The sequence below is a fragment of the Lontra canadensis genome, unplaced genomic scaffold, assembly GCF_010015895.1.
Source record: "Lontra canadensis isolate GAN:19392208 unplaced genomic scaffold, GSC_riverotter_1.0 scaffold12, whole genome shotgun sequence".
Lineage (NCBI taxonomy): Eukaryota > Metazoa > Chordata > Mammalia > Carnivora > Mustelidae > Lontra > Lontra canadensis.
The window spans coordinates 608,223-680,311 of record NW_022631006.1 but is presented as its reverse complement, the minus strand read 5'-3'; positions in this window follow the sequence as shown (position 1 = coordinate 680,311).

The following is a 72,089-nucleotide window of genomic DNA, read 5'->3' as shown; positions in this document are numbered from 1 at the left end:
TGGTGAATGTCTTTGTGAACATAACTCCAAATTCAGAAGCAACAAAAGAAAAGATCTACATTAATATACTTCTAAAAAATAAAAGCTTTTAGGTGGAAAAAAACATAGAAAAGCAAAGAACAAACAACAAAGTGGTGAATTCTTTTTGCAACACACATAAGGATCAAAATGTTGGGGCGCCTGGGTGGCTCAGTGGGTTAAAGCCTCTGCCTTCGGCTCAGGTCATGATCCCAGGGTCCTGGGATTGAGCCCCACATTGGGCTCTCTGCTCAGTGGGGAGCCTGCTTCCTCCTCTCTCTGCCTGCCTCTGTGCCTACTTGTGATTTCTGTCTGTCAAATAAATAAAATCTTAAAAAAAAAGGATCAAAATGTTAATCTTTTTATCATTTAGAGAGGTCTTATTAATGAATAAGAAAGAAACCAACAACCCAGTACATCAATGGGCAAATTACATAAAAAGACAACTCACAGAAGAATAAATAGATGACCAAGTGGGAGTTGGAAAGATGCTCCAGATGGGTAAATATTAGGGAATAAAAGTGTGAGGTATCGATATTTTACCAAACAAGTTGAGAAAGAATTAAAATAAAAGTAAGACCCAATATTGGGGAGGATATGGGAAAAGAAGCATTCATATCCAGTACAGATGGGTCTAAACTGGTTTTGAATAATTTTGTAACAACTCAAATATTTAAATATGCAACTCTGACATAATTCAAATTACTAGAAATTTTTATAAAGAAATAATCAACAAATTAAAAGATATGTAACCAAGGAAAAAATATTGTAGCAGTTTATAAAAATAAAAATTAGAAACAACATAAACATCTCTCCACCAGATTTTATTATATATACACATATAATTTATAGAGGATGAATTTGAATTATATATACAGAAAAGGATAAAGGACCAACTTCAGCCCACTGATTATTTTTGTAAATAAAGTTTAATGGGTCACAGCCACATTTACTTATCAGATATGGCTGCTTTTGAGCTCAAAGGTAGAACAGAGTAGCTCTGAAGGAGATGGTATGTACACAAATCCTAAAGTATGTATTTATCTTGCCTTTTACAGAAAGTTTGTCAATCCCAATTCCACTGATAAAGAATAACAAGACAGGACAGGAGATGAGAGGAGAGGAGAGGAGAAGAAAAGGAAGCTATCCATACAAATATACATGTAGATAAATAGGTATAGAAATAGATATGTATTCTAGATATCTTGGGTAAGAATATCAAAGGTGAATCTACTTGAATCTGCCTTGTGATAGATTCAACAGTATACTGAGATACCACTGGATAACTGATCTGAACATAAATTTTCTTTTTTTTAATTTTTAAAAAAGATATTTATTTATTTATTTATTTATTTGACAGAGAGAGAGATCACAAGTAGGCAGAGAGGCAGGCAGAGAGAGGGGGGGAAGCAAGCTCCCTACCGAGCAGAGAGCGCGATGCGGGGCTCTATCCCAGGACCCTGAGATCATGACCTGAGCCGAAGGCAGAGGCTTAACCCACTGAGCCACCCAGGTGCCCCTGAACATAAATTTTCTACGTACAGATCACCATAAACATGTCAAGATGAACTCAATGCAGAGATGTAAATGATATAGCTGATACAGCTGAGCCTAAACTCAGTTAAGTGAGCAACATTCTATTCTATTGCATTTCTTCTATAGATAGGTTTTATTGTGGTTTGCTTCTTTCTCTTAGAAGTTAAACTGAAGAAAACCAAAACTGTTTGGATTGTTATATTAAGAATAGACAATGGAATATCTAATCTGAAAGTGGACATATTCTTCTGGTTAATCTTTTATTCAAGGTGTCCTATTAAAATGACTATTCTTTTTATAATACAGTAAAACCTTGAAGTGTAATTCATAGAAATATAGATGTGAGTGACTGAATTATCACCTAATTGAATGCAATAACTTTGATTAGCACTGATATAATTAGGAGGTCGTGCAAATTATTATAATGTATTTTATTATAATCCTTGTTATTATAGCCAAAACAGTTTTAGAGAAGTTGAGTTAAGAAATGGAAAAAAAAAATAGTGCAACTTTGTATTGAAATCATTTAAGAGCACTTTACTTACTCACATAAAGTCCTCTCTTGTGTGTTTCCCTACTTCCAGTTTTTAGAAGGAAATATTTGACATTTCTCTCTACAAAGTTTCTTTCCTGGTGTGCTATTACTAATGTCAACAAAAGCAGCAGGAGATCCTCTGAAGATTTGGAAAAAGCAGTTGAACAGGCACGAATGACCCCTGTTTGCTTAGAGTAAAATGAAGTGTTTACCTCCATTTTCAACAGTTTTAGAAAATTTCCAGGAGGAAAATTATGCCTTAAATCAGTACTCTTCAAATTCTGTCCCTTAGAACGCTAGAATTCTGAGTAGTGCATCAAAGCTGTTCAAAACTTTATTTCCTAAAAAATATATTTGTAACTGTTTTTTAAAATTTTATTTATATATTTGGGAGAGAAAGAGAGAACATGGGGGAGGGGCAGAAGGAGAGAATCTTCAAGCAGACTCCCCACTAAGCACGGAGCCCAGTGTGGAGCTCCATCTCACCACGCAGGAGATCATGACCTGAGCCAAAACCCAACCGATGAGCCACCCAGGCACCCCTTCAGCTATTTGTAAATTGATAATTAAAAACAAGCACTTACTTATGAATTCTGTATCAAATTCTGATATCCTGTGGATTATCAAATCCATTTACTTGGGCTCCTTCTTCATTTTTGTGCTGACTTTAAAATAAAGCTTCCTGCTGACAAATTTGCATATACTTGAGTGTTGAAAATGTGTCATCATTTGGAAAAATGATAGTTCTGCACTGCTTTCTTTATTTTCAATTCACATTGATACATACGGATTCCTATAAATTTTGCAAATAAATACAGATTGGTCACAAAGACATTATGCATGCCAGCCAGTTTTCCCCATGATCTCTTGCATTACAAAAAATTTTCCCCCTGCATTCTTTTGGGCATCACCTTCCATTGTTGACTCTTGGGAGTCATTAAAGCAGCAACTGAGAGCTGTTCTGAGGCCTTCAGTTCTTAATAGGTCTCCATCAGAACTCTGAGGCCATGCCACCCTTCCATAGCACCCAAGCAAGGTGCTTTGGTCAGGGCTTCAAAAGGCACAGGTGCATCAACTCACCATATGTTCCAATCACAGATCAATGGTCAGTTAAGCAATAATAACAAATTAATAACATATTCTATCATAACATAGGTAGCCTGGTGTTAACTGTGAATTCTGAGGGTTTCTGGTCATAGATGTATATTTAGAACAAGGAATGCCAGTAGATATTTTTAATAATTTAAATTTGGGGATGCCTGGGTGGCTCAGTTAGTTAAGCATCTGGCTTGAGCTTAGGGCATGATTGCAGGGTCCTGGGATGAAGTCCTGCATCAGCCTCCTTGCTCAGTGGGGAGCCCACTTACCCTTCTGCCTGCTGCTCCCCCTGCTTGTGTACTCTCTTTCTTTCTCTCTCTGATAAATAAATAAAGTCTTAAAAAAATTTAAATTTGAATAAAAAATTTCATTCCAAGCTGATTTCAAGTTTCTGGATTAGTTTAAATGAAGAACAAACTGAGAAGAGAAGGCAAGCAGCTAAAAATTATTACCATTTGCAGATACTTATTTAGATGAAATGAAACTTTCTCAATATGGCTCAATTTTGCTAACATCTTTCCTAATCTATTTTCCTTCTCCTGACTCCTTTGACACCTTTCCCTGCGCCTATCTTTGAATTCTGAATATACTTTCACTATGATGAAAGGGATGTGGCTTTGGCATGACCACAACTCTCCATAATCTCACTACTTGGCCTTGAGACTCTCAGCTTTTTATCCCTTTCAGAACCTGAGTCTGCCCACTGGAAAACCAAAATGGTTGAGGGGATTAAATGAAGTTATGTAAATAGCCTTGTAAAATAAAGGCCAGCTCCCTCGTTCTCTCATTAAACACATGCTATTTTCAATACTTTAGGCGTGCTTTTTTCCAGCTCTATTAAAACTGTAAAATTGATAACAAAGGATAGTCAACCATGTACCACTTCTGAAATAGTAGACATGTGATGTTCTTTGTTGAAACAAAAGAGACAATAAATTGATTACTCTTATCAAAGTTAATGTGAGAGTTTGATAGATCTCTTGCAATAATGAAAATAATATATTCTATATTGTACTTTACTTCCTAAGAACTGAAAATAAACAATTAGGACTTGTCAAACTTCTTAACACATGGGTAAGGGTGATAAATAGTCCATAACTCTTGAGGAAAAATATTCAATTTCTAAATATTGTTCTCATTTCATAGGAAGTAGAATACACAAGATTTCTCCTTAAAATTATACGACAAAACAATGAGGGATTATGGGGAAACTGGAACAAAACCATACTTCTCTGAGAAACAGTTCTTTCCTTAACGGCATTTTGTCACAGATTAAAATAAAAGCAGTATTTTCTTATTATCTAGAACCAGTCAACCATTGAAGATTTGGACTTGAGGCATGGCATGATCTAGTGAGGGTTTCTGATGTGGTGGAGCTGATGTGTGAATAAAAAAGATAAGTACACTTCGTGTCTAATATGTCTTTGTGCATTACAGTATTGTTTGCTGGTATTTCAAATTCAAAAGGTTTAGTCAAAGAATACAACAAAAGGTAACAGTTGTGGATAGATACTTCAAATACTTACACTACTTAATTGTTTTTAAAAGGGAGGACTGGGGTAATAAATTATTTTTAAAGCCTCACAGGTTATTTCAAACTCAGGCTAGCCATAAACCCAGATCATACACATATAAAATACCTAGTTTCTTGACCCACCAAAGTTAAGTTTGAAAGGGCTCTAAACTGGGGGCACCTGGGTGGCTCAGTTGGTTAAGTGTCTGCCTTTGGCTCTGGCCATGATCCTGGGGTCCTGGGATTGAGCCCTCTAGGGCTCCCTGCTCTGCAGAGAGTGTTTCTCCCTCTCCCTCTTGGCCCTCCACCGCCCACTCATTCTCTCCCTCTATCTCTCAAATAAATAAATTAAAATCTTGGAAGAAAGACAGAAAGAGAAAGGGAGGGAAGGTTGGAGGGAGAGAAAAAGAAAATGCTCTGTGCCAGGCAGACATTGCCCTATCATGGGCCACACTGATCCTTATGCTTGTGAGGGACATAAAATGCAATAAAATCAAACCCTGGTTTGTTAACAGTGTCTTCTAGGAAATACAGGGGTTTTTATAGAAGTCTGCAATGAATGGCATTTTAAAAATATAAATAAATGCCGTTTAAAAAATCGCCCTGCCCTCCAAAAACTTATATGCTAAGAAATAACTGCATAAGAAGCTTTCCATTAGATTACTTTCTCAATAATCTTTTCAGTCTCTTCGAATTAAATGGCATAATCATAACATTTAGCATGCAAGGGCAATAACCCTAAAAATGAAAAAACAAAAACAAAAACCACCACTGATACCTGAGTTTCTTTTGTGCTCAATAGCTGAGCAGGAGTGGGTTGAAAGCAACAGAAAATAGGACAAGAAGGTGTTAGGTTCTTGGTGTTGCTAATAATCCACAGGAATCAACTCTAAAGAGAGAAGTGGAGCCAAAGGTGCCTGCCCCACTTCAAATGTTCTTAGCATCCTCCTCATTTTTATCTAAAGCGTCAAGTTCCAACCTGCTGATGACATATATGAAGTGTGGTTAGTTTTTAGCAATATAAGGTCTTTGTGGCTTTGTGTCCACAATGCATTGAAGTTGAAGATCAGAAAAAAACAAAGGTATGGTTGGTCGTGAAGAATATGGGTATAGGGAATGAAATTTGTTTTGTCTTTCTACAACTTATATCATGGCCACTATATCACTGTTATATCTTTACTGTTTCTGAGTGCAAAAGATCATCTCAACAAAGCAGAATATACATACGTAAATACATTGATATATTTTATACTATATATGCATATGTGTGTACATGCGTGTGCATACATCTGTGTAACATTCCCATCACACACACACACACACACACACACACGCTTACCTACATACTGGATTCTTGCACCTCTCTGGTTCTATTGGGCAGGAAGGATATAGATGGATGAGTGAGAAGGAGAGGAAAGAAAGAATTGGAACATACTGTAAATAAATGGAGTCTTGTTTACAGCAATTCCTTAACATTTGTTTTACAACAGTTGTTTCCATGTTCAGCCCACACCAGCTGTTCCCCAAACATAGAGTTTTTAAAAACTAATATGCTTTGCACCAACACAATTCTCCATAAAATGTTTAATGCATTGTAATCTTCGTCTTATTACTGCTCTTGTTCTAACTACATCCAGCCCATCCTAAATTTCAATAGAATTTTTGGGAAGTAACCATTTGTAGAATGGAAGAAAATGGTTTATAAAATTCAAAACTATAAGGTGGCTGATGAACAAGATTTGCTAAAAAAATGTTTCCTGCACTAGGACTGTGTTTAGCCTTTAAATACCACTGTGAATGTTGAGCCAGATGCATTATTAATAAATGTCATCTTTTCAAGTGAGTTCAGTATTAATATTGATACAAACTTTCTTCCTGCTCTTAATTTTGCATCTCAATAAAGATATGAATGTTGGCAAGCACTGCTATTGACAATTGATAAAATTATGCAAACACAATGTTTTTGCAGCTTTTGAGTAAATACTGCATGCTAATGAATTCCAAAGTGTTTTCTGTGTTCCTGTAGGAGCGGAGTTTGCGTAGGCGGACTGTGCCATAGATGTGCTTTTCTAAGCCTGTTACACTTATCTCAGCAGAGCTGTTGTTTGCCTCCTAATAAGCAATTTGGTAGTTTTATCATGAGCTCTGAGGCCCTCCAAAGATCATTTATATAATGACATCTTGTGGAAGCAAGCATCTCTAGAACTTTTTGATGGTAATAATTATTTTGTATATTTGTTCTGTGGCTGCAGTGATGTTTTCAAAAAGCTTCCTGCTAATTTTCAGTCTAAATTTGATGCCATAGATCTGTTCTACGGTTGTAACAAAATGTTTGGGGCCATAAAGGGACATATGTTTTGAAAATTTTAAAATACCCAACTTTAAAAGGAAAACATTCACCTAGCTAATGAGTCTTTTATACTCCTATCTTTAGATTTTCAAGAGATAATTTGGGGAATTAATATACTGATGCACAAAAGAAAACCTAAATACAGGGGAAATAAAAAGGAGTTAAGAGTAGTTTACAAACATCCAAATGAGGTCTTTCTAAATCTATACACACAAAATGGTGCCTTGTCTTCAAGAAACGCATCAATATAAATTATTTGAATGTTTATAAAAGTTAAAGAATTATGCCCTACTAGAAGACATTCTGACAAAATGATTTCAAAGAAGAAGAGGGAAACTTTGCATAAATTTGGTGGTATTGATTAGTCTTAAAAGCAGTATATTGCTATTCTAATAGGTTTGACCATAACCTTGAGACAAAAGAAGAACTTTCTATGTTTAATAATTCTTCTTCCTAAAGAGAACTAAAATTAGATTTTTAAAAAGACTTTATGTGTTTGTTTGTTTGCTTGTTGAGTTGAGAAAGCAAGAGAGAGCACAATCAGGGGAGGAACAGAAAGAGAGGGACAAGCGGACTCCATGCTGAACAAGGAGACTGACACTGAGCTCAATCCCACGACCTGAGCTGAAATCAAGAGTCAGGTGCTTAACTTCCTGAGCCACCCAGGCACCCCTAAAATTAGATTTTAAAACAAAATTAGGAGACTACCATATCAGTGGTCACCAAATCTTTGTGATTTTAACAAAAAATTTATACACCTCCCATACATGGGATATGTAGTATATATGAAATACTATAGTATATACTATAATATACTATATATTCGTAACATTATGTATGCCAGAAAATATACACAAAGTAGGAAACGTAACAGGCTAAAATAAAAAAATAAGCATAAATAGGTGTTTAGATTATTGATCTCTGAGGAGTACGTGCTCTACTATGGAGAACACTGCTCCATAATAACAAACTCATGTTGTACAGGGTCTTATTTTAATAGCTTTAGATAGATTAACCTTCTCAAGGGGGTTCTCTTATTATCTCCATTTTGCAGATGAGGGATCTGAGCTTTGGAGTTTAGTAATTTGCTTATGGTCACACAACTGGGAAGCAGTAGAGCTGGGATTCAGACCCACAAAGTATGGTACAGAGTATGGACAATTAACATCCATTATGTACAAAGAAAGGCAACTTACTGGTCATACTTCATACTTCACATATAACCTCTCAACACTTTGTCCCACCTCACCTCACTGCCTCCCTTACCTATTAACTTATACTAAATCACACCATTTTTAAGATCAAGAAAATACCTCTTTAAAATCAAAATCAACAAGGTATGAATAGAGAGAGAGGTAAAGGTGCTTTCTTTCACAGAAGAGTGTACCCTTTTGTCTACCTTATATTTTTTCACATGTTCCCCAACCGCCCCACCCAGTGATCTTTTTAGAGAAAACATCAATCATCTACAGAAGATCTCCTGATGAAAAAAAAAGAAATATTTGGCCCAGGAAAACTCTTCCTCTTTCCATTCATCAATTAAGGCATCTGCATTATATTATTCTTTGAATTGTGATTTGGGGTATAGTATAAATCGCTAGTTTCATTATTTGAAATCAGAAAAGAGGTAATATTTTCAAAAGAATAGCAAAAATTCTGTTGTTATGGAATATCATGCAATCTGACCTGGGTCTATAGAATATTTGTTTTTATTAGTAACTATTATTTCATAAACAGAGAACTATGACAATTGGTCATGCTCATCTATAATAATAAAAGGACAAATAGGGCTACTTAGAGGATTCTTAATGGAAAATGTATAAAACAGGCCACATAGGCCATTAGAGCAGATAATCCCAAGCCACAGTCACAGAGTTAAAATACAGTTAGGAAAGGCCCATTATTGATCCAATATTGTAAGTGGCACCTGGTAGGTGCTCAATAAATAAATAGGCCTGGCACTGAGGTTATACAAGGAGTTACATGATCCTTTCTACTCCATCCTAGTATGTAACTCATATCACTGTGCAACTCATTGTATCATTAGAAATGCTGTTTTTTGGAAAGAAAATGGATTCCCAAATTCTACTTTGGGATTCCAATCACAGGTTAACACAGGTGTTCCATGATATCGGAAAGAAATGACCACTCAGTGAGAAGAGTAATTTTCCGAGAGTCATCCTCTAAATCAGAGCAGCTCTGAGCCACCTGAAGAGAAGAAAAACTCTCCTCACACCCCAAGAGCCCCACCTTGGAGGGAAGGTAATTTGGAAATAATTTTCCTGTCTTACAAGAAGAATCGCTGCTCCTGGCATAGCCTGGCTTTGCTGTTCTCAGGCAAGGTGTTTCACAATTAGCTTGTAATGACTGTTTGCTGTTTTCTATATCATGAATTTTTAAATAACATTTCCTTAGCAGGGAAGGCATTCTTTTAAAGGACAAACTACAATAAAAGAGAGTGGGCCTACCTGGAAGCTCGACATGTATGTATTCACTGTATATGTATATGAATACATATTCATGTATTCATGATACATGTATGTATCATTTCAGGTAGGGCATTTTCAAAGGGAGATACTTTCAGTTACTTATTCAGAACAGCCATTCTATCAAGGCCTTTCCCTTCTCTTCTTCAATCAGTGTTCTTCATTATTCATCTGACCATGATTGAAAAAAAAAGTAGAGGAAAAGTAATAAACGTCCACAAATTTAAATTAATTAAATGGCTCAAAGGTTTTCCTCAACCTTTGCTTTTCCATCTCATTCCCTATGCAAGTTCTATTTTTTTCCTCTATTCAGGTAGTACCAAGTGCTTTCTTCATTGAATAATTTCACTTCTATGTGTCGGACTTCCTCCTGGCTATACCTGTACTAAAAACGTACCTGGCTCTCACCTCTGGTATCTTTGTGTGTGTGCGTGTGTGCGTGTGTGTGTGTGTGCGTGTAAGATTTTATTTACTTAACAAAGGAAAAGAGAAAGCACAAGCAGAACAGAATGGCAGGCAGAAGGAGAGGGAGAAGCAGACTCCTCACCAAGCACAGAGACTGATGTGGGGTTTGATCTCAGGACCCTGGGATCATGACCTGAGCCAAAAGCAGACCCTTAACTGAGCTACCCAGGTGCCCCTCTGGTATCTTAGTTTTTAAAACACTCCTGCAATTTCTCATTTTCCTATAACCCTTTCTAACTTTAGGACAGAAAACAAATATCTATTGGTTCTACGTAACAAAAAAGTAATTGCTCCTAAATATTAGTCCTTGGACCACTTATGTTATACAGTTTGTACCATCTGTAGAAGGTGAGAAACATGAGAAACACAAGGTGTATACACACATGCACACACACACATATCATACACCCCTACTGATGGAAAGGTGTCAGATGAAATTAACTACATTTTCTTGGGAAGGCTTATCCTTTATTTTGAAATTATGTTTTTTAGCTTTTTAAATATTAAGATATCCTGTTTCTTATATAATAATAGCAATGGTAGATAAAGTTTCTTTAAACATTTTTTCATTATCTGTCAAAATAAAATTTGGTTATCAAAATTTGTTTACAAACAGAGCTTTATCATATTTGTTTTTCAAAATTTTGGAGAGAAATTTTCCTAGTCTTTGAAATCCAAACATCTGGGAACTGCTGATCTCAACAATTGGCCCATCTTTGTTAACCTCTTTGAAATGTAACCTTCTGATACATATATCTTAACATGCTATCTGTTTCATTAAGTTTACTGCATACCATTCCATGAATGCCATTCCTTTCAGCAGTCATACCACAGAGGTAGGAAAATCAGAATTTATCTGTTTGTCTTAGTCTATACAATGTCTAAACTATATCGGGTACAAGTAGGTGCCTAATAAATACTGTCCAAGGCTAGTATTAGAGGATCTTGTTTCAAATATACTTTAGAAAAATCATTTGGTTTGATAGAATCATCTTTTTTAACTAATGTATTTCTAAAACATGGTAAGGAAATAAATATGGGCAGTACTGTGTGCTAAAGTCAAACTGAAGCTGCTAGCCTGTTAGCAATAATTCAGAAGATGATATGTAAAGAGGCAGATGTTATCTTCAGTAACAAAGAGCAATATATTCTCAAGGATTATGGTTAAGCTACTTCATTATTTTTATTGAACACCTAGACGAGGCCCCTCTGAAGAGCTAAGCACTTGCTAAGTCAATTTAACTTTAATTTGGATTAAGTGCCAGGAATCCTAAATTTCATTTCTAGTATCATCACTAAGCAATTGTGTGACCTTGGATGAATTAGCTCACTACTCTGAATCTTAATTTTCTTGTTCCTAAAAGACAGGGCATGAATTAGATGATTTTTTTAAAGATTGTATTCATTTGAGAATGACAGAGTACAAGCTGGGGCGGGGGGGCGGCGAGGGGGATGGACTGAGGGAGAAGCAGACTCCCCTCTGAGCAGGGAGCCTGATGCAGGGCTCTGATCCCATGACCCAGAGATCATGACCTGAGCTGAAGGCAGACACTCAACCGACTGAACCACACAGATGCCCCGAATTAGATGATTTCTAAAATCTCTGCAATTCCAGCATTACAGGAGTCTGAGATTTTGCTGTCACTGATTCCAAAAGATAGCAAACATTGTTATTGTGCTTTTGTACCTAGAGATAATCTCTTCAAAGGAAATCCTACTATTTGCAATAACATGGATAGCCCTGGAGTACATTATGCTATTAAGCCAGACACAGAAAGAAAAATACTGCATAAACTCTTATATGTGGGATCTAAAAAAGTCAAGTTCATAAAATCAGGGTGTAGAATAGCAGTTGCCAGAGGCTAGAGGCAGTAAGGGAAATGGGAAGATGTTAGTCAAGAGGTACAAAGATTCAGTTATGTGGGATGAATAAGTTCTGGACATCTAAAGTACAGCATGGTGGTGATAATTAACAACACTGTATTGTATACTTGAACTTTTCTAAGAAGATAGATCTTAAGTCAGATCTTTTTAATACACACACATAAGAGTAACTATATAGAAGTGACAGGTAAGTTATTTAGTTTGATTGTGGTGATCTTTTCAATTTTATATATATATATATAACCTTATAATAACTTGTATGCCTTAAATATATATTGCTTCTATATGTCAAAAACTTAATAAAGTTTAATTTTTTATTAATTTTTTTGTTTTAGAGAGAGAGACTAGAGAGAGATTTCAAGTGGTGGTGGGGGGTGGTAGGGAGAGAGTCTTAAGCAGGCTCCATGCTTAGTGCAGAGCCCCAAGTAGGGCTCTATCTCATGACCCTGAGATCATGACCTGAGCTGAAATCAAGAGTCAGATGCTTAACCAACTGAGCCACCCAGGTGCCCCTCAATAAAGTTTAAATAGAAAGAATCTCTTCCAAAAAAGAAGTAGGAGGAGGAGGAGGAGGGAGAGAAAGAAGAAGAGGGAGATGAAGGGGAGGAGGAGAAAAAAGAAATTCAGATTTTCCAAGTTTTTTGAATAAGCAGAGCTGAGATCTAGAATCACAGAATCAACAATTCCAAATTCTGGTATTACAGCCTACAGTCTCCTGCAATGGCTCTAATTATCCTACTGGTTTTGGCTTATTAAAATCATCAAAGCAAACTCAATTTGAAATCTCTTCAAGAAAAACATGGTATAGAATAATTTGAGAAGGATTTTGCAAAATGAAATAAAAGATAGGGTGCTGGGACTTTTAAATGGCTTGGAATCACTGTGATTAGACAATTCCTGTAAAGCAGAACAGTAATATAGTTATGAATATAGTCCCTAGTGACTTACTGCTTGACTCATCCAAAATTGTGCCCTTCCTACTCCAGTTAAAATGTTATCTCCCATCAAAATATGACATCCAAAAACAACATGCCAGTAACTCCAGCCCTTGGGGAACTGCAGTGAATATCATTCAAATTAATTCTGACTGACAATTTGGTAAATCACCTCTCGAAGTCAGGAAGGGAACATTTTAAAGCACTTGAGCTGTGCCAAAACAGTAAGGAGTAAAACCACACTCATCATTCAGGAGGTGAAGTGCCAGAAGAATCTGAAGCCAGAAAAATGGCAGCCACATCATCTCAATTGGAACATGAGTGATGGGTCTTCATCAACAAGCATGCATTGATTTAGTAACTCCCACTATACAAATGGTATACCAGGTGAGATATATACATTTAAAAGAGAAATATTTACGCAGATTCACTTATATTTTAGGAAGGCAGCTCACTTATATTTTAGGAAGGCAGCTCAATAACTAAGAGCAAGGATTTGGAATCAGCAAAAACTTACTCAAACATTGGCTCTGTCACTCATCAGTTTTTGGGCTTTAAGAAAGTTTCTCAGGAAGCCTGGGTGGCTCAATCCGTTGAGCAACCCACTCTTGATTTTGGATCAGGTCATGATCTCAGGGTTGTGAAATCGAGCCCCAAGATAAGCTCTGTACTCAGTGGAGAATCTGCATGGGATTCTCTCTCTTTCTCTCCCTCAGCCCCTCCTCCCCCACTTACATGCAAGCTCGTTCTCTCTCTCTCTCAAATAAATAAATAAATCTTTTAAAAAAAGAAGTTTCTCTAAGCCTCAGTCTTCTCAACTGTAATATGCAAGTGATGAAAACACATACCTCATATGGCGGATGGCAGGACTAAATGAGATCATGCACATATACTGCTCAGCACAATGTTGGGCATAAATTAAATAATTTAACAAAAGCTAGCTGTTGTTGCTATTATATAGATATAAAATATATATAATTATAATATTATATACATCTGTATATGTATATATAAAACAGTTAAAGCTTAGACCCTTTCATGTGGACTAATTATAAAATGCCATAGACTTGTACTTACAGTTCTATTTGTAAATAATAAACTTTTTAGAGTGAGGAAACTAGTATTTATTGGGCATTTATCATGGTAGACACTCTGTTGAGTCTTTTATATATATTCATATGCATTAGCTCATTTAATCCTCTCATCACAAAGAAACTATGGTTCAAAGAGTTTATAACACTTTGCCTAAGGCGATACGGCTAACAGTTGTTAAAGCTAGGATTTGTCACTAGGTCTGTCCTCAAATCCAGTCAACTGAAATCTCATACTTTGATTAAAGATAACAAAACCATTAACCAGAGTCTGCTCCTCTCTCTCATATTCACCCACTTCCTCACCACTCTAGTCAGATAGATCTTCATTTCTAATCACCTTACCTATTATACTAATGACCTAACTAGGCTATCCTTGGGTTTCCTTGCTCTAATCCGTTCTTATCTCCAGCTGCCAGAAAAAACTTTCTGAAGTTCAGCTTTATGAAGTTCCTCATCTTCCCATGGACTGAATTAAGTCCAAATACATCTGACTTTCTTTCCATATTCTCAATGACCAAGTGTAAATCCTTTTCATCCTAATTCTCAGTTTAGTGCTGCGTTTTGGATGACCCAGTTAACCTGGATTACCCATGGTTTCCTAGATAATGCCCAGCTACCCTGGACAAACTTAATTACCTTGCATTGCTGCCTTTAACAGTTCCCAGTTCACCCCAGTCCCTAAAACCTCCCTTTCCTAGCCCTGTCAATATCTTACTCATATTCTGGGGCTCAGAGCAAATGTTGCTTCATTAATCAAGACTTTGCTGATCTTTCACCTCTCTCTGTGATCAATCCCTCCTCTCAATATATGCAGCTCTTTATTTTTGCCTCCACTATGGTACCTCTCTTTTTCTGCCATATTACTATTTTAGGTCAACATTTTCTTGAAAGTAGAAACTGAGTCTTATTTATTAAGCATCCCAGTTATTTCAATATAGTAAAAGTCATAGTCAATATATTTATCACTTAATTCTGTTCTAGGCATTGTTTAAAGATCTTCTACATATATTAACTCAACCCATACAAAGAAGGTGGTTAGGTAGGTGTGGTGGGTAGCTTTTAAGATGGCATGCAATGATCCTGGACTTCTAATGTTCACACCTGTCTGTAATCAACTTTTCTTGAATATGAGCTGGACATGGCAACTTGTTTCTAATGAACACATTAGATGTCTAATGAACACATGGGATGTCACCTCTGAGTTAGGTTACAAAAATACTCTGGCTTCCATCTTGTGCTCCCCCTTTGTTAATTTGCTTGAGGGAAGCCAGTTGCCATACCAGGAGCTGTATCACAAAAAGGCTCACATGGCAGGGAAATTCGAGAAGCTGCTGACCAATAGCCTGAGTAAACCTGAGGACCTCAGTCTGATAGTTCATGAAGAACTGAATACTGCTAAGAATCATGTGAGCTTGGAAGTAGAACATTATCCAGTCAAGCCTTCACATGAGACCACAGCCCTTGCTGACATTCTAAATGCAGCCTTAGGAGAGACCTTGAAGTAGAGGTACCCAGCTAAGCCATACCTGGATTCCTGACTCACTTTTGTGGTAATTTGTTATGCAGCAAAGGATGATGAATACAGTATTATTATTACTACTATTATTATTATTATTATTATTATTATTCCTACTTTTCAGATGAGAATGTTGAGGCTCATGTACTTAATAAGTGACAGGGACAGGATTCAAACCAGGGCAGTATAGCTCCAGAGTTCCCATTCTTAATCACAAAGTTAACTTGCCTCACAAATGAATGAATAAAAGTTCTTTCCTTAAATTGTACCATTGACAATAACACAGAAAGGTGATTAACTCAAACAAACAACAGTTGACTGCAGAAGAGTTTATAGTATCCTAATGCAGAATTATACCAATGGACATCTGATGATATTAAACAGGCTTATATTAAATAGACTTATTTCAATATGTGTTTATGTCTTTCTATGTAAAACTTGGATCTTCTGTATAGTTTTACTGATACATACATAAACTTACATTAGGAGCTCTGTTTATCTCAGCTTGCATTTAGAACTTAAAACATAGTTGGCACTGGATTTGAGGTCCATCTCTGACAATTTCTGCACCGTGATGTTAGGCAATTGAAGTTTGGGACACAGCCTCTCCGAGCCATGGCTACAACCCATGTACAATGGAAATAGGAACATTATCCACTCTCCCAGACAGCTAGGTTTCGTTTCTGATGTAATTAAGTCACCTAGGCCAGTGCCTGGTCATTTTCTCTTTAAGGCCTTCCTCAAATTCCATGAGTTTGATAAGGTCTTTCTTGGCCACAAAAGTAAAAAATGGCTGATTCCTCTTCAAAATTCCTCTAGCATTTATCTGTCCTACTCATGACACATAATGATTATAGTATGTGTTAGAAGGCAATAAAATATTTTAATACTTTTATGCATACAATTAAGTTATTCATTCATAAAGTCTTAATTGAACACCCCATGTGAGGCCTGCACATTTGTAATGAGGGAGTCACTAGTATAGTGTTCTGAATAAAGAAGGTTGCCAGTAAATATCACTGAATCATAAATGAACACTATATTATGTGATTTTGCTATCACAGGAAGAAAATGGACTCCCTTATGAGTCTTGAAAATAATTGTCCTGGTATGGTTGACATAATCTTGTCAAGAAGTAGAATGACTGAGCCAGCTTCTTGAAGCTGTAACTCTGTGTGCTTCGAGTCCACACTGAGACTGAGTGCAGCATGATGACTCCCCCATCTGCATCACCTCTGCCTCACAGGAAGGAACAACATTTCCCATAAGCCCTTGACCTCATGGTCCTTGGTCCCTATAAGCAGCACTCCCATTGAAGTTCATTCCTTAGTGACAAGTGACAAGTGCAGGCAGGAAGTTTAGATTGTGTGAGATGTGGCCTGCCTTTGACTTCTTGAGGATTTCAAAGAATCAGCCACTACGGTGATACACGCTGTGCAGAATTTTAGCTTAAGCTTCCCTGCCAATTCTGTATCATTGGATCTCTTAAAATACTGCCTAAAAAGTATTTCCTAACTTCATCTTCTCAGAATTTCTAAAAATTATGTAAACCTCCAACAACATATGAAGGAATTTCTAATTTCTAAACAAAATATCTTGCTAGCTTTTGTTTTCCTGATCCAACTCAGATTCACAGAATAGGCTCTGATTTAATAAAAGGGCCATTCATTAAACACAAAATCATTGCCCAATAAAAATGCCTCCCAATTAGTTTTCCCTTGGAAAACTTACAGAATTGCAGTAAAGGCTGTAACTGCCCTTCTATTATTAGTGAATAGTATTACTATAACTACTCCTAAAGAATTTATTATTTACAATTTCTAATAGTCCCTGGAATTCTTACTTTTGGAGGGACTAAAAGTGATAAAAGAGTTGAAAGGCACAGTGCAATACAATGGTTCAGATTATAAAGAAAACACATACTATTCTTGCAACCATTTTTTTAAATTAATATGTAATGTATTATTAGGCCCAGGGGTACAGACATGTATCTATTCTTAATATCATAGCCTATGGCTCAGACACCAGACATAAACTGCCTGTGTTCAAATTCTAGTTTTACCCTTACTCTACCACTGTGCCTCAGTTTCTTCCTCTGTAACATGGGAATAAGATCTTATAGGGTAGCGGAAAGGAATAAATGAGTCAATTTATGAAAAGTGCTTAGTGTCTGGCACTAAAATAAACATAATTAGTATGTCTGTATTGTCATTATTACTTAGTCACAACAGATGGTAACATGGCAAGAATCCTGAATCCCCAAAACCTCAACTAACTGCCACCCACTGCCACTAATTCCTGATAGTAGAATCCTATCACACAGGGAGAACTCCAGGTAAATGCACATTTAATGAAAGTCTTCTACTCTGGCAAAATTTATAGTACCTATCAGAGGGTTTCCATTTTTTATTCTCCCCTGTAAGTCTAGACCAGAGCAGGAAAACCACCTCCCAGTTCCTTTTCCATAGGCCCCACACTCTATTCTCTCCATCATGACTCAGACATGACACTTAACATATAGCTAAAGCTTAAAACTAATGTATGAGTAACATATATTAGCCTTGTATTCTATGTTAGAGCATATGCCAAGTATTCTGCATGAATCATGAGCCTGCCCCATGATACTCCAGAGATATTTTTATTACCACCCCTCAATTAAAAAATATATAGAAGGAAGCCCAGGAATCTTGAGTGTCTTGCCCAAGGACACACAGCTACTAATAGATAATACTGTTCACACTCAGAAAGTCAGACTCAAGAGCCCCTCCTCTTAAATGCCACACACATGCTCAGGAAGTTATATTGTCTAGTGCCCTGACTTCCACTAGGGGACACCAGTGGGGGAAGTAGCATTTTCTAAAATCAGTTAAATTATTAAAATCCTCGATCTCTTTGTCCACAGAAAATTGCATTTGTAGTTCAGTGTGTCTCTTATGCATATTATTTTACTTAAGGGGAAGAAAAGGTTATGTATTTAAAAAAAGGTGAGGAAGCCATTGGAAGATGCCATAAATTTATTCTGTCAGGCAGGCCGAGTTGTGTGACAGTCAGAGACATGGCTTGATGCAGAGATGTGAAGTGTGACTTTTTCGACTGTCACGCTGGATGAGATGGATGGATTTTGGAACACATCCCAGGAAGCTGAGACACTCATGTGGTCAAGTGTTGGTCTCTCTGATCAAATTTGACTTGCTGTCTCTGAAGTTGTTGGATTTTGCCAGCCCTCCAGATGCTGCATTGTTTCTTTGCAAACACAGTTGGTTTGACACCATCTGCAAGACCCTGCATTGGTCCTAGCACTATGAGCCATTGTTTCCTGAGGAATTAATGGACATTCTCACATTCTACCTGTGTTAATTGAGCTATTTTCACACATGCTAATGTGTCAGTTACCCAAGGCCTAGTTCTCACTTACATACACTACACTAGATATGCATATAAATGGGACAAATCCTGAAACATGCTGCCAAAATCCAGATAGCCTCTACTATTCAGCAAATGAGAACAGCTAGTGTTTGAAGAAATTATATTTCCAGAAATAAATGTACAGGATTCGGGTTTTGAAGAGCAAACTAGTGGGAGATTACCTAGACACTCCGCTTTGTAAAGGATCTGATCCTGAATGAGTCATTTGGCGTAGCCATAATTTAGTTCCCCATCATTCTTTAAAGCGGGACAATGACATTTTTTCATACTCCAGAGTTATTTCACTCTAACATCACAATAGAGCAAAATTCAAGAAAATGAGTGTGGCTGTGGGCTCGCAGCCAAAGGTGTTTAGTTAACAAATTACTTAAAGTTCTTGGTTACAGGAAAAATCCCACATGTCTGCTGCAATAGATGCTCTTTTACCAAAGCAAATGGAAATAATAGTTACCAAATTAACCAAAAAGGGAAGTGAATGTGGGATATAGTTAAAAGAATATATGTCCCAAGCATTTTAAATTAAAGTATATGACTGTGTATTATTCCACCAATATATTTATGAGGAATCAAGAAATTTTCATTTCTGTGTGGACCTTTCCGTTGAGTGTGGGTCTGTCTGCTGACTGGCATTTCCTTTCATCTTTCTTGCTTAAACCACATTCATAATTCATTTTCCAGGAGTTCTAGTTGGAATTTCTTGAACTGATAAAACTTAACACAACAATCTGAGCATGGTGTCCATATCAATTTTTATGTATTTCTTTGTCTCACCCAAATCTAATTCTACACTTTTTTTTAGTAACTTAACTTTTAACATGTTTTTGCAAACCATTCAATTCAGTTGTCACAGAAATGTAGCTTTCTTTTTTGCACTCATATTTCATGAATATAAAACATTGTTAAGATCATAATTAATTTTATGTGGTTAATATAACAAATATAAATATGTAGGCTTAGAGACAAAAACAACTAACTCTTGGTAAGCATGCAACTCATCTTATAGGACCGAAAGTGTGTGGGATCACTAGCAAGTAGCCTACACGCACTCCATGTGCCACGGTCATCTGTCAGCATGTTTTGGGGAAGGAACAGAAAGAGCTGATTAATGCCTACTTAGCACTAACCTCAAAGATTCAAAACATGGCTGGAAATATACATTTGTAAGTATCATCCAAGCTATTTATACTACATAGCGGGTAGTAGGTTTCAGTGTCTGAAGAATTGTCAGCCATCTAAAATGTAGCCATAGAAAACATCCAAGAGTATTATAATGTTCCAGAACAAAGGGGAAGGAATTAGAATACAACTAGAATTATATTTCCATTTTTCCCTCAGGCTTAGACAATAGAGACCATTTTTTAAAAAAATTTTTACTTGTTGTCCAATAAGTTAAAGACCACAAATGCAGCATAACTTTCAAAAGGTGTCAGATTGTATAAATATTCCTTTCCATTTCAGTATCCATGCAAGATATGCTCTGGATGTTTCGGGGAAAACAACAAGTTCACCTATCCAAATAATACCTCCCAGTAGTCTCCCTGTTCATACATTCCCCTTAGAATTCCAGGGCATAGATTTTTCAGTAATATTTCATTCAAACAGAGATAAACCAAATGGATAGAGATGAAGAAATGAACCCATAAACAGAAATCTACTGAGGGCTTGCCATATGGAAAGAATAGTGACTAGGATATGGGAATGCTAGCTAATGTCATACCTTTCCTGGAGATCATAGAGGCAGTCACTTTAAAGAGTTGCTTATCTCATTGGTAAGGCATGACCATATTTAAAATGTTTGTTTAAAAACTGAAAATGGGACCTTGAGATTATCCTTTTGAGTATTTCTCTACAGATGACAAAAGAACTAACAATTACACTGTCTCTAGGGATTGTGGGAATTTTTAATTCACTGGGGAAGGCATGGCTACCAAAAGGTTTGCTATTCATTCTCCATGTTTTTGTGGTCAAGAAATAATTTATACTGGCATTTTGCATAAAGACCTAATATAGAATGGAGGCTGATAGAAACTTCAACAAAAGAGGTAGGAAATTCTACTTTAATGAACATAAAATTTTTAACATGACATGCTATTTATCTGTTTAATACTTCTTGCTGTGCACAACATAAAATCAGTTTGTCATAACCTTAAAGCTATTCTTTTCTGGTTCTGAAAGCTCCCAAATAAATTGCCATTCTTTGACTTTCTCAAGCATAAAAATGAAAACTGAATTTTTTTTCTTGGAAAAGATGAATTACCCCAGCTTGACAGAGGGTAATTAGCATACCCAAAGCAAGTTAAGAGAATGGGTTGACAAGCACAAAGAAGCCTAAGAAAACATGGGCACATTTTACATGTGTTTTAATACATAAATGATTAAAAACATTACTATATATGTTAATTGCCACCAACTTCAACACAACCTCATTGGAAGACAATATTAAGTCTTGGAAAACAGGACATCTTTAATTATTTGTCTATTCTATAAACAAGTTTAATTGGAATCTAAAAACAGCAAGGGACAAAAGCTCAGTTCATTAGGGACCAACTAACTGTAAAGGGCAGATAAAAACCTTTTGTCTGATACAGATGTACCTCCCGAGCACCACCAGATAGCACCAGGCAGTATACTAATCAGTAATAGGAGGTGTTCTCATTATTAAGCTTATAAAGCATAAACCAGGTCACCACAAACTTTGAAGGTACTGATCATCAATTATTTCGCTAATTGTTTGTTCTGTTTGCATGTCTCAGGGTAAAAGGAAAAAAGTCACTGAAGTGAAAAAGAGATACAAATAATTGCTACCTCAGTGACAGTTGGTTTTTAGTATCTCATTATTTATGATTTGTTTTGTTGTGCATATGTGACTTTAAGTCTACTGTATTAATGTATACCCAAGAAGCCTAGTGTGTAACACTTGCAAAAGAATTAGACAAATTAATCAGCAAACTCAGGCATGGAATCTGCCCTGCAAAGTCCTGCAAGACTGTTAATAACTCAGTGTGCGTGTGTGTGAGTGTGTGCCTGTGTGTGTGAATTCACGAACCCTTGCTTATGGCACATTAAATTTGTGCTGTTGGAGAAGTGCTATGTATCATGTTACAGCATCAAACGCCAAACATTTTCTGGCCATGGCCATTTTGTGTTTTCAAGAAACACAGACTTTCAGACTGTCCTAGAAAGCGTATTAAACCTCCTTAAGAAACAACAACAATAACTTTAGGATAATTACTAAGTCATAGTTACCATGAGGCAAGGAAACTGGAATGTCATGAAATTCCAGAATACCGCTTAATTTTCTCAGTCCCACCCATGAAGATAAGAGGTACCTTAAGATGAAGTCATCATTTGCTTAGATTTGGGGAGGTCATCAGTTCACGAAGCAGCTATTTCTGCCATATTACCCTGCAAAGCAACACTTCAATTTTATTTTTCCTTTTCTTCACTAATGTTCCCATAACACATTAAATATTATCTGAAACTAAAGGCTATATTACTAATTATTAAACTGAAGGTAGAACAAATTCTCTAATAAAGTATATTTTTAAATATACTTTTAAATAATATTTTTAACTATACACAAACTTTTTAAAAGTTGAGGAAACTGATGAAGCTGGAGTCTATGAATTAGTATGCCAAAGAAAATACTATTTTTTTTTATATCAGACTTCCAAAAAGTCAAGAAAAGAAAATCTTTCTTTGTGGTGGAGACCTTCCATTTCTTGTCTTGCCCTCTTCTCCTTCCACCCCATCACCACTAACACACCCGATTTCATGCTACAAAGTGTACAAAACTGATAGGATCTTATTTTTACAGAGCTAATTTCTTCATGATATATCAAATTGAAGTACTTAAATCCTTACTAAAGAGCATTAATAGTTTTTGTGCAGGAGAAATAAAGGTTAGTAATTACTGTTGAACTGTTAGTCAGTTCTAGTAACTGGATAAAGGCCATACCCTTCTCAATAGAATCAACTTTCTCTGAGCAAACTGTGCTGATAAGAATAAATCGATATGAGAACATTTCTGTTCTGAAGAAAGTAAAGCCCAATTCTCCTACAGAAAAAAAAAAAAAGAGAGAGAGAGAGAGATTACTAAAAGATACCTAATTTCCTTACAAAACTACCATGGGGAAAAGAGTTAAGTACTTTGTAGGAGAATAGATTTCAGGTAACTGCACCTGTACTGTGGAAAATTACTCTTCAATTATGCATAGTAATTAGAGTTGTTGTTTAACTGTTATAAAAAACCTGCAGTGCACTAGGAGGTACATATGACTCATGTAAAAATTCTGTCACTCTGGTAGGTGAGGGAAGATGATTTGAGATAAAAAAAAAAAATGGAATAAAACAGAAACTGCTGGCGAACAGGTTTTTGTAGAGTACTTAACTGGCACACAGTGAGAGCCTATTAAAATGTATTTGTTGATAACTTACAATGTAACTGTCATAGTAATAAGATTAGTGAGGTTTGTATGTCACTAAAATCTCCTTATTAAAAATTACTGGGGCACTTGCGTGGCTCAGTCTGTTGAGCATCCAACTCTTGATTTCCACTCAAATCATGATCTCAGTGTTGTCAGTTGAGTCTCACATCAGCTCCATGCTCAACCCAGAGTCTGCTCAAGATTCTCTTTCTCTCCACTACTCTTCCCCCCATTGCCTGCACACATGCATTCTCCTTATCTCTCAAATAAATACATAAAATCTAAAAAAAAATTATTAATGTACTGTGGTAAGTAAGTAAGTTTTTTAACCCTGATACAGGGTTACTAACTCAATATATCACTTTGAGTTGGAGTTTTTGGACTCTGTCCAAGCGGATTTTAAAATTCATTTTTATGAGACCAAAGTAAAGAATTTAAAGTATGTTCTGATCATAAGATAAGGAGGAATATTAACCTAGTAGTTCTTTTTAACTTAGTAGTTTCTAAATATGACTTTTTACTCCTAACACTCTTTACTCTTAACCCTTAAGATTTCAAATTATTTGATCAACAATGAATAATAATGTGTCAGGCAGGAATACCTTCATTCCTCTCCAGTTATCTCCCACTTGCTTCCTCAGTGGGATGGATCGACACAATCTTGAAACATCTGACTTTTGACAAATATAGCAATTGTCCTTGATGGTTTGGATGGTATTGAAACCATAATCCTGATTAATAACTTTAGTAAAATGTGATGAAGGTCATCAGGCTACATTATCCATATTCCATGAAATCTCAGAGAGGAGAGCCCATGCAAGAGTGCCCCTCTCTGTCTTATCTCTCCTACATTCATGCCATCATAATCATCGTCATCAATGTCCTCAACAATAATAAAATAATAATAAAATCAATGTCCTCAACAACATAATCATTGTCATCAATGTCCTCAACAATAATAAAATGGGGAGAGCCCATGCAAGAGTGCCCCTCTCTGTCTTATCTCTCCTACATTCATGCCATCATAATCATCGTCATCAATGTCCTCAACAATAAAATAAAATAAAATAAAATAAAATAAAATAATAATATCTAACAAACTGTTAGATAACTGCTACAACAGATACAGAACTGAGCACAATTAAGTTTGGTTCAGTATTTATTGGTTGAAAAAATAAAATCATTGAAACATAAAAATTAATACCATAGATAAAAACTAGGCTCCATTATTTCTAGCACTTCTCTTTCAGTTACACTACTGTCAGATAAATTGTAAACTAAATATTTGTTTCTGAGAAGATTCTTTTACATTTCTCTCTCCTCTTCATAGTATTAGTGACTGAGTGACACCAAGCCCCACAAGCTTCCATTTGCAAGTAGTGGTTGCAGTTCATTGTTGATATTGATGTGAAATCCACGCTGTATGCTTAATCTTATTTTAAGACTCATAATTGAGGTGTCTGTGTTTTCTGCCTTGATTTTCTAGCCTTTCAGTGAGATAGGAAGCGTGATTTAAAAACATCACCCCCCTCAGGACTGATTGTGCCTTAGAACTCCCACTGAAGTCAATAGGTGCTTTGTATACACCCAGACTGGACTCGTAATGAGCAGAGCTGATGAGAATCCAGATTTCCAAGGATGACTAGTGCTGAGTCTTCAAGGTCATTCATCATTTTCCTCTGAGAAGGCAGACCCTTCATTTGCTCTCTCTTCTCAAATAGGTACACAATTAAAGGAAGAATTATTCCTCCCAGTGGCAAGCACTTTATTAACAAAGGGCATGTTGAGCCCCTATCTCCTATCATTGCCAGATGGTCTGTGTGCCCAAGCAACTGAAGGCAGCCTCAATGAATATCTTACTTTTTCTCTCAGAACTGCTGGACCCATTACTTCTCTGTGCAAAAAGTAAAAGAAAATCTCCCTAATAGGTTTGCACTGCTTATTTAATTTTCTCTGTAAACTCTGAGTCAATAAAAACAAAAGTGTCACCGTTTAGGTTGTCTGTTCAGTAATTAGGTTCAAACGAACATTTTTTAAATGCTAAAAATCCAAGATTATAACCCCATAATTAGAATTATCTGCTGTAGCTTGAACTGAATAGCAGTTATGATGAAATAAAGAAAAGACTTTCATCCCAAATATTATGTTTCTTATCAAATTTCATCAAATGGACCCATATATTACCATGGTTACAGCAATTTTTAAGAGGTATTCAATAGTGGAATTCTTTGTCTTTTGACAAAGTCATTAAACCTAACACTAATGTTAGTGCATTGGACTGTGTATCCAACATAACTAAACTAGAAGATGTTTTTGGTCTCACTTGTGGACAGTGTCCACCTCCCAAAAGCACACATTCTTTTTCTAGGAAACTATATATAAAAGAAAGGGAAAGTATCCCAGGAGAAAGATGGCATTTTAAAAAAATCAACACAAATATTTGTCTGTGGTAGCAAGAATAGGACAGACTATGCTGCAGTAACCAACAAGCCCCAAATATCAGAGATAATCCAGCAAATTTGACATTTGCACTTTATATGTGGGTTCTATTGCTCTACTGTATAGTTGCTCTCGAAGTGCTGACTCAGCAATGTGAGCAACCTTCAACTTCTAGCTATACCGTCTGAAGCTCTCGCCTTCCGAGGTCACTGCAGGAAGGAAAAGGGACAGGTGGGGAGGCACAGCAGGTCATAAATGACGAGCAGTGCTATGTATACCTTCCTCTCAGTAGCCATTGGCTACAACTAGTCACGTGAAGCAAACTTCACAGGAAGGAAGAATGGAAAATGTAAAGAGCATATGGCTATTTGATGGTCACTGACAAGCTCCATCACATTTTCTAAATAACACAGAGAAAGAAGTGAGCTAAAATTAATATGAACTCATACTGGCGCTGATGCCAATAAGCCCTCTGATGCACTGTGCTGAGTTGGAGTTTACCATGGTAAAAAACAAAGATATGCAGCAAACAATCAACAAAATCCCTACTGGTCCCTTTCCTCATGGAGCTTCTTAGCTTAGTGCTTTACAGAAGCCCTTAGCTTCTCAAAGTCTCATTCTTCCTATCTGTAGTACAAAGATAATAATAATACCTCCCAATAGCATTATTTTGAGGAACAAAGAAAAATGTGGTAAGAATTAAATGAGATAGACTATGTTAAACACATAAGGATGTCTCACACATTTTAGGTGATTAATAAATGTTATTTCTCTTTCCCAAAGAGCTATATAAATATTATTTACAGTTAATACCACTTCCCCTGGGAGAATGTGCAAGGCAGTGATTAAAAGAATGGGCACTGAAGTCCAATCGTGTCCATGAAACATGAGCTGAGCCATTTAATCCCTGGGCCTTTCTGTGCATCCCCTCCACATACACTATATAACAGGAGCAACTTAGCTTATTTCTGTCCCAAGTTTTGTCACTGATACAAATCAGATGTTTGAGAAAATTTAATGAACCAAGAGAATCATCAGCAAGTCCTTTTTAGCCAGCCATTGTGTCTCAGTTTCCCAGTACTATTAGTATCATGATTTCTCCAATCCTGTGAGCTCCAGACTGATCTGGTCCAACTTAGCCCCAGCTTGACCTACATAATGTTTGTTCTTCTTTAAGCCTAAGACCTAGAAACATAAATAATGACTATCCCTGTCATTTTCAGCTCCCAAAAGGTGGTTCCTAGTAGTACTCTATGCCTTTACCATACCCAACTCCTTCCATGAGCCCCAAAATACCACAGAGGGTTTATAGAGACACAGAAAAGTTATTTATAAATACTACCTAGTTTGATTTGAAGAAAAGGGAAAATTTGGGGGCCAAAACTTTGGCCTTGGCACAGATGAATTCAAGATGCAGATTATGTATAAGGAGAGAGTACAATGAACTGTAAGAAGCAGAAAATTTAGCAGAGGGTTTTGATTTTTACTTATATTAAAGTAATGACATGTATAGGTGGAGTAATCACGTTTGTACTTTCCTTATTTATATTTCTCCCTACATCATTTTCTTTAAAGGAAAGGAAAAATGAGATTATGTTATACCTGGGTATTATTTTGTTTGGAAAGATAATTAGTAGGATACTTGGTAGCTTAACTTCTATAATTTCTTTGAAGTTTCTTCCCTTTCTGCTATTATTTAAATTTTTAGGTCTTAGCTCCCTGGTTGGACTGTAATTTTCCTGAGAGATGGAAAGGTTTCTCATACCTCTCATCTTAGTGTTAAAGAGAGTGGGCAGTACTGAATTTGAGTCCTGACTCTCCACAACACATGTAACCCTAAGTAAATTATTTCTGTATTTGTTTCCTCATCTGTTCAAAGCAGAATAATAGTACTTATATACCGGGTTGAATAATATCCTCCAAAGATTCATTTTCTCCCCCAAATCTCAGAATATGACCTTATTTGGAATAGGGTTATTATAGATGTTAATTCAGATGAGGTCATAATGAACTAGGGTGGACCCTTAACCCAAATGACTTAGTGTCCTTATAAGAAGTGGAGAATACCATGTGAAGACACAGACAGAGAGGAAAGATGACCATGTGATGACAGAGGCAGAGATTGGAATTATGAAGTGTCAAGCCAAAGACCATAAAAAACTGCTGGCAACCATCACAAGCTAAGAGACAGGCACGATACAGATCATTCCTTTGAGCCCCAAAAAGGATCAAACTCTGCCAACATCTTGATTTGTATTTCTGTCCTGAGCCATGAGATTAAAATCCTGTTGTTTTAAGCCACTCAGTCTCTGGTAATTTTATACAGCAGCCCTATAAAATACAACATACTTTACAGAATACCTTTAGATTCTAGTTGAAGTAATTTACATAAAGCACTTAACCATGATGCTTAGCACATATTAATCACATAATAAATGTTAGCTTTCAAATATTTACTGATTAAGAGAACAAGAGTCAATGCAGAATATACCAGCACCCTGTTCTCTTCTTTCAGATATTTTACTAGGCAGAGAATAACACAGTTGGAATCTTCCTTTTCTAAACTCCAAGAGTAGAATGAAGTATGTAATTATAAAAACACAGTAAAAGTTGTTAGGTGTTCTATAGTGGCCAGTTTAAAGAATAAGCTAAAAAGAATACAATAGCTAAACTGAAAAATACAATAGAGGGGTTCAACAGCAAACTGGATGAAGCAGAAAAATGGATCAGTGACCTGGAAGACAGGGTAGTAGAATTCACCCAAACAGAGCAGCAACAAGGGAGGGGGGGGGGGGAGAACTTTTAAAAAGTGAAGATAGATTAAAGGACTCATAGGACAACATCAAGAGGAAACATATTTGCAATTTGGGGTCCCAGAAGGAGAGGAGAGAGAGAAACGGGCAGAAAACATATTTAAAGAAATAATGGCTGAAAGTTTCCACAATCTGGGGAGGGAAACAGATATTAGGGTCCAACTAGCCCAGAGCATTCCAAATAAAATGAGCCCAGAGAAATCCAGCAAGACACAATATAATTAAAATGCCAAATGTTAAAGATAATGAGAAAATCTCAAAAGCAGCAAGGAAAACAAAAAACAAACAAACAAACTTGCAATGTATAAGGAAGGCCCCATAAGAATATCAGCAGATTTTTAAAACTTGCAGATCAGAAGGGAGTGACATGATATATTCAAAGTGCTAAAAGGAAGAAACTTCTAACCAAGAATAGTCTGTCCAGCAAGGTTATTATTCAGAATTGAAGGAGAGAGAGAGTTTTCCAGACATGCAAAAGCTAAAGAAGTTCATCTGCACTAAAGCAGCTTTATAAGAAATGATAAAGGGACTTTGTCAAGCTGAAAAGAAAAGGCATAACTAGTAATAAGAAAACATATGAAAGTAAAAATCTCACTACTAAAGGTAAATATATTGTAAAGGTAATAGATTAATCATTTATAAAGCAAGTATGAAGGTTAAAAGACAAAAGTAATAAAATTATCTATGCAATAATTAGTTAAGGAATAAAGAAAATAAAAAGATGTAAAATGTGACATCAAAAACAAAACATCATGGAGGGGAGTAAAAACTGAAGAGTTTTAGAATGAGTTCAAATGTTAAGTTGCTATCATTTAAAAATATATATATATATGTATAAAACATCAAATTACCAGGGAAAAAAAAAACAAGAGAAGAAGAAAGGAAATACAAAAACAGCCAGGAAACAATTAATAAAATGGCAATAAGTACATACCTATCAATAACTAGTTTAAAATGTAAACAACTCAAGTTTGCTAATCAAAAGGCATCCAGTGGCTGAATAGATAAGAAATACGAGGTACATCTATATACTGCCTATAAGAGACTCACTTCAGATATAAGGACACGCACAGACTGAAAGTGAAGGGATGGAAAAAGGTTTTTCGTGCAAATGGAAACAAAAGGAAATCCAGGGAGCTACGATCATATCAGACAACATAGACTTTAAATTAAAGAGTATAAAGAAAGGCACTAAATAATGATAAAGTTGTCAATCCAATAAGAAGATATAACATTTGTAAATATTTATGCATCCAGTATAGGAGCATCTAAACATATGAAGTGACTATTAATAGACTTAAAGGGAGAAATTGACAGAAATACAGTAATAGTAGGGGCTTTAACACCCCACTCACATCATTAGATTGTTATAGACAGAAAATGAGTAAGGGAACATCAGCCTTACATGACACATTAGACCAGATGGACTTAATAGACATATCCAGAACATTCCATTCAAAAGCAGCAGAATACACATTCTTCTGCAAGTGTGCATGAAACATTATGCAGAATAGATTACTTTCAGGCCACATAACAAGTCTCCAAGATTGAAAAGACTGAAATCAGATCAAACATCTTTTCTGACCACAATGCTAAAAAACTAAAAATCCATTTTAAGAAGAAAACAGGAAAAATCACAAATATGTGGAGATTAAACAACATCCTACTAACCAACTAATGGGTTGAAAAAAAAATCAAAGAATAAATTAAAAAATACCTTGAGACAAATGAAAACGAAATACAACATACCAAAATCTAAGATGGAGCAAAAGCGGGCTTAAGAGAAAAGTTCATAGTGATACAGGCCTATCTCAAAAAAAAAAATAAATAAATAAAAAAAATAAACAAGAAAAACCTCAAATAGGGAATTTAGCTTTTACATACAAAAGAACTAGAAAAAAACACATACACAGCCTAGTTACTAAAATGAAGGAAATTTTAAAGATTAGAGCAGAGATAAAATAGAGACTAAAAAGACAGAACAGATCAATGAAACTAAGAGCTGTTTCTTTGAAAAAAGGAACAAAATTAACAAACTTTCAGTTAGGATGTATCCTTGGGCTCAAAATGGGTCTCTCGTAGACAACATATGGAAGGGTCCTGTCGTTTTATCCAATCTGCAACTCTGTGCCATTTTATGGGTGCATTTAGACCATTCACATTGAGAGCGATTATTGAGAGATATGTTTTTATTGACATCATGTTACCTGTGAATTCTTTGTTTCTATAGATTGTCTCCATATATTTCTGTTCAGTGATACTCTTGAGTTTTTCCTCTTTTATAGACCCCCTCTTAATATTTCTTGTAGTGCCGGCTTGGTGGTCACATACTCTTTTAAACCTTGCCGGTCTTGGAAACTCTTAATCTCTCCATCCATTTTGAATGTCAGTCTTGCTGGATAAAGTATTCTTGGCTTCATGTTCTTCTCATTTAGTGGCCTGAATACATGTTGCCAGCCCTTTCTGGCTTGCCAGGTTTCCATGGACAGGTCTGATGTTATTCTGATGGGCTTTCCACTGTACGTAAGGAATCTCTTTCCCCTAGCTGCTTTCAAAAGCTCCTGTCTAAAATTATGATTCATCATTTTCACAATCAGGTGTCTCGAGGTCTTTCTAGATTCTATGATCTTCGGGGGAGACTTTTCTGACTCTAGGACATGAACTCTGGTTCCATTCACCAGATTGGGAAAATTTTCATGGAGAATTTGTTCAACTATATCCTCTAGTCTTTCTTTCTCTTCCCCGTTAGGGATTGCAATAATTCGGACCCTGGAACATTTCATGGTGTCATTTACTTCCCTAATTCTGTTTTCATGGCTTCTAAGCTGTTTGTTCCAGGCTTCCTCCTGATCCTTTTTCTCTATCAGTTTGTCCTCTAGATCATTAATTCTATCATCTGTCTCAGTTACCCTAGCTGTCCACTGGTGTCTGGCAAAGACCCCATCAAAAAGGAGAATTTCAGACCAATATCCCTGATGAATATGGATGTAAAGATTCTCAACAAGATCCTAGCTAATAGGGAGCACCTGGGTGCTTCAGTGGGTTAAGCCTCTGCCTTCAGCTCAGGTCATGATCTCAGGGTCCTGGGATTGAGCCCCGCATCAGGCTCTCTGCTCAGCGGGGAGCCTGCTTCCCTCCCTCTCTCTGCCTGTCTCTCTGCCTACTTGTGCTCTCTCTCTCTGTCACATAAATAAATAAAATCTTTAAAGATCCTAGCTAATAGGATCCAACACTACATTAAAAAGATTATCCACCATGACCAGGTGGGATTTATCCCTGGGTTTCGAGGATGGTTCAACAATTCACAAATCAATGTGATAGAACAAATCAATAAGAGAAGAGAGAAGAACCACATGGTCCTCTCAATTGATGCAAAAAAAGCACTGGACAAAATCCAGCATCTGTTCCTGATTAAAACGCTTCAAAGTATACGGATAGAGGGAACATTCCTGAACTTCATAAAATCTATCTATGAAAAACCCACAGCAAATATCATCCTCAATGTGTAAAAGCTGACAGCCTTCCCTTTGAGATCAGGAACACAACAAGGATGCCCACTCTCACCACTCTTGTTCAACGTAGTATTGGAAGTCCTAGCAACAACAATCAGACAACAAAGAGAAATAAAAGGTATTCAAATTGGCAATGAAGAAGTCAAACTGTCTCTCTTCACAGATGTTATGACACATTATATGGAAATCCCAAAAGACTCCACCCCCAAACTACAAGAACTCATTCAGCAATTCAGTAATGTGGCAGGATACAAAGTCAATGTACAGAAATCAGTTGCTTTCTTACACACTAACAATGAAAATACAGAAAGGGAAATCAGAGAATTGATTCCATTTACTGTAGCACCAAGAATCATAAGATACCTGGGAATAAATCTAACCAAACAGGTAAAGGATCTGTACTCGAGGAACTAGAGAACACTCATGAAAGAAATTCAAGAAGACACAGAAAGATGGAAGACCAGTCTATGCTCATGGAACAGAAAAATAAACATTGTTAAAATGTCTATACTGCCTAGAGCAATCTATACTTTCAATGCCAGTCCAATCAAAATTCCACTGGCATTTTTCAAAGACCTGGATCAAACAATTCTAAAATTTGTATGGAATCAGAAGAGACCCCAAATTGCTAAGGAAATATTGAAAAAGAAAAACAAAACTGGCTTTTTCAAGCTTTATTGTTGCCTGATTTCAAGCTTTACTACAAAGCTGTGATCACCAAGACAGCATGGTACTGGCATAAAAAAAGACACATAGACCAGTGGAACAGAGTAGAGAGCCCAGATATGGACCTTCAACTCTATGGTCAAATAATCTTCAACAAAGCAGGGAAAAATATACAGTGGAGAAAAGACAGTGTCTTCAATAAATGGTGCTGGGAAAATTGGACAGCTATGTGTAGAAGAATGAAACTCGACCATTCTCTTACACTATACACAAAGATAAACTCAAAATGGATAAAAGACCTCAACGTGAGGCAGGAATCCATCAGAATCCTAGAGGAGAACATAAGCAGCAACCTCTTCGATATCAGCCACAGCAACTTCTCTCAAGATATGTCTCCAAAGGCAAAGGAAACAAAAGCAAAAATGAATTTTTCATCAAGATCAAAAGCTTCTGCACAGCAGAGGAAACAGTCAACAAAACAAAGAGGCAACCCACGGAGTGGGAGAAGATATTTGCAAATGACAATACAGACAAAGGGCTGATATCCAGGATCTATAAAGAACTTCTCAAACTCAACACACACAAAAGAGATAATCATGTCAAAAAATGGGCAGAAAACATGAACAGACACTTCTCCAGTGAAGACATACAAATGGCTAACGGACACATGAAAAAATGTTCTTCATCACTAGCCATCAGGGGGATTCAAATTAAAACCACATTGAGATACCACCTGACACCAAATGGCCAAAATTAATGAAACAGTAAACAATGTGTGTTGGAGAGGATTGGAGAAGGGGAACCCTCTTACATGGTTGGTGGGAATGCAAGTGCACCCACTTGGAAATCAGGGTGGAGATTCCTTAAGAATTTAAAAATAGAGCTTCCCTATGACCCTACAATTGCACTACTGGGTATTTACCCCAAAGATACAGATGTAGTGAAAAGAAGGGCCGTCTTACCCCAATGTTCATAGCAGCAATGGCCATGGTTGCCAAACTGTGGAAAGAACCAAGATGCCATTCAATGGATGAAGGATCAAGAAGATATGGTCCATATATACTATGGAGTATTATGCTCCATCAGAAAGGATGAATACTCAACTTTTGTATCAACATGGATGGGACTGGAAGAGATTATGATAACTGAGATAAACCAAGCAGAGAGAGTCAATTATCATATGGTTTCACTTATTTGTGAAGCATAAGAAATAACACGGAGGACATGGGGAGATGGAGAGGAGAAGGAAGATGGGGAAAATTGGAGAGGGAGATGAACCATGAGAGACTATGGACTCTGAAAAACAATCTGAGGGTTTTGGAGGGGTGGGGTGTGGTAGGTGGTAGGTGGGGCTGGTGGTGGGTATTATGGAGGGCACATATTGCAGGGAGCACTGGCTGTGGTGCATAAACAATTCTGGAACACTGAAAAAAAATTTTTTTAAATAAATAAAAGTAAAAAAAAAAAAAAACAAACCTCCAGTTAGACTCACCCAGAAAAAAAGAGCACTCAAATAAATGAAATCAGAAATGAAAGAAGAGAAGTTACAATTGATACCACATATATATGAAGGGTCACAAGACATTACTATGAACAATTATACACCAATAAATTAAAAAACTTGGAAGAAATAAATAAGTTCTTAGAAACACATAGCCTTCCAAGACTGGATCATGATGAAATAAAAAAATCTGAATAGACTGATTACTAGTAAGGGGATTGAATCAATAATGAAAGATCTCCCAAAACACAGTAGTCCAAGACCAGATGACTATATGGGTGAATTCTACAAAATATTCAGAGATTTAATACCTATCCTTCTCAAACTCCTCCAAAAAATTGAAGAGAGAGTGCTTCTAAACTCATTTTTATATGGCCAGCATTACCCTGATAATAAAACTAGACAAAGACACACAAAAAAGAGAGAAAATTACAGATCAGTACCCCTAATGAGCATGCAAAAATTCTCACCAAAATATTAGCAAGTACACTCATATACCATAATCAAGTGGATTTATTCCAGGGAGAGGATGAGGATGATTCAACATCCACAAATCAGTCAATGTAAAACACTAAGTAAACAAAAGGAAGGATAAAAATCATATGATCATTTCAACAGATGCAAAAAAAAAAAAAAAGTTAACAAAATTCAAACATTTGTAATCAAAACTCTCAACAAAAGGGGTATAGGGGAGAGTCAAGATGGCGGAGAAGTAGCAGCTGAGACTACTTCAGGTTGCGGGAGATCAGCTAGATAGCTTATCTAAAGATTGCAAACACCTACAAATCCAACGGGAGATCGAAGAGAAGAAGAACAGCAATTCTAGAAACAGAAAATCAACCACTTGCTGAAAGGTAGGACTGGCAGAGAAGTGAATCCAAAGGGACGGGAAGACAGACCCCGGGGGGAGGGGCCGGCTCCCGGCAAGCGGCGGAGCAACGGAGCACAAAATCGGGACTTTTAAAAGTCTGTTCCGCTGAGGGACATCGCTCCAGAGGCTTAACTGGGGTGAAGCCCACGCAGGGCCAGTGTGGCCTCAGGTCCCGCAGGGTCACAGAAGTATCGGGGTGTCTGAGTGTCGCAGAGCTCACAGGTATTAGAACGGGGAAGCCGGCTACAGAGACGGAGCCGAGGAGTGAGCTCACAGCTCGGGCTTACCTTGAACCGGTCGCAGGCTCAGTGAGCTCGGAGCGCAGCCGGAGGCCAGGCAGACGGGAGTAATTGGACGCTGTTCCCTGAGGGCGCACTGAGGAGTGGGACCCCTAGCTCTCGGCTCCTCCAGGCCGGAGACTGGGAGGCCGCCATCTTCCTTCCCGTCCTCCGGACTCTACGGAAAGCGCTCAGGGAACAAAAGCTCCCGAAAGCAAACCCGAGCGGATTACTCAGCCCGGCCCCTGGTAAGGGCGGTGCGATTCCGCCTGGGGCAAAGACACTTGAAAATCACTACAACAGGCCCCTCCCCCAGAAGATCAACAAGAAACCCAGCCAGGACCAAGTTCACTTACGAGGAGTGCGGTTTCAATACCAAGGAGAGCAGCGGAATTCCAGAGGAGGAGAAAGCAAAGCACGGAACTCATGGCTTTCTCCCCATGATTCTTTAGCCTTGCAGTTAATTTAATTTTTTTTTCTTTTTCAATTTTTTTCTCTTCTTCTGCTAAATTTTTTTAAACTTTTACCCTTTTCTTTTTTAACGTTTTTTAACTAGTTTATCCAATATATATATATTTTTTCCTTTTTATATTTTTTCATTATTGGTTTTCTTTTTTTTATTTGTTTCTTTTTTATTTTTTATTTTATTTTTTTTTTCTTTCTGAACCTCTTTTTATCCCCTTCCCCCCCCCCTCACGATTTGGGATCTCTTCTGATTTGGCTAAAGCACATTTTCCTGGGGTTGTTGCCACCCTTTTAGTATTTTGCTTACTCCTTCATATACTCTTATCTGGACAAAATGACAAGGCGGAAAAATTCACCACAAAAAAAAGAACAAGAGGCAGTACCAAAGGCTAAGGACCTAATCAATATAGACATTGGTAATATGTCAGATTTAGAGTTCAGAATGACGATTGTCAAGGTTCTAGCTGGGCTCGAAAAAGGCATGGAAGATATTAGAGAAACCCTCTCGGGAGATATAAAAGCCCTTTCTGGAGAAATAAAAGAACTAAAATCTAATCAAGTTGAAATAAAAAAAGCTATTAATGAGGTGCAATCAAAAATGGAAGCTCTCACTGCTAGGATAAATGAGGCAGAAGAAAGAATTAGCGATATAGAAGACCAAATGACAGAGAATAAGGAAGCTGAACAAAAGAGGGACAAACAACTACTGGACCACGAGGGCAGAATTCGAGAGATAAGTGACACCATAAGACGAAACAACATTAGAATAATTGGGATTCCAGAAGAAGAAGAAAGAGAGAGGGGAGCAGAAGGTATATTGGAGAGAATTATTGGAGAGAATTTCCCCAATATGGCAAAGGGAACAAGCATCAAAATCCAGGAGGTTCAGAGAACCCCACTAAAAATCAATAAGAATAGGTCCACACCCCGTCACCTAATAGTCAAATTTACAAGTCTTAGTGACAAAGAGAAAATCCTGAAAGCAGCCCGGGAGAAGAAGTCTGTAACATACAATGGTAAAAATATTAGATTGGCAGCAGACTTATCCACAGAGACCTGGCAGGCCAGAAAGAGCTGGCATGATATATTCAGAGTACTAAACGAGAAAAACATGCAGCCAAGAATACTATATCCAGCTAGGCTATCATTGAAAATAGAAGGAGAGATTAAAAGCTTCCAGGACAAACAAAAACTGAAAGAATTTGCAAACACCAAGCCAGCTCTACAGGAAATATTGAAAGGGGTCCTCTAAGCAAAGAGAGAACCTAAAAGTAGTAGATCAGAAAGGAACAGAAACAATATACAATAGCAGTCACCTTACAGGCAATACAATGGCACTAAATTCATATCTCTCAATAGTTACCCTGAATGTTAATGGGCTAAATGCCCCAATCAAAAGACACAGGGTATCAGAATGGATAAAAAAACAAAACCCATCTATATGTTGCCTACAAGAAACTCATTTTAAACCCGAAGACACTTTCAGATTTAAAGTGAGGGGGTGGAAAAGAATTTACCATGCTAATGGACATCAGAAGAAAGCAGGAGTGGCAATCCTTATATCAGATCACTTAGATTTTAAACCAAAGACTATAATAAGAGATGAAGATGGACACTATATCATACTCAAAGGATCTATCCAACAAGAAGATCTAACAATTGTAAATATCTATGCCCCTAACGTGGGAGCAGCCAACTATATAAACCAATTAATAACAAAATCAAAGAAACACATCGACAATCATACAATAATAGTAGGGGACTTTAACACTCCCCTCACTGAAATGGACAGATCATCCAAGCAAAAGATCAACAAGGAAATAAAGGCCTTAAATGACACACTGGACCAGATGGACATCACAGATATATTCAGAACATTTCATCCCAAAGCAACAGAATACACATTCTTCTCTAGTGCACATGGAACATTCTCCAGAATAGATCACATCCTTGGTTCTAAATCAGGTCTTAACTGTTATCAAAAAATTGGGATCATTCCCTGCATATTTTCAGACCACAATGCTCTGAAGCTAGAACTCAATCGCAAGAGGAAATTTGGAAAGAACCCAAATATATGGCGACTAAACAGCATCCTTCTAAAGAATGAATGGGTCAACCAGGAAATTAAAGAAGAATTGAAAAAATTCATGGAAGCAAATGATAATGAAAATACAACGGTTCAAAATCTGTGGGACACAACAAAGGCAGTCCTGAGAGGAAAATATATAGCGGTACAAGCCTTTCTCAAGAAACAAGAAAGGTCTCAGGTACACAACCTAACCCTACACCTAAAGGAGCTGGAGAAAGAACAAGAAAGAAACCCTAAACCCAGCAGGAGAAGAGAAATCATAAAGATCAGAGCAGAAATCAATGAAATAGAAACCAAAAAAACAATAGAACAAATCAACGAAACTAGGAGCTGGTTCTTTGAAAGAATTAATAAGATTGATAAGCCCCTGGCCAGACTTATCAAAAAGAGAAGAGAAAGGACCCAAATAAATAAAATCATGAATGAAAGAGGAGAGATCACAACCAACACCAAAGAAATACAGACAATCATAAGAACATATTATGAGCAACTCTATGCCAACAAATTTGACAATCTGGAAGAAATGGATGCATTCCTAGAGACATATAAACTACCACAACTGAACCTGGAAGAAATAGAAAGCCTGAACAGACCCATAACCAGTAAGGAGATTGAAACAGTCATCAAAAATCTCCAAACAAACAAAAGCCCAGGGCCAGACGGCTTCCCGGGGGAATTCTACCAAACATTTAAAGAAGAACTAATTCCTATTCTCCTGAGACTGTTCCAAAAAATAGAAATGGAAGGAAAACTTCCAAACTCATTTTATGAGGCCAGCCTCACCTTGATCCCCAAACCAGACAAGGATCCCATCAAAAAAGAGAACTACTGACCAATATCCTTGATGAACACAGATGCAAAAATTCTCACCAAAATACTAGCCAATAGGATTCAACAGTACATTAAAAGGATTATTCACCACGACCAAGTGGGATTTATTCCAGGGCTGCAAGGTTGGTTCAACATCCGCAAATCAATCAATGTGATACAACACATTAATAAAAGAAAGAACAGGAACCATATGATACTCTCCATAGATGCTGAAAAAGCATTTGACAAAGTACAGCATCCCTTCCTGATCAAAACTCTTCAAAGTGTAGGGATAGAGGGCACATACCTCAATATTATTAAAGCCATCTATGAAAAACCCATCGCAAATATCATTCTCAATGGAGAAAAACTGAAAGCTTTTCCGCTAAGGTCAGGAACACGGCAGGGATGTCCGTTATCACCACTGCTATTCAACATAGTACTAGAAGTCCTAGCCTCAGCAATCAGACAACAAAAAGAAATTAAAGGCATCCAAATCGGCAAAGAAGAAGTCAAACTATCACTCTTCGCAGATGATATGATACTATATGTGGAAAACCCAAAAGACTCCACTCCAAAACTGCTAGAACTTGTACAGGAATTCAGTAACGTGTCAGGATATAAAATCAATGCACAGAAATCAGTCGCATTTCTCTACGCCAACAACAAGACAGAAGAAAGAGAAATTAAGGAGTCCATCCCATTTACAATTGCACCCAAAACTATAAGATACCTAGGAATAAACCTAACCAAAGAGACTAAGAATCTATACACAGAAAACTATAAAGTACTCATGAAAGAAATTGAGGAAGACACAAAGAAATGGAAAAATGTTCCATGCTCCTGGATTGGAAGAATAAATATTGTGAAAATGTCTATGCTACCTAAAGCAATCTACACATTTAATGCAATTCCTATCAAAGTACCATCCATTTTTTTCAAGGAAATGGAACAAATAATCCTAAAATTTATATGGAACCAGAAAAGACCGCGAATAGCCAAAGGAATATTGAAAAAGAAAGCCAGAGTTGGTGGCATCACAATTCCGGACTTCAAGCTCTGTTAAAAAGCTGTCATCATCAAGAGGGCATGGTACTGGCACAAAAACAGACACATAGATCTATGGAACAGAATAGAGAGCCCAGAAATAGACCCTCAACTCTATGGTCAACTAATCTTCGACAAAGCAGGAAAGAATGTCCAATGGAAAAAAGACAGCCTCTTCAATAAATGGTGTTGGGAAAATTGGACAGCCACATGCAGAAAAATGAAATTGGATCATTTCCTTACACCACACACGAAAATAGACTCAAAATGGATGAAGGAGAAAGGAATGTGAGAAAGGAATCAATGTGAGAAAGGAATCCATCAACATCCTTGAGGAGAACACAGGCAGCAACCTCTTCGACCTCAGCCGCAGCAACATCTTCCTAGGAACATCGCCAAAGGCAAGGGAAGCAAGGGCAAAAATGAACTATTGGGATTTTATCAAGATCAAAAGCTTTTGCACAGCAAAGGAAACAGTTCACAAAACCAAAAGACAACTGACAGAATGGGAGAAGATATTTGCAAACGACATATCAGATAAAGGGCTAGTGTCCAGAATCTATAAAGAACTTAGCAAACTCAACCCCCAAAGAACAAATAATCCAATCAAGAAATGGGCAGAAGACATGAACAGACATTTCTGCAAAGAAGACATCCAGATGGCCAACAGACACATGAAAAAGTGCTCCATATCACTCGGCATCAGGGAAATACAAATCAAAACCACAATGAGATACCACCTCACACCAGTCAGAATGGCTAAAATTAACAAGTCCGGAAATGACAGATGCTGGCGAGGATGCGGAGAAAGGGGAACCCTCCTACACTGTTGGTGGGAATGCAAGCTGGTGCAACCACTCTGGAAAACAGCATGGAGGTTCCTCAAAATGTTGAAAATAGAACTACCCTATGACCCAGCAATTGTACTGCTGGGTATTTACCCTAAAGATACAAACGTAGTGATCCGAAGGGGCACGTGCACCCGAATGTTTATAGCAGCAATGTCTACAATAGCCAAACTATGGAAAGAACCTAGATGTCCATCAACAGACGAATGGATAAAGAAGATGTGGTATATATATACAATGGAATACTATGCAGCCATCAAAAGAAATGAAATCTTGCCATTTGCGACAACATGGATGGAACTAGAGGGTATCATGCTTAGCGAAATAAGTCAATCGGAGAAAGACAACTATCATATGATCTCCCTGATATGAGGGAGAGGAGATGCAACATGGGGGGTTAATGTGGTAGGAGAAGAGTAAATGAAACAAGTTGGGATTGGGAGGGAGACAAACCATAAGTGACTCTTAATCTCACAAAACAAACTGAGGGTTGCTGGGCAGAGGGGGGTTGGGGGGGGTTATGGACATTGGGTAGGGTATGTGCTATGGTGAGTGCTGTGAAGTTTGTAAACGTGGAGATTCACAGACCTGTACCCCTGGGGGGAAAAATATATATATATATATGTTTATAAAAAATAAAATTATAAAAAAAAAAAGGGGTATAAAGGAAATATATCTCAACCATGTATGACAATCCAACAGCTAACATCACACTCAATGGTGAAAAGTTGAAAGCTTTTCATCTAAGATCAGGAACAAGACAAGGATACCCACTCTCATCACTTGTATTCAATATATTATTGGAAGTCCTAGCCATAGTATTAGGCAAGAAAAAGAAATAAAAGCCATCCAAATTGATAAGAGAGAAGTAAAACTATCACTATTTATAATGACATGATACTATGTGCAGAAAACCATAAAGACTCCACCAAAAAACTATTAGAACTAATAAATTAATTTTCAGGATACAAAATTAATATACAGAAATCTGTGGCATTGTTATACACTAACAATGAAGTATTAGAAAGAGCAATTAAGAAAATAATGCCATTTACAATTACATCAAAAGAATAAATAAAATTATACCTAGAAATAAATTTAACCAATAAGCAGAAAGACCAGTACACTGAAAATTACAAGACACTGATGAAAGAAACTGAAGAAAATACAAAATAAATGGAAATATATTCCATGCTCATGGATTGGAAGAATCAAAGTTGTTAAAATGTCCATACTACCTAAGCAATGAACAGATTCAACGCAACACCTATCAAAATTCCAATGGCATACTTCGCAGAAAAAGAACAAATAATTTGAAAATTTGTAAGGAGCCAGAAAAGATCCTGAAAAGCCAAAGCAATCTTAAGAATGAAGAACAAAGCTGGAGGTGTCATGCTCCAATTTCAAACTATACTACACAGCTATAATAATCAAAACACTAAAGTATTGGTAAAAAATCAAACACAGAGATCAATGGAAAAGAAGTGAGAGCCCAGAAATAAATCCACACATATTTGGACAATTAACCTATAACAAAGGAGCCAAAAATATAAAATGAAGAAAAGATAGTTTCCTCAATAAACGATGTTGGGAAAACTGGACAGCTACATGCAAAAGAAAGAAACTAGATTACCATCTTACATAATATACAAAAATTAACTCAAATAGATTAAAGACTTGAATGTAGGACCTGAAACCATAAAATTCTAAAAAGAAAATATAGGCAGTCAGCTCTTCAATATTAGTCTTAGCAATGTCTTTGTGGCTATAACTCAAAAGGCAAGGGAACAAAAGCAAAATGAACAATAGAGACTATTTTAAACTAAAAAGCTTCTGCAAGGCAATGGAAACACTAGCAAAACAAAAGGCAATCTACTGAATGGGAGAAGATATTTGCAAACCATATATATCCAAAACATATAAAAAACTCATACAACTCAACAACAACAAAAAAATCCAAACAACATGATTTAAAAATGGACAAAGAATTTAAATATACATTTCTCCAAAGATGACACATATATGACCAACAAGTACATGAAAGGATGCTCAACATCACTAATGATTAGGGAAATGCAAATCAAAACCACAAGATATCACCTAATACTTGTTAGAATGGTTATCATAAGAAAGACAAACAATAACAAGTGTTGGTGTACACTGTACACTGTTGGTGGCATTGTAACCTGGTGCAGCCACTATGGAAACAGTACAGTAATTCCTCAAAAAGATTAACAATAGAACTACCCTATGACACAGCTATTCTACTTCTGGGTATTTATCCAAAGAATATGAAAACACTAATTTGAAAAGATATATGCACCCCCATGTTAATTGCAGCATTATTTACAATGACCAAACTATGGTCTAAGTGTCCTCTGATATGAATGGATAAAGGGAATATGGTATATTTATACAATGGAATATTAGTCAGCCATAAAAATAGGAACTCTTTCATTTGTGACATTATGGATGAGCCTTAAGGGTATTATGCTAAGCAAAGTATGTCAGAGAGAAAGACAAATACCATAGGATTTCACTCATATGTGGTATTAAAAAACAGAACAAATGAATAAAAATGAAAACTAAAAGTCTCATAGGTACAGACTAGTGGCTACCAGAAGGGAAGAGGTTTGGGGAGTGGGAAAAATGGATGAAGGGATCAACTGTATGGTGATAGATAGTAACTAGACTTGTGGTGGTAATCATTTTATAGTGTATGTATACAGATGTTGGATTATAAAGCTACACATATGAAATATATTTTTTTTCAAAAAAGGAAAGATGAAAGACTCCAAATAAACAGCAATCTAACTCTATGCGTTAAGGAACTAAAACAAGAACAAGACAAGTTCAAGGTTGACAGAAGACAAGAAATAAGATTTCCACATTAGAGCAAAAATAAATGAAATAGAGAACTGAAAAAAAATAGAAAAAATTAACCAAATTAAGAGCTGGTTCTTTGAAAAGATAAAATTGACAAATCCTTAGCTAGACTAACCAAGGGAAAAAGAGAGAAGACCCAGATAAACAAAATTATAAATGAAAAATGAGACATTAAAACTGATACCACAGAAGAACAAAGGATCATAAGAGACATCTATGAACAACTCTATGACCATAAACTGGACAATCTATAAGACACAGAAAAATTATTTAAAACATACAACTTATTTAGATGGAATCAGGAAGAAATAGAATATTTGAGTAGATCAATTACTAGAAAAAAGGTTTAATCAGTAATCAGAAATCTCCCAATGAAGAAAAGCCCAGGACTAGATGTCTTCACTGGTAAATTAAAACACTCTCCCAAAAAATCAAAGAGGAAGAAACACTCCAAAATTCATTTTATGAGGCGGCATTTTATGAAGCTAGAAAAGGTCACTACTAGAGAAGAAAACTACAGACCAATATCCCTGATAAAAATAGATGCAAAAATTTTCAATAACATATTACCAAATCAAATTCAGCAGCACATTAAAAGAATCATTTGCTATGATCAAGTGGGATTTATTCCTGGGATGCAATAACGGCTCAACATACACAGATCAATCAATGTGATACATCCCATTAATAGAATGAAAGATAATCATATGATTATCTGACAAAATTCAACATCCACTCATGATAAAAACTCTAACAAATTAGGAATAGGAAAAACATCTATCAACATAACAAGGATCAGATATGTCAAGACCGTAGTTAATATTATACTCAATGGTAAAGAACTGAAAGTTTTTCTTCTACAATCAGGAACAAGACAAAGGTGCCCACTCTCAGTACTCTGTACTCAACATAGTACTGAAAGTCCTAGCTAGAGCAATTAGACCAAAAAAAAAAAAGCATCAGAATTGGAAAGGAAAAAGTAAAATTGTCTCCATTTACAGATGACATGATTTTATTCATAGAAAATCCTAAAAAGTCAGCCAAATCATTATTAGATCTAATCAATTAATTCAGTAAAGTTGCAGGATACAAAATTAACATATAAAAATCAACAGTATTTCTATACACTAACAATGAATTTTCTGAAAAATAAAGAAACCAGTATCATTTTACAATAGCATCAAAAACAATAAAATACTTAGGAATAAATTTAATCAGGCAAGTGAAAGATCTCTAGTCTGAAAACTGTAAGACACTGATAAAAAGAAATTGAAGAAGACACAAATAAATGGAAAGTTATCCTGTGTTCATAGATTGGAAGACTTAATATTGTTAAAATACCAATATTATCAAAAGCTATCTACTGATTCAATGCAATTCCTATGAAGATTCTTTTTTATTTAAGATTTTATTTATTTATTTGAGAGAGAGAGAAACAGAATGAGAGAGCATGATAAGGGAGGTCAGAGGGAGAAACAGACTCCCCATGGATCTGGGAGCCCGATGCGGGACTTGATCCTAGGACTCCAGGATCATGACCCGAGCCGAAGGCAGTCGCTTAACCAACTGAGCCACCCAGGTGCCCTCCTATCAAGATTCTAATGGCATTTTTAATAAAAGTAGAAAAACCACTCCTAAAATGTATATGAACCATGAAAGATCCTGAATAGCCAAAGAAATTCTGAGAAAGAACAAAGGAGAAGGCATCATACTCCCTTATCTCAAGCTATACTATAAAGCTATAGTATTCAAAACAGATGGCACTGGCATGAAAACAGACACACAGACCAAAGGAATAGGATTGAGAAGCCCAAAATAAATCCAAGCATATATGGCCAACTAATATTTTACAAAGGAGCCAAGAGCTCTCAATGGAGAAAAGACAGTCCCTTCAATAAATGGTGTTGGGATAACTGGATATTCACGTGTAAAAGAATGAAACTGGACCCCTACCTTACATCACTCACAAAAATTAACTCAAAATGGATTAAAGATTTAAATGTAAATCTGAAACCATGAAACTCCTAGAAAACATAGGGATAAAGCTCCTTGACATGGGTCTTGGAAATGATTTTTATTTGACACCTGAAGTACAAGCAACAACAACAACAAAAACAAACAAACAAAAAACAACAACAACAACAACAAAAACAAGTGGGACTACATCAAACTAAAAAGCTCCTGTACAGAAAAAGGTATCATCAATAAAGGGCAAAGACAACCTATAGAATGAAAAAATATTTGCAAACCACATAGCTAATAAGGGGTTAATATGTAAAATATATAAAGAACTCATACAACTCAATGGCAAACACACACACACATACACGCACATGCACACACACACAAACTAAAAAGGGACAAAAGACCCGAATTGACCTTATTCTAAAAACACACACGCACACACACGCACACACACACACAAAAAGCCAACAAGCACATAAGAAAAAACACTCAACATCACTAGTCATTAGAAAAACACAGATTAAAACCATATCAGGATATTATCTCACTACTACTACTACTACCACTACTACTGTTGGAGTGGCCATCACTAAAAAGATGAGAGATAACAAATGTGAGCATGGATATGGGTGCCCTTTTGTGCACTGCTGGCAGGATTAGAAATTGGTATAACCACTATAGAAAACAGTATGAAGGATCCTCAAAAAATTAAAAGGAGAAGTACAATATGATCTAGCAATTCCATTTCTGGAAATATACCCAAAGAAAACAGTAACTCAAAAAGATATCTGCACCTCCATGTTCATAGCAGTATTATTTATAATAGCTAAGATTTGGAAACAACCTAAGTGCCACTGATGGATGAATGGATAAAGAAGTTGTTGTATGAACACACACACACACACACACCACAAATGGAATACTATTCAGCCAATCAAAATGAGGAAATCCTATCATTTGTGAAAGTATTATGCTAAATGAAACAAGTCAGATGGAGAAAGACAAGTACTGTATGATATCACTTAAATGTGTAATCTAAAAATGAATGAATGAATGAACGAATGAATAAAAGTCAAACCCACAGAAAAAGAGATCAAACCTGTGGTTACCAGAGACTGAGGATGGGGAGGAGGAGGATTAGAGCAAGGTGGTCAAAGGTACAAATTTCCAGTTATAAGTTAAGTAAGTACTAGGGATATAATGTACAACATCATGACTGTAGCTAACACCACAATAAGATATATAGGAAAGTTGTTAAAAGAGTAAATCCTGGGGATTGGGAGGGAGACAAACCATAAGAGACTCTTAATCTCACAAAACAAAGGGTTGCTGAGAGGTGGGGGAGTAGGGATAGCGTGGCTGGGTTATGGACATTGAGGAGGATATGTGCTATGGCAAATGCTGTGAAATGTGTAAGCCTGATGATTCACAGACCTGTATATATAAGGCATAACACATAAGGCAAATAATACCTTATATGTTAATAAAAAAATTTTTAATTAAAAATTAAAAATTAAAAAAAAAGAGTAGGGGTGCCTGGGTGGCTCAGTGGGTTAAGCCTCTGCCTTCAGCTCAGGTCATGATCCCAGAGTCCTGGGATGGAGCCTGGCATTGGGCTCTCTGCTCAGCAGGGAGCCTTCCTCCCCCTCTCTCTCTGCCTGCCTCTCTGCCTACTTGTGATCTCTGTCTGTCAAATAAATAAATAAAATCTTTAAAAAAAAAAAAAAAGTAAATCCTTGAGTACCTGGGTGCTCAGTAGGTCAAGCATCTGCCTTTGGCTCAGGTCACGATCAAGCTCCTGGGATCAAGCTCTGCTTTGAGGTCCTTTTTCAAGGGGGAGCCTGCTTCTCCCTCTCCCTTCACCTTGCTTGTGCTTTCTTTCCCTACCTCTTTCTCTCTCAAATAAATAAAATCTTTAAATTAAAAAAAGAGTAAATCCTAAGACTTTTCATCACAAGCAGATTTTTTTTCTTTTCTCTTTGTTTTCTTTATATGTTATCTATAGAGATGATGAATGTTATCTGAACCTATTGTGATAATCATTTCACAACATATGGATATCAAACTATCAAGTTGTAAACCTTAAACTTATACAGCAATGCACATCAATCATGTCTTAATAAAACTAAGGGGAGGAGTTATAATATGTTACATTATTACCTATCTGTTCCACTATGATGTATTTATCCAAGAAATTAAAACATATGTCAATATAAAGATTTGTACACTAATAATCAGAATAGCTTTATGTAGTTCAGTTAAAAAAAAAAAGAAAAAAACCCACTCAAAGGTCCATCATGAAATGAAAACAAATTGTGGAGCCATACAGTGAAATACTACTCAGCAATAAAAAGGAATAAACTACTGATACACATAACATGGGTGAATCTTAAAATAATTATATTGAGTGATATAAGTGAGACAATAAGTGACTATATACTCTATAACAATCTTCAAGTAAAATTTCACTAAATGTTACCTAATTTACAATGACAGAAAGTAAATCACCAATTGCCTAGGAAGACAGGAGAAAAGAGAAGGATCAATTACAAAAGGGCAAAAGAAAACTCTTGGGGATGATGAATATGTCTTTTATTTTGATATGATAATGGCTTCACAAGTGTGACAGTTTATTAAAACTCATCAAATTGTATATTTTGAATAATGTGCGATTTATATCAATATATCTTAGTAAAGCTGCAAAAGTATAAAAGTATTCATTTCTACAGACTTACCTAAATTCATATAAATTTTCTATAGTTTTTGCCAATCTTCTAGGTACAAAATGGTACCTTACTTTTAAAATTTTTCTGACAAAAATTACAGATAAGTATTTTTCATACATTTTATTGCCACCGTTTTTAAAATTTATCATCTTTCATATAGATTAACTATTCTATGGTCACTGACGAGCATTTAAAAAATATCTCTTTAGGGGCACCTGGGTGGCTAGGTCATTAAGTGTCTGCCTTCAGCTCAGGTCATGATCCCTGGATCCTGGGGTTGAGCCCCACATTTGGCTCCCTGCTCAGCGGAAGGCCTGCTTCTCCCTCTCCTACCCCCATGCTTGTGTTCCCTCTCTCACTGTGTGTCTCCCTGTCAAATAAATAAATAAATAAAATCTTTTAAAAAAAATAATAAATAAATAAAAATATCTCTTTGAATTAATTTTAAAATCCTAATATGTGAAGATTAATTTTCTTTCCTTTTTAATGAACTTGTCAGTCTCATCCTATTCAAAAATAATTTTTTTCAACAATTATTAATTGGGGCAGTAAAATCTTAATATAGTACTATGTTTTCTGGATAACAATGCAAATAGAGAAATATGCAATATGTAAGAGAAGCCTTAAGGAATAAGAACATATAGGTGATAAATAGTTGAAAGTTAGCTACTACATACTTTTCTTTTAAAGAATAGTGTAAAGTTTAACATTCACTTCTAAGCATAATGTCAGAAAAGACAAACACCAAGTGAAGGAAAAAAAGTACTGAGAAATTAGTGTAGTAGAAAATTTGCTTAGACATTTTCACCATTATTGTTTTGAGTTGTAGATAGTGTCTCAGGTGTGAACCACATTTCTCCTTACACAGAAGCCACCAATTAACATGCCTTTCTAATGGTGTACTCTCTGTCCACATGCATTTTATTAAAGAACCTACTATGAAAAATATTTAACGACTCTTAAATGAGTATCATGGTCATAAAAGTACACTTCAGCAACTTTCTGAGAGTGACTAGATTTTCTAGCATGTTACATAAATTATAATAATTATTACTAATGAGAATAATGGCTACCTTTTATTAAATATCTACTATATACTAGGCATTATGCTAGGCACTCAATTTTCCCTAATTTGTCACAGTAGCTAGTATTGTTTACCTTTTACAGACCAGGAAAAGTGAGTGTTTCCTTGCTCCAAACATAGTATTTCTGTTACTGGTGTGAAAGTCCATGTTCTATGAATGGAGGTCTTTGTCCTTGGATTCCTCATGAGAAGATCTATGTGGGGAACAGTGCTCAAATAAAGACAGCCGGAAGGAAAGAAGCAAGCAGCAGGCAGTTTATTAAAACAGAAGTAATACTCTCAAGGTGGGAGAGTGGGCAGGTTCTGCAAGGTAGAACCAGCTCCTAAGTTGTTTTAGGACTGAATATTATCGGGTCTCTCAGGGCTGGGAGGACCTGTGGCATATAATGGGGTGGTCTCTAATGGAGGCTGCTTCCAATCATCTGGAAAACTCCTCCCACAGGTTGGGAGGGGCAGTATTTGCCCCAAGAGGTTTGGACGAGAGCCATCAGGGCAGCGTGGGATCGGGGGAGGGCAGAGCCTGGACCCACAACACAAATGTATTATAACGAAGCTAAGGTTTACCCTGGGTCAGAGGTGGAAGAGGAGAGGTCTGCTCTGCACCTGTGGCTCTTGATCTGTCAGCCCCAAAGTATTGGAAGCCACAAGGTGAGGATGATTGCCCCCTGGGGTTTCAAAGTGTAGCTTATTGATCACTGTCCTTATCTCCAGTTCCTGTCTCTATCATTCCCCTTCAATGGCTTGGGACTCTGCCTCTGGTGTTCCTTCCACTGCTCACACCTAGATTCTACCCAACATTTCCATTCCTTGGGGTTTAGAGCACCCTTTGCAGTGCCATATTTCTGGTAAGAAGCTGGTCCAGGTGTCTCTTAATCTCAATGCATATATTGCTTCCTTTTTACTGGTTTGGGGAGGGAGGTGACAGAAGGTTGCCTTTCTAAATAAGAAAATAAGCGCCATTAGGACATCAAAACAAGCACACTTCATTAAAAGGAGCCCCTGAGAGTCTCTTACTAACAGAAATGTTAATATCCTTTTGACTTTTCAACTATACTTATACCATTATATGTCTTGTAAATTTTCCAGAACGATCTTGCCCTAAATTGGTTATCAGTTAATACTTACTAAAAGAACCATGGTCTGCTCTCTGGCAGAATATAATGTGAGGATGGATATTTTCATCATTGATTCACTGATAGAAATTAATGCAAGCCACCGGTAGGAAGGACATCAAGACAACAAAACCATGTAAGGGTAGAAAAGCATAAAGAGTAAAACTGACTTTGCTGGTTTGTGTGTTAGTATAAAACTCCCTCTAACTCACAATGGAGAAGCAGAGGCCTAGCAGTCATCATTTTAAATTCTTTATTCCTAATTTCACTCAATCTTGACAATAAACACTTATTATTACCCCCTGAGATACTCTCTGGTTATGTGGTTTCTTTTAAATGGTACTTACCAACTTCAAACAAGCTCACAACCCTTCTGTTTATGTACTTCTGACTCCAACACAAATCTAAGTCAGAGCAAACTATATCAACAGTTCATCATTGAGAGATGGTGTGGTCTGTGATTTGTATACAGTTGTTTCAGATTTATTACAGTAACTTTTTGGAACTGTATCCTTTAGCATGATTTTTATTGCAAGTAACAACAACAACAACAACAAAATCTACCTTAAAACAAATTCAAAAATAGCCAAGCAATTTTCATTCCTCCTAATTGCTTTCTCTGATTTACTAAATGCTTCAGTAAGATCTGGGTTCCCTTCTTTCTTCCTTCTTTCCTTCTTTACTTCCCTTCCTTTTTTTTTTTTTTTTTTTTTTTTAATGTTCATCAGACTGGTTCCAAAAGAAAACACCCATTTGCCTTCAGATCGATTTTTCTACAAGACATTTCTGGGTGCCACACTGATCAGAGTGTGGTTAGCAAATGGTGTGACAATATTTCAGTTTTACCTGATACACTAGCAACTTTATTTGTACAAAGATTAGAATGAAAAGAAATTAGCCTCATTGCAAGAAGAGAAATTAAGAAAAAATGTAAATATTTAAAAAACCCCACAATATATTTTTTTTTACTTACAGAAAAAAATTTTTTCAAGAGAAATGGCAGAACTGTCTTTTATTGGGAGCTAATCATTCACAGGGATTTAAAATCATACCTCTGGCATAATTCCAAAACCAAGGGCAGTCTCAGACCAATTTTTTTTTTCCAACAGAATATTTCCCAAAGTGAGATGCTTCCAAAATCTATCATAATTGGTTTACTTTCTGTTTGCTATAGTGTTTGCTTTCTGAGTACTGTAGCTCTGCGGCCTCAGGCCTCTCCAAAATGAAGAATCGAAGTTTTAAAGACAGGCCACCATATTCTACAACTATCTGAGCCTATTTATTCCAGCTGCTTGGGATTTTAAAAATCTGACTACCAAGAGGAAAGTCATAAGAAGACTCCCAACAATCTCACTTCATGGCGACTTCACAGAAAAGCTGTGGAGATGCTTCCTTGTACCTACTACATTGTTGGAAGAGGCATGTGAAAGAAACTGTGGGAACATGAAAGAAATACTGGGTGAGAAACAGGTAAAGAGAAAACCTGAAGCTGCCTATTACTTGTGCCACTCGCCGCCAAAGCTGTGGGTGCTGATAGCATTATTGTTTAATCTCTCTGAAGAATATGTGGGAGCAGAAAGCACAACATCCCCAAGTTGTTACTTTGTCACAACTTTACAGAATACATAAGCACTTCAGTAAATACACAGATTTTTTTGCAAACTGTAAATCATCTGTGAGCCACCACTGTTCGACTAATTACAGCAAGAAGCTGTGCTCATTAGCTGTTCTCATCTGGCTCACTGCACGACCTAAATAGTCCGTAAATGAGCCGGCAATTATTGCTGTATTACCACTACCAGCTCCGCTCACATCAAAATATCTCCACCAAATGTTACGCCTGTTGGTATTATCAGGTTAGAAATTTCATAAACATATTGAAGCAGTTAATTGGGAGATTATTAAAAAAAAATGTGAAAATAGAATCATCAGTGAAAGAGTTTTCATCAAACCCCAGATAGGCGGCTCCACCTATAGACAAGAATCTCAGAATGCAAGCATCTGGGAAGATACTTCCAAACAACACTGGAAAACTAGGAAAGCAATGGAAATTTACTTGCATTAAATGGAAGTAAAGTGAACCATGCATATTCTTATGCCACCTAAAAATGGTCTCTTGACTTGGTCAAAATATAACCAAAGCATATGTTCATGAGCTTACTGCCAAAAGAACTTTAGCCAAACAGAAAAGCAAACTGTAATGCCAGGAAAACTTCATTATTTTCAGCTCCATCATATGGCATATATAGAAGGACTAGAATTTTTTTTTTTAGTTTGACTCAATTTATTTTTAAACAAAATGTTTACATCTGTGGTAATGGTGAAAAAAGCAATATAATAGTTTTAATGAATAATTTTCTGACACCCACAAACATTTTAGAAGACTCTAGTTACAGTGCCAAATGATTAATCAATTGCATTATTTTTTATTCATTAAAATGTTCTTGAGCTTCATTCTCATTCTTGTGGATACCTGAAAGTAACATACTTTAAAAACATGTCATACTTCATATTTTACATTCATTCAAATTCACCTAATCTCAAGTGACCCAATTTAAATGAGATCCTATTGTGACATAATCATTATAAGATTTTCATTATAAAAAGGGGAGCTCTCAATACTGGGGATATTTTATTTTATCTTGTTCTTAATGCTCATTACACCACATTAATCAATTATGATCATGAAAATAGAAAAGAAATAAAGAAAATGCTAAACGTTAATGTGTGTTCTGATTCTATTGGCTTTCTCCGACCTACCACCAGAGAGAAGATAAATAAATACTTTATTGGAGGCTTGATTCTTGTTCTAGTTGCATGCATATAAGATAGAAACTAATGGATCGAATATCATTATCCACTCAGACAATTTGGTATTACAATGTGGCCTATCTGACACAAACTGTATGGTGGACTTGGACAGGACACATTGCAGAATCAGTCATTAATGATGTGCTCCAAAGAGATGTTCTCATGATGAAGACAGTGACTATAACACTGACAGCAATTTTGAGAGGCAGTTCTTTCTACATACCAACCAAGTGAACTCAATGGGCAAGAAAATGTACATAATATTCATTAAACTCTTTCCAGCTGCTATGATTTACAAAGAATTCTTCAAATCTGAACAATGAATCTCTCTTTTTTCCATTATTTTCATGAAGTTTTGTAGATAACTACAACATTCCTGCCTATCTCCTCTGACAATCTTGCCTTGCCACACAAAGTGATGTCTGCAGACCAACAGTTGCCTGCATCAACTGAAAGCTTGTTAGAAATGCAATACCTTGGGTCCCAAACTCAACCTACTGAAAGAGAATTTTAATGAATTTGATAAATACTGATCTAAGGAAAGGTCTGTTATGAACCTACTTTTCCCTGAAAGAAAGGGGTGTCGAAGACATGTCCAGCTGTGCAGGATCATAGATCCAGCAAAATAAACACATGGTTTTTATTGTTCTCACTATCAACATTAACAAAAAAGTTTTATCCAAGGACCACACCTTTAAGTTCAGAAACGTATACTGGATCTTGTGAAAAGCTGAATCCTGTAGGTATTTCTAAGGTGATAATCATACCAAGGGGTATTCTAGATTGTGGGTTTTGGGTCGAGTGCTACACTCAGTATGCTAGAGGACCCACAAAAAGCACATTCATCAAATACCCATCATCAAAGGCTTTAGTCTTCCATGGCTATGGTAATACTACCACAATTAATACCAAATGTAATACTACATTTCAGATGCCCAATATTCTTAAAATCCTTTCAACTTTTCAATCACTTTTACATTTGTGATATTACTTTAACATAACATATTTGAGTAGATATTATTCTCATTTTTTTAAAACATACTGGAAAACTGAAACTCAGAGTCGTTTAGTGACTACCTTAAGTCATCAACTGGCTAACAGCAAATTCGGTACAGGTGAGGCCCCTTCTGAAATTATGCCTGTGTACCTAGGATACTCATTTAGTTTTCTCACTCAGCTGTTGGGGAGCATCTCAAAAGCAACGTTGGTTTATCTCCTGACACTAGTTTATTAATGGGATCTACTGTACTGAAAACCTCTGCGCATGTCACTCAGTAGTGGAAATACACAAGAACAATTCCCTAAGGGAACAGATCAGAACCAGAGCACTCCTCCATTTTCTCAACAGCAGAATCCCTGGCATGGGAGGGCATAACTGGGTGTTTGCTCATTATCCTAAGGTTGTGATTAGCCTTGTTCTGGATTAAATGGGGAAGAAGAGACAGGGAAACTGAAGTAGCCCATCATTATAGGAAATAGAACTCAGAAAACTGACATGATAGAGACATGTACAGCCAATTTATGGAGGGAAGCAGCCTAGCATGAAGGAAGGATCCTTATATATGGTAGGAATCATACCTATACTGACAGGACACTGGAAAACATTCCCCTTGAATAAGGTACTGTACATGTCTTCATAACTGTACTTACTTCACTTACAGACAAGGAAGCAAGTTCTCAAAGGATTTAAAACCCACCAGACTAAGAAACAGTACTAATATAAATATAAAGGACTGGAAGTTTGAATCGTTTTCTATAGAATCCATTTCCTTACAAAAAATGGAATGAAATGGAAAAAAAGGTGTGTGTGGGGGGGAACTGTGCCAGCCAAAGTAAATTTTGTCTAAACATCAATTTCTTCATTACGATGAGAAATTTATTTTAACTTATTTGTGTCTTTAAAGATGACTCCTGCCCCTGGATTCCTGTAAAAGTAGCTTTGAGGGGAAAAAAAAAAAAAAAAAAAGGCTAACCTCTCCTTAGCTAATTTTAAAAGAACTGTTTTTGTCTCTGGACAGAATAAGTTAACATATACAGAGGCCAGCTATGAGAGTGAGACAGTATCAAGCATGCCCTCAGGAAACTGGACAGTACCTGTGCAGGAGGCAGCTAGGAGCAAAAGATTTGAGGAAAGCTTAAATTTGGGTGGTAGGATGGAGTTTTCAATTCCTACCTCCTTTATTCCTTTCCTAAAGGAAAAGACCATCTTTTGGAATTTGAAGAGGTTCATAAATTGGAAACTTTTTCTTCTGTTCTGAATTTTAAACAACTTTAGAGACATAGAGGAGTAGGTCAGAAATAATTATCAGCACTATGACTAAAACCTCAGAATAAGACAGTTGGTGCCAAACATCGTCAGTCTTCCACATGGGAGTCTACTGCTATCAAACTGAGAGCACTGAAGAACATAACTCAAAGCAAACTTCCCACTTGAACAGGGTTGTAGAAGAGGTGGGAGGAAAAGGCTGGGCTGGAACTGCACATTCCAAAGTCAAATTGCCAAGGTGAACTCAGTGCACCAGCATCAGGAGGAAGTGAAGTAGGAGAAGCCAAGAGTTTTCCACTAACAGCCGTCTCTCCACATTAAAGGAAATGTGAGGAAAGATAAATAAACATTCCCACACCCAACTTTGCTCAGCTTTTCATTCTCTAAACCTGTTGGGGCAACTTTGAACCCATAATAAACTAGAAACCAAGCTATCCTCCATGTAAAGAGATCCATAGCTCACTATCAGAATAAGACCAACCCTTATTCTCAAGAGACTGCCCTCAACAGCGACAATTGCTCCATTTGGGATTTTAGGTCAGCATAGTTTTGCCTCCAAAGTGCTCTAAAATGGATCAAAACCACACAATAGTTTAAAACTTCTACGACCACTCCATTATCCATAGCTTAGCCTTCACTCATTATTCTAATTTCAGATGTTTTTTCCAGCCACATTAACTAACATAGCTATTATAGGTGTCGCAATGAGATCAAAGATACTTTAATAATAAACTGACAGCAGTAAGAGTCCTCAAATTTGAATATAAACTCTCTCCCATTATTAATTTCTCAGGAAATTAAGGAATTGAACACTCTTATGTACCCCACTTTTAAAGTATTCACAAATTAAGTCCAATAAAATTGAAGCATAAATAAAAATTATCTTGCCATTGAAAGTTAAATTACAAGTATCTCAAGTTAAATTAAGGTCAGGCTTCTTTTTTTGCTTAGTTTCAGCAAGAGAGATTCTATGTTAGAAGCCTGGGGGAGTTAGGATTCTTTCAACAAGCTATGTAGTTTCCATCCTCTTGGTAGATGAGGTATAGCTCCTTTACAGCCCGTGGATCTGAATCTATCAGTTTCAAAACCTCTGATGATCCTCACTTTTCAAGGTTCCAAAGTGTTCCTAAAACACATGAGACTCTAACAGCACTGGCCCTATTTTACATGAAATTTGGAATAGGAAATAAGCCCCATCCCCTAAGCAGTTCTTCCAAGCAAAATAATGTTCACAGACTAAGATATGTTTCCAAAGGCCATGGCAGAAACTCAGTGGTATTTTGAGGAAAGGCAGCTAGATTTTAAAAATCTTGGTTTCCATTTAGCTAGGATGCCGGTCAGTCCTATTTCATTGTCCCACAACTTCAGAAATTCATCACAATGGGAGAATTCTCCTACAAAGAGGTTATTTTGGGCATTATATATTTATCATATTCATGGTGGGGTTGAAGGTGACACTTATGTATGTTTTCACCCCCCCATAGCAGATTGCACAAGATAACCCAACCCCGCCTTTTTGTGAAGTTTAGGAACTTGTGATAATGGTAGCCTTAAACCTCGGGTCTTATATGAAAGGCCTTTCTTTCTGACAGCATATTCAGTTTCTCTATTACCTTTTTACTTTGGGTTCTCTTTCTACTGTATCAGTGATGAATTAAAAGCAAGCTCCACCTTGTAACATCAACAATGTCTTGTGTCTAAACATTCCCATTCATAGCCACACTGGCTTTTTCGACTACCTCTTGTTATGAAATTGATTAAGTCAGTAGCTCTTAACCAGGAATGATTTTGCCTTGGGGATATTTAACAATGTCCTGAGTCATTATTATTTTCACAACTTAGTGGGAAGAGGGAGGAGTTTACTAATGGCATCTAAGGTATAGAGGCCAAAGATGTTGCTAAACCACCTAGAATATGACAGGACAGCCCCCTATAACAAATAATTATTCAACTCAAATTGTCAATAGTGACAAGATTGAGAAACTTTACACTAGGTTATGAAATCTGTTTCAAGGAGTAGGTTTGCCCCTCATCCTCACACTAGTTTCAGTTGGAGAAATACCTAGGGAGATTGTATGACTGCTGGTATCATTAAGGTTTTAAAAAGCTTGGACCACTAATGTTCTAGGGTAGACCAGTCCTCAAGTCACAGCATTCTCATGATGCTGTGTTTCCTTATCTTTTAAATATACCCAGCTTTGGATAGTTTTCTTAGTTGGAAATGTGTCTTAGGTATGATCTTATAATTCCCTTTGGGACACTCAGCTGTTTCCAATAGTTTAAAATGCTTTGATTCTTTCCATCTCAAATCCATGAAGACTAGAAATGCTAACTGGAATTGAGAACCAAATTTCTTTCCTTTTATTTTTTTCTTTGTTTTGTAACCTAGATATATTTATTTATTCTAACATATTACTCAAAGTTTTGTATTGAGAGGTCCTCCTTAAAGAGGAAAATGAAATCAGTAAGTCCCAAGTTTGTCAAAATTATCCACTGGCCACATCATACATCCTTACTGTGTATCCCCAGTAACAGTGCACATTTTTCTGACTTTCTCCTCTCAATTCCTCCCAGATTTTTGCAACATTTAGTATAGCTGGCCAATTCTTTTAGGGGTAGCAGTACTTCAATTTCTCTTACTATAGACTCTCCGTGATATCAAGTGAATTTCTTGTGGTGTCTTAGAGTTTGGCTCTCTTTGGTTGAGTCTATTCCTATCTGCTCTCTAAAATCTTGCCAGTTACTAACCATTTCTAATTTAGTAACAACGTGTCACTACTAAAATATATATTCTCTTTAGATAATGCTCTCCTTAAAGGCAGTTATACATAGTTACCTTACCCACAGTCAATACTGGACTTCAATATCTAGTTTTCTTCTTCTTCTTTAACTGAAGATCTCAATCTTTTTCTTACATAAATGCCACTCCTTCTAGCTTATTATACTTCCACTATTCCTGCTATGCCAGTAATACTAAAGTACACATTGGAAACCACTGTAGTTTCTCCATTATGATCCCTAGAGATCATGTTCCATGCCAAGCTTTTTTCATTGACTTCAGGTTCACAGTAATTTCAATGAGCCCAAGAAGACATTTATATAAATAGAAATAGAAAACTATTTCTAGAAATAGAAAACTATTTCTAAAAAGACTCCAATATTTCTTGCAGTTTATTTTTTACTAAATTCTATCATACATTTATGGGTCAATCCCCAGTTTTGGTCTCCGAATTCTGACACCAGAATTATTGTTGTTGTTGTTGTTGTTATATCTTTAACAATTCAAAACCCACCTGAGACCTTGTAGTAAGAGGGAGGTCCTAAAACTCTAGACAAGCCACATAAATGTAAAGTTATCCCTTCAGTTTTCTCCCCTAACTCCAAATGCATCATTTAAAACAATAGGATTCAGGACAGCCTCTCCATGCTGCCTATGAGGCCTGGTACATAGAAGTCAAGGCTAGAAGACCAGACACTAGTGTACTCTGGAACAAGGAACTTAGTTGCAGTTCAAAGCCCTAGTCCCCGGATATTGTAGAAAAGCACAGTAAAACACCTAAGGATTGCTCTGTCTCCAAATGTCTAAAAGGTATGTTTACAAACTTTCTTCTTACTATAATCACGTTTGCCTCAGTTGTACTTGCTTACCACGACTTCTACGGCCAGTCAGCGAATTAAAAACCCCATGTTAATTGTATCATACAATCCTAAAGGCTCCTGATCAAGGTCCTGTCACAAATTTCAATCTCGGGGCACTATTTTGTCCTGAAATGCCACTTTTTGTTAGTCTCTTAATGTTTTCAGCCAATGCACCAAGTCCTAATATTTCACTGAAATGATGTTATCTCCCAGATTCACAGGCTTTCCTTTACAACATGGAGATTAAGAGAAGAATGGATGCCCTAAGAAAAGGGGAATGGGAAAGAGACTGAGCTCACATGCCCAGTTCAGCTACCAGACACACCAAATAGAATTCATTCTTTTCTCACAGGTATGAAGGGACAGAAAGAGGCTAGTAGTATTATGCTAGCCTCTCCACATGAAGAAAAGATCATGACTACAGAACAAAGTTTTCCATAAACAGTAAAATATTGTCAAGACTACATTAGCACAGTAACATATTAAAGTTATGGGGCATGGTCAATTATAACAAAAAAGAAAAAAGTGTGTTTATTCTTTAAGTCTCCATCATTGAGAATTTTCACAAGCCTAAACTTATTTCTATGAGGATGGGAGGATATACTTAAAGGATCTAGGGACACCTTTCCTGGAACCATATGGGAAAAGAAAAGACATGTCATCACCAACTACTAGAATCTGGGTCCTTATAAACTGGGCACTTTTGTGACTTTTGCCTTCCCCTGTAACTGATGACTCATAAGTCTCTATGTTAAACTCTCTTTCTACCATGAACTCCAGAACCACAACAGACTCACAACTGTCTGCAACAGAAATTGGGTCCTCTCATTCATTTAGTAGACTAAAACCAGCAAAAATTAGAGTAGACAACAATATAAAATACCATACTATATTGCATATAGTAAAGATAAATCCTGTTGTGTGAGACTTTAGTTTCAGTTTGTTATTTGTATCTGCATGTACTGTGTTACAATGTGAAATGTTTTGTCCTGCTGTGGAACTGTAGTAAAAAATGTCTGGAAAACACTAGCTTAGGGTCATCTTCCTCTGAATGAACTTCTGGTCCATCAAATCGATGAAAAATACATTTTCTTAATCTCACAAAATCTCCCCCTACTCCTACAGCATAATAATATAACCATTCACCCATTTCTAGGGAAATAGTGAAGTCATCCTCACTTTACCACATAATAAATGCCTCCTCCTTTGCAACGCTTTCTATGACTATTAGAGGTTCCTTTCTAGGGGATCCTGTATATACATACTTTTTTCTTAAATACGTATAAAGTTATTAAGTATTAAATGTAAAGCAGTTAAATATCTACTAATTTATGTGTGCATCCCCCCCAACTATATTATAAACTCCTAAAACAGCAGTATGTCTCTTCCACATGCATTTTCCCGATACTCAGAATTATACATTCTAATAAATATATATTGAACGAATGAATGAAGATCTGAAGGACAACACACAAATCCACAGTAAGCTATTACTTAAAGAGTTCTCAGAAAACAAAGTTTTTTCCTAGCAAATCCCCATTTATTTAAACAATTGTAAATCAGGATACTCAGATAAGTTGATTATCCAAATTAAATGAGTTATTATTAATGGTTTCAAGACTTACCAACCTGAAACAATTTTTATGCTTGGCTCTATAATTATATTGAATACAAGTTCTTTTTTCTCTGATGGTTCACTAATGAGTTCAACTAACTTGTACTGACATTGCTGATTATTTGCTACATGCAAGACACTGTGCTGGTGTTACAAAATAAGCAAAGAGTGTTGAACAATATTCTTCTCTGAAGGACCCATGGTCTTAACAGATTAGTGAAAGGCTCTTGTTTTATTTTTTCAAGATCCCAGTTAAAAGTTTTTCACTTTTGTAGATTATAGTAATGGGTCTTTGGTGCACATATTTTTTGCCAAAAGGAATAAATGAAATCAGCAACAAACCCTAACTTCCCCAAATAAATTTTATCCGTACAGTGCTGATTAGAACCTTTACACCATTCATCAGATTCTTGAGGAATCAATATTTAGAAAGCTGAGCAATGAAATTTAGCTTACTTGTTTATAACAGCAGAATACTCAATATCTATAGTTTCACGTAACATGTCTCCATAACCTCCAGCCACCTTCTTAATCTGTTTGTAAGCCTGTAGTATCATGAATGTTGTCAAGCTGACCTTGTGGGAAACCCAATCTTCCAATTCCTTCCTTTCTTTCTCCACCTCATTCCATATCTATGATTAACATCTATTAATAAAATTGCTATGCTTGTTTCATTTTCTTCTTTCAAAAACTCACCTGAAAGAGATTGAATGAAGTCTATAGAACAAGTGATGAGACTCAGAGAGAGATAATCAGTCATCTAAGAAGTAAGGATGATGAATCCCTGCTATCTGTCTCAATGTTTGGGGAAATGTCGGTCTTAGTTGCTCTGCATAGCACTTTATTGAATGTTCTGAAAAGATAGTATTTAATAAATAAGACACACACCTCCAAAAGCTGTTAATTAACTCTTCTGGGCCCTTAGGGTGTAAATCAGCAAGTCAACATGGTTCCTACACAGTATGATACTCTCGGGAAGCAGGAAGAATCATGAAGCTTCCAACAGTAACTAACAAATTTAAAGACGTTTAGAATTGTAACAACTGAACTGAAATACCACCCTAGCATGCTATATCAATTTAACCTTTCTTTTAAATACTTTAAATTTGATTGATTCCACCATATTCATACTTTTAAAAACCCTTTTATCCACATCTCCAGAGATGAGAATCCAGTCTTAGAGAAAGATAACGTGGTCATGAGCTTTGCACAAGAACCCATTTTTCTAGGGGCACCTGGGTGGCTCAGTTGGTTAAACCTGTGCCTTCGGCTCAGGTTGTGATTCTGGGGACCTGGGATCAAGCCCCACATTGGGCTCCCTGCTCAGCAGAGAGCATGCTTCTCTCTCTCCCTCTGCCTTCCTTTCTGCTTGCTTGTGCACTCTCCCTCTCTGTCAGATAAATAAAATCTTAAAAAAAAAAGGTAAAGTAACCAGGAAAAAAATTAAAAAAAAAAAAAGAACCCATTTTTCTGATAACACCACCACCATGTAATTAGGCCTAATGTGTCCCTCGCACACATACACATACATACATTGAGGGAAGCCGATAACAAGGATTTTCTCCCTCCTTTTTCCTGATTGAAGAAAGTAGGGTTTGTTCAAATAAGGACAAATTCTTAAGAGACATACGACATAATGGTTATACAGAACTTTTTTTAAATTTTTTTTTAATTTCTTTTCAGTGTACCAGAATTCATTGTTTATGCACCACACCCAGTGCTCCATGCAATATGTGCCCTCCATAATACCCACCACCAGGCTCACCCAGCTTCCCACCCCCACCCCTTCAAAACCCTCAGATTATTTTTCAGAGTCCATAGTCTCTCATGGTTCATCTCCCCCTCCAATTTCCCTCAACTCCCTTCTCCTCTCCATCTCCCCATGTCGTCCGTGCTATTTCTTATGCTCCACAAATAAGTGAAACCATATGATACTTGACTCTCTCTGCTTGGTTTATTTCACTCAGCATGATCTCTTCCAGTCCCATCCATGTTGCTACAAAAGTTGGGTATTCATCCTTTCTGATATTGGCATAATACTCCATTGTGTATATGGACCACATCTTCCTTACCCATTCGTCCGTTGAAGGGCATCTTGGTTCTTTCCACAGTTTGGCAACCATGGTCATTGCTGCTATGAACATTGGGGTAAGACGGCCTTTCTTTTCACTACATCTGTATCTTTGGGGTAAATACCCAGTAGTGCAATTGCAGGGTCATAGGGAAGCTCTATTTTTAGTTTCTTAAGGAATCTCCAACCTGTTTTCCAAAGTGGCTGCACCAACGTGCATTCCCACCAATAGCGTAAGAGGGTTCCCCTTTCTCCACATCCTCTCCAACACACGTTGCTTACTGTCTTGTTAATTTTGGCCATTCTAACTGGTGTCAGGTGGTATCTCAATGTGGTTTTGATTTGAATCTCCCTGATGGCTAGTGGTGATGAGCATTTTTCATGTGTCTGATAGCCATTTGAATGTCTTCATTGGCGAAGTGTCTGTTCATGTCTTCTGCCCATTTTTTGACATGATTATCTCTTTTGTGTGTGTTGAGTTTGAGAAGTTCTTTATAGATCCTGGATATCAGCCTTTTGTCTATACTGTCATTTGCAAATATCTTCTCCCATTCCATGGGTTGCCTCTTTGTTTTGCTGACTGTTTCCTCTGCTGTGCAGAAGCTTTTGATCTTGATGAAAAATCATTTTCGCTTTTGTTTCCTTTGCCTTTGGAGACATATCTTGAGAGAAGTTGCTGTGGCTGATATCGAAGAGGTTGCTGCCTATGTTCTCCTCTAGGATTCTGATGGATTCCTGCGCACGTTGAGGTCTTTTATCCATTTTGAGTTTATCTTTGTGTATAGTGTAAGAGAATGGTCGAGTTTCATTCTTCTACACATAGCTGTCCAATTTTCCCAGCACCATTTATTGAAGACACTGTCTTTTCTCCACTGTATATTTTTCCCTGCTTTGTCAAAGATTATTTGACCATAGAGTTGAGGGTCCATATCTGGGCTCTCTACTCTGTTCCACTGGTCTATATGTCTTTTTTTATGCCAGTACCATGCTGTCTTGGTGATCACAGCTTTGTAGTAAAGCTTGAAATCAGGCAACAATAAAGCTTGAAAAAGCCAGTTTTGTTTTTCTTTTTCAATATTTCCCTAGCAATTTGGGATCTCTTCTGATTCCATATAAATTTTAGAATTGTTTGCTCCACATCTTTGAAAAATGCCAGTGGAATTTTGACCGGAATGGCATTAAAAGTATAGATTGCTCTAGACAGTATAGTATAGACATTTTAACAATGTTTATTCTTCCGATCCATGAGCATAGAATGGTCTTCCGTCTTTCTGTGTCTTCTTCAATTTCTTTCATGAGTGTTCTGTAGTTCCTTGAGTTCAGATCCCTTACCTGTTTGGTTAGATTTATTCCTAGGTATCTTATGATTCTTGGTGCTACAGTAAATGGAATCGATTCTCTAATTTCCCTTTCTGTATTTTCATTGTTAGTGTATAAGAAATTTCTGTACATTGATTTCTGTACATTGACTTTGTATCCTGCCATATTACTGAATTGCTGAATGAGTTCTTGTAGTTTGGGGGTGTGGAGTCTTTTGGGTTTTCCATATAAAGTATCATGTCATCTGCAAAGAGAGAGTTTGACTTCTTCATTGCCAATTTGAATACCTTTTATTTCTCTTTGTTGTCTGATTGCTGTTGCTAGGACTTCTAATACTATGTTGAACAAGAGTGGTGAGAGTGGGCATCCTTGTCGTGTTCTTGATCTCAATGGGAAGGCTGTCAGCTTTTTCCCATTGAGGATGATATTTGCTGTGGGTTTTTCATAGATAGATTTTATGAAGTTCAGGAATATTCCCTCTATCCATATACTTTGAAGCGTTTTAATCATGAACAGATGCTGGATTTTGTCAAAAGCTTTTTTTGCATCAATTGAGAGGACCATGTGGTTCTTCTCTTTTCTCTTATAGATTTGTTCTATCACATTGATTGATTTGTGAATGTTGAACCATCCTCAAAACCCAGGGATAAATCCCACCTGGTCATGGTGGACAATCTTTTTAATGTGCTGTTGGATCCTATTTGCTAGGATCTTGTTGAGAATCTTCACATCCATATTCATCAGGGATATTGGTCTGAAATTCTCCTTTTTGGTGGGGTCTTTGTCTGGTTTGGGGATCAGGGTAATGCTGGCTTCATAGAAAGAGTCTGGAAGTTTTCCTTCTGCTTCAATTTTTTGAAACAGCTTCAGGAGAATAGGTGTTATTTTTTCTTTGAAAGTTTGTTAGAATTCCCCAGGTCAGGTCCTGGGCTCTTGTTGTTTGAAAGGTTTTTGATCACTGCTTCAATCTTGTTACTAGATATCGGTCTATTCAGGTTGTCAGTTTCTTCCTGGTTCAATTTTGGAAGTTTATAGTTTTCCAGGAATGCATCCATTTCTTCTAGGTTGCTTAACTTACTGGCATATAACTGTTGATAATAATTTCTGATGATTGTTTCTATTTCCTTGATGTTAGTTGTGATCTCTCCCTTTTCATTCATAATTTTATTAATTTGGGCCTTCTCTCTTTTCTTTTGGATTAGTTTGGCCAGTGGTTCATCGATCTTATTGATTCTTTCAAAAAACCAGCTTCTAGTTTCATTGATGCGTTCTACTGTATCTCTAGTTTCTATCTCATTGATCTCTGCTCTAATCTTGATTATTTTCCTTCTTGTGTGTGGGGTTGGCTTAATTTGCTGTTGATTCTCCAGTTCTGCAAGCTGTAGAGATAGCTGGTGTATTCTGGATTTTTCAATTTCTTTGAGGGAGGCTTGGATGGTTGTGTATTTCCCCCTTAGGACTGCCTTTGCTGTATCCCATAGGTTTTGGACTGAAGTGTCTTCATTCTCATTGGTTTCCATGGATTGTTTAAGTTCTTCTTTGATTTCCTGGTTGATCCAAGCATTCTTAAGCAAGGTGGTCTTTAGCTTCCAGGTGTTTGAATTCCTTCCAATCTTTTCCTTGTGGTTGAGCATCAAAGCACTGTGATCTGAGAATATGCAGGGAATAATCTCAATCTTTTGGTATCAGCTGAGTCCTGATTTGTGACCCAGTATGTGGTCTATTCTAGAGAAGGTTCCATGTGTACTCGAGAAGAATGAGTATTCTGTTGTTTTAGGGTGGAATGTTTTGTATATATCTATGAGGTCCATCTGGTCCAATATGTCATTCAATGCTCTTGTTTCTTTATTGATTTTCTGCTTAGATGATCTGTCTATTACTGAGAGTGGCGTGTTAAGATCTCCTACTATTAATGTATTCATATCAATATGACTCTTTATCTTGATTAACAGTTTTCTTATGTAATTGGCTGCTCCCATATTGGTGGCATAAATATTTGCAATTGTTAGATCTTCTTGGTGGATAGTCCTTTTTAAGAATTATGTAGTGTCCTTCTGTATCTCTGAGTACAGTCTTTAAAATCTAATTTATCAGATATGTAAGAATTGCTACCCCAGCCTTCTTTTGAGGCCCATTGGCATGAAAGATCCTTCTCCATAGCAGAGACAATCCTTTATACCTCTAATGATCAGAATTTTTTTTAAGATTTTATTTATTATTTATTTGACAGAGAGAAAGAGATCACAAGTAGGCAGAGAGGCAGGCAGAGAGAGAGGGGGAAGCAGGCTCCCTGCTGAGCAGAGAGCTCGATGCAGGGCTCAACCCAGGACCCAGAGATCATGACCTGAGCCAAAGGCAGAGGCTTAACCCACTGAGCCAACCAGGGACCCTTAATGATCAGAATTTTTAAAGAACTCTGAGAACTCGGTTTTTGAGAAACAAAAGTCTAAGCCCTTAAAGGAAAAAAACTTGAAAATTTTGCCAGAAACAATTCTTGGAAAGCCCCAAACCCTCCTATAAGACAGAGAAATTTAGAGAAGCCAGGCTGGTCAGTGTTATCTGCAAAGGGATGAGTGTTATCTGCAAAGATGTGAGAGGGTTTAAGGGATTAGGGCTGTGGTGAGGGTCCACACAAGAGGTACCAGGCAGAGAGGAGCAGATTCAGTACCAGGAGACTTCTTAGTCTCTGACTGAAGAGAGCCCTCCATTTCCCTTGCATATTGCTGAGTTCAAACAGCCAATACTCACACATACTATTTATTGGGCTTCCCACAGCATAGTGGCATTAGAATAGTCAGACTTTCTACAGGGCAGTTTAGGGCTCCCAAAGACCAAGGTAGAAGCTGCCAATCCCCTAAAGGTCTAGGTCTGGAGCTAGCATAGCATCATTACTGACATAGTCTATTGATCAAGCAGTCACAGCCCAGCTCAAATTCAAGGCAAGGGAAAATACATAGTACCTCTTGATAAGAGGAATATCAAAAATTTCAGCATTTACTCCACTATGCTTCCCTAAGGAGGTGATAAGTAAGCTGAGAGATGAATATTAAGAAGGAATACTTAAAGATTTTTGAAGGCATATGTTCCTGAAAAATAGAATAGCATGTGTGAAACCTTTTGGGGTGTTTTTGTTTGTTTGTTTGTTTGTTTGTTTTGTTTTGTTTTGTTTTCAAGGAATGGGAAGAAGTCCAGTATGGTTGGAACACAGAAAAGAGAGGAAAAGAGCTATTAAACAAAATAGATAAAATAGGAAAATTAATTTAATTTTTGTTTTTTAAATGTATTACTTATACATAGTTTATATACCCAAATTGTAATTTGCCTCAACACTCTGAACTGATTTAACTCTTTCAGCTGTTTATCTTCATTTCAAAAAAATGTTTATATCAAAAATTCTTGAAATATCTACTATGAAAATGAAGAGTTAATTGTCTTAAACCATACACCTACATATATCACCAATCTTCCCCAAATAATTATATAACCATGATTTAATTAAATCAGTGTTTAGGGTTTCACAATTATATAAAACTATTCAGAACTGATTTACATGGTAAACTATTTTTATGTCTGCTTTTTTTTTTTTCATTTCATTTTATTTTATTTTATTTCCTTTTGGTGTTCCAGAATTCACTGTTTATGTATCACAGCCAGTGTTCCATGCAATACTTGCCCTCCATAATACCCACCACCAGGCTCACCCAACCACCCATCCTCCTCCCCTCCAAAACCCTCATTTGTTTCTCAGATGTCTGCTTTCTTTACAGCTTCTTGTTTTGACTTGAGTTATAAATTGCCTTATTATTGTTTCATTTGGGTACTTCTCCAAGTATTGGTTCTAATTTAGGTCCAAATTTTAGACCCGAATTTTCTCATTAAAATAGAATACATTAAGTAATATGTCTTTCTTCCTTTTGTTTATTTTACTTTCTTGGAGATATCCTTATTGAAGCTTTCTGTCCTCCACTCCATTCACACTGGTTGTGACCTGGATATGCTTCACAGAAGTCAGCATGGAACTTCCCTTCAGCATTTATTTGAAACTTCTCTTTACCACACTATCCTATTGAATTTTTTGTTCTCTCCTTTCTTATGTCATTGCCATATTTTCATATTCTTAAAAAGTTTTCTGAGAGAGTATGCATAGAAGGTATTTTTTAAATTTTTAAAAAATATTTTATTTATTTATTTGACAGAGATCACAAGTAGGCAGAGAGGCAGGCAGAAAGAGAGGGGGAAGCAGGCTCCCAGCTGAGCAGAGAGCCCAATGTGGGGCTTGATCCCAGGACCCTGAGATCATGACCTTAGCTGAAGACAGAGGCTTAACCCACTGAGCCACCCAGGTACCCCTGGAAGGTATTTTTTTAAAATTCTTCCACTTAATTAGCAATTTATCCAGGATCAGAATTCAAGAATAGACTTATTTTCTGTCAGAATTTGGAAAGTATCATTTACTTTCCTTTGAGCCTTCAATATTGTTTCAATATTGTCGTAGAAAATGTCATTGTCATTAGAGAAGGCCAATTTGCATATGACTCTTTCTTTCTCTCTGGAAACTTTTCACATATTTTTTATCCCTAGTATTTTCAAATGTATGATATATTATGATGTGATCCTTTTTGTAAACATTCTGTTGGACTTTGGGTAGATTTTATCTGGAAATTCTGCACTTTGAGAAATTTTGGAAAGTTTTTTTATATTATTTCTCTGATAATTTCTTCTACAGATTCCTTCTGCATTCTCTTTCTGGAATTTCTGTTAATCAGAAATTAAGTTTTTTGTTCTGGGAAATTTTCTTATATTATTTTTGCTTGTTTTTAAATAATTTCATCCTATCCCTTTTTCTATATTGTCTTTCAGGAATTTCTATTAATTGGACTTGGTTCTCAAATGTCTTGATTTTTTTCTCCCCCATTTCCTATTACTTTGTCTTTGTGTTTTACTGACTGGGCTACTTCTATAATTTTATCTTCAGTCCTTCAAATAGATTGTTTAATTTTTGCTATCTGTGTCAGACAGAATAATGTCCTCACCTAAAAAATATTCACATTCTAATCTTCAACCTCTGAATATGTTATGTCACATAATAAAGAATTAAATTTGTGGATGCAATTAGGGTTGTTAGTTAGCTGACTTTAAGACAGGGAGATTATGCTGGATTATGTGGTAGGCCCACTGTAATTTCATGGAGGCTTTAAATGTAGAGGAGGGAGGCAGAGGAGCTAGAGTCAGAGTGATTTAATGTGATGAAGACTCAACCAGCCATTTCTGGTTTTGAAGATAGATGGGAGTCACAAGCCAAGGAATGCAGTCAGCATCTAGGAGCTGGAAAAGTCAAAAAAACAAATTCTCCCCTAAATCCTCCAGAAAGAAATTCTATCCTGCTGATACATTTACTTTAGTCCAGGGAGACCCATTTTAGACTTCAGAGTTTCAGAACTGTAAGACAATAAATTTCTGTTGTTTTTACCCACTAAATTTATTGCAATTAGTTATAGCAACAATAGAAAACCAATATACTATCATGTTTCCAATTTCTAATATATTGGCCTTATTTTTGAAATTACTTTTTTTATAACATCCTATTCTTATTTCATGGAATAATTTATTTTCTTTTTGAGGATATTAAATATGAAGGGGATGTTTTCTTCTAGTTCTATTTCTGTTTTCTCTGAAATCCTTTATTTTGTTTTTTTTCTTGTCTTTGTCTTTTATAGTATGACCTTCCCTCAAAAGTCTTTGACTGCACATTTATATTTAAGAATAAGGCACTAAAATGATGACTGGAAACTCTTTCTGCCTGGACAGGCTTATTGACTAGTGGGCATTACCATAGGTGAACATCTAGGAACCTGGCCCCTTAATTGGAAAAAACAGGAATGCATATATCTGTGGTGTCTTTTTGTTTTTTTTGTTTGTTTTGTTTTGTTTTTGTTTTTGTTTTTTTAACCTTTGGTAAGATCCCCAGAGAGATCTGGCTCAACTTCTGTTTGAAGTATATCATGCCAGAGGCCAATATTCTGGCAGTCAAATGGAGAAAGGGGATTGTGAATCTTTTAGTTCAAATATCATGATGTTTGCTATTCAGGGATTCAATAACACCTTTGTTGCCTTAAAACTCTTTGCAAGTTTTAAAACTTCTGTGAGACGGAAGTCCAAACACCACCTTCTTCACTCATGTGGTTAAAAGAATGTGATTTAGATGTGAGGGTCAAATGAGCCTGATTAAATTCCATGCCCTTTTCAATACTTGCTCAGCATACCTAAGGGAACTTTCAGGCTTACAGAGTAGACTTACCTACCCATGATCACTGCCTCACATTTAAAAAGAAGAAAAAATCTGATGAATTAGATCCTCTCAGTCATATGGCAAGATGCCAAGAATGTTACTCTAGGGCAGTTCTTCCACACATAACTCAAAAAGTAGGAATAAACATCCCCTAATACAGAATTTCACTTATCCTACCTCATGGCTCAGCTAAACTTTGTATCCATAGTCTTTTTGGTTCAACATCTCCACAAAAAAATGTCTTCTCCTAATCTGAGGACCTAAGTATTCATTATACAGATTTTAAAGAAATCTTCCTATTTTCAGCCCTATCCTTCCCTAGACTATTTAACATTTTATATGCTTGTATAAATTTGGAAGCTCAGAAGTGTTACCTGTTTTGTTTTGTTTTGTTGTTTTAATCTTTCCCCATTCCCTGTTTAGGTAACTAGACTTCTATCTTCTCACTCTTCTAAGTTATTTAGCACCAATCTATCTGTATCTCATCTTCTAAAATTTTATTGACATCTCTGTCTGTAGTTAGATCACTTCCCTTTGGTGTGTCCTTGAGGTTCTGTGCTTTTAAAAATGTGTTTACTGACATTCTGGGCAATTTATTTTCAAGAAAAAGAGTATCTGCAGTCTATCATGTAGAACTATCATTCTTTTTGTGCTTTTCTGTATTTCTAAACATTACACAATGAATATGTATTCTTTTATAATCATAAAAAACACAATAGATGCTATTTTTAAACAACTGAGAAAACTGTAGTCTAGTGAAGTTTTTATCTCCACTAATTCTAAATGATTTATATCAATTATTTACAATCTTCCTTTCTAAGAGTGATTTTAGGCATCCCTAACCTATGTGAATGGCCCAATTTTTCCATTTGCTAATTTAAAAAAAACTATATTTTATTAAAAGATAAATATTGTTTGTATAGGTATTAATAAATTATAGCACTTTATACATAACACATTGTACAACTACAAATTTAGAAAATGAAACAACTAAGCAAAAATATCACAAAAATACTAATGTATGTTAAGTATAAATCATTAATAATGCATTATAGGTGAGAAAATTGGTAAAAACAAGCTTAGGTAACTTACCCAAGGTTTGTTATTCTAAAATTCATCTATTTTCCATTATGCCACTTATTTCTGTAGATCACTGTCTTTATTTTTTTCCATAGGTGGTTATCTGGCCAGTCAACCAGAATTAACTACAGAAAAGTGTGTTACAACCATTTCATGTCCTCGTTTTCTATCAATAACATAGGAAAACGAAAATACCTGTGTCCTTTCTGGCTCCTCAGCATGGATGAGAATGGAGGCACTATTACTAAAAAAAAAAACAAAAAACAAAACAAGAAAAAAAAAACGGTACTCTAGAATAACAATTGAACATAATTTACCATAAAGGATTGTTCCCAGTCTACGGTGCACCATGGCTTGGACCCAGTGCAACAGAGGGAAGCCAGCAGACCTACCCTGCTTGTTAAAAAAAAAAAAAAAAAAAAGCCATCCTTCATTTTACTGATGTGCCTTAGGATTCACTGGCTTCACTGTTCTCTCAGCCTCTGTTATTATTAATGCTTAACTTTAATGGATGAAGGGAAAATTTTGGTGTGGGTGGCTTGCTTCTTCTTTTTGTTGTTGTTAAATGTAGCAACAAACAATCAAATCAAAGGAAGAAGAATA